We start from the raw sequence: 72,089 nt of genomic DNA on the forward strand, positions 1-72,089 counted from the left end.
CATAGGTGGGTGAAGGCTACCTTCTCCCGGATTCCCCTTCCCAAGAACTTGTTACTTCGTCCGGTCTTCCCTCGGCACACTGCCGCGCAGTGTTGCCACTCTACTGCTCTTTCAACCAACTGTCTGGTAGAATGTCCATGTAACGGAACAGTCAGTGAGAGGAATTGTAATGACCTTAAAGAACAGATTGGTCTAGCCAGAATTACTTCTGTGCTACTGGCAACCCTGCAGCCAGGCTACTGTGTTCGAGAGCGTGTTCTCCCGTTTCGCCTTATTGCGTTTTCATCTCTCCATATAGAATTTCAAATGATTTATGTGACACGAACTTTCTAAGGCGAAACGGGACATCCCATTTCGCCTTACACACAGATAATTTCCCAGCTGGGAATATTATTGACTTGAAGGGTAATTCATTATGGGAGCGCAGAGCTTGTGATGTTTCTTACCTTGGTTGCCATTGTCCTGTCGGTTAGGTTAGGTTAGGTTAATAATACATTAATAATAATGACCCTTCATGTCGATAATATTCCCTGGCGGGAAATTGTTTGTGTGTAAGGCGAAATAGGATGTCCCGTTTCACCTTAGAAAGTTAGTGTCACACAAATCACGCGAAACTGTATTGAGGAGATGAAAACGCAATAAGGGGAAACGGGGCGTAACATTCGAGAGAAGCAGGAAGATGTGCGAGGACTGGTTCAGGGTGGGAGTTGGAAGCTTGACATTGAAGTGACTGCACAAGAAGGAGACAATTACTCAAGAAGAATTCGATTTCAACAATTACCAAAGCGTACAGCAAGTGTTTCATGCCTCGTCTTTCCTTAGATCATGCTCCTCTGGACACACACATCTATTCTCCACATCCTTGCGCAAATATCGATCAAGTCTCCGGTTTCGCTTCGGAATTCATCGGGCTGGAAGACTAAAAATGAAAGATAATATACAAAAAGAGGCAATGTGTTTCGCATCTCCCACCCTGCCATCTTCAGCTGTAGTTAAAGATCCTCTCTTGTCTCGACCGTGTGTCTTGTACGCTTCAGATGACACCCCCAGCAGCTGCTTCTTGCAGGCACAGCAGTGTTCCCTTCTCTCAGCAATGAATAACGGCCTTACAAGAACTTCCAAGTTTGTCCTCTGCTCCCAAATCGTCTCGCAGCTCCTGGGTTGAACTTTTATAAGTTTCGTCAAGGCGAACAAAAAGCAATATGCACGTTATCAAAGTCGATGTATGGTTCGTTTGAAACATTTTGCTTATATAAAACGTAAATTAGGGGTATAGACTTGTTTCAGAGTGTCGTGCTCAAGTACAGGGGTTGGTCAACCTTTTAACTCCGCTCTGAACCAATACTAGCCCTTCATTCTTCTACTCCTCCGAGCACAGTGGACTGGCGGCAGTGTTTCACTTAATTTCATTTCTAGATTTGTCCATCACAGGATCGATGTCCCATTTTTGCTGAACATAATGTACCGGGTGGCCAGAATTAACGTTACCCAACTCAGAGCCCTCTGTAGCCTGTTTGAGGCATCGTAGAACTCTGAAATTTGGTGAATCCACTATGAAGACCATGGGGAAGAGGATGGCGATAAAAATAGTTCAATTTTCCACCACCAGGTTGAAATGTGACGCTGTACTTAAATGATGGGTTGTAATGACGACGTAAACTGTTCCAATTGGTTATGGATTTGCCTTTACCTTGCAATCTTGCAATAAAATATAATAATAATCCAATAGCCCAATATCGGGCCAAGGCTGACCTACCGACTGCTGGCCTCCCTCCAAGGGGGCGTGGAGAACTGCAGCCAGACTAAGGGGACGCGTGGTCAGCCCGACCGACCCCCAGCCGTTGTAGGACTTCGCGACCGGATTACGCTCACTCACTTGGAGCTCCTCAATTTCCTCACGATGGTGGGTTGCCACCGGCCCTATACGTAGGCCGAATAAATTCCGACCAGAGCCGGATTCGCACCTACGCCGTCCCGCAGCGAACGATCTCAAAACGAGTGAACGCCTTAACCCGCTCGGCTACGGAGGAGGACCAATCTTGCAATAAACGAGAGGTTATTTTCTCGCAACTTCCAGCCACTAACAAATGACTTTCTATAATAACTCAGCTAAATCAATTAACGTGATTATTTTTACAACCCATCATGCAAGTACAGCCTGGTTACGAGCCACCATCCGTTTTTTTCTGAAATGCGCTGTTGTCACTTTAACCTGCAGTGTTGAGACATCCATTCATTCACTGCGACGTTATACTCCAAAGGACTCTCCACATCGTATAAAAAAATAGCACAACACAATAACATAACCTACAAAAGATGACGCAACCGCAACTTCACGTTAAGAAATCTCTAAAGAAACTGAATTGGCAACATCTCATTAGTGGACCCTCGGTTATCTGTGATCTGATTGGTTATGAAACTGGCGTTCTTTTCTGGAGTGAGATAGTATTGTAAATAGTGTTGCCCACGGGACGGGACGGGACAGGCTTTTAAAAATTCGAGACGAGACGAGATTGACCATATGTCATAAGACAAACGAATATTTTCGAGACGAGACAATATTTCCACGAGACTCCACGAGACGAGACAGGCCACTAATTGTAAAGCTCTTCTCCCAGTCTTGATCACAAAACAACTGTGTAAAACTCTCTTGTGCTGAATTGGTCGCAATCAAAAGTCAAAATCAAAGTTTGATTTATGTCCACTTTATGCTCAGATAAGCTAACGGGGACTGGACCTACAGTTCATAGTGAGATCCGAACCACTATGCAATGTGTATCCACCAGTGCCGGATCTACAAGCCGCAAAGCCCGCAGTGCGGGGGGAGGGGGGGCGGTGAGACAAGTAAGCTTTTAGAGTGCCCTCGTATATGCGCATGTCAAAAATAAACGTACTTACTCAGGGGTATAGAAACTAATACAATATATACAGGTAAAGGTGAATTTCAAGTTCCCTGCGCATATAGCACCGTGCCTTGAAGGCACATTTAGGGTATGTGAGGGTAGGGACCCACATATTTTCGATATCTGACATCTTCGAGGTGATATGGTCAGCACTACGCTCCCGCCGCCTTTTTGAGGCTGTTTGGGACATGGAGCCGATTTATGCGGGGACAAAGGCGGAAAAATTCCGACCTTAAATCACCCACTCCGGGTCTCCCGCGTGGTAGTCAGACTAGAATCCAATCAAGCTAGAATGTCACGAGAAATGCAGTGATGAAGGTTTCTTACAACTATCTTTAATCAGGAAACAGTTATGACTCCATGATTGTGACAAATGTATCATTTTCCAGGTGTTAGAAAACATTGTCATATAATCACATCGCCACGGGCGCCGAAACATAGGGGGGGCAGGGTGCCAGGGCCCCTCCAGTTCTCGTTTGGACCCCACCTATAAGGGGCCCAATGCATAACTTTCAATATGTTACATAACTTTTGCACACAGAAACTTCGCACACAACAGGTCGGAAATTACACCGGATTCTGCTCTGAAATGGGCAAAATCAAAAATATGGAGGCCTCTCAGAGGTAACATCGTCGCCTTGTAATCAAGGGATCGCGGGTTCGATACACGGTGGAGGCACATGGCACAGTGGTTCGGATCATACTTTAAACGGTAAGTTCAGTCCCGACTAGCCTTTCTGTACATAAAGTGGACTTCAATCAACAGTTCAATTGATCAATCAATTCAATAATGTGGGACTATCACTCAGTTTCGGTGTCTTTCTTGTGCTTGTGCGTTTACTATTTCAGTATTTCCTTCTTAAATCCGACAATGAATAAAGGAAATGCATGGCGTATTTTGAATGAATATGTGCGAGAATAGAGGAAGAAACGTGGGAATACTGTATTCTTCATGCTCTTCAATGAGCCAGTTGCATTGCAAAATAGTCTAACCTGTTTCTATCATGACCAATGGTACCCCAGCCTAAATCCATTACTTTTCATAGGGGGTGTTAAGGGACTTTTGAATCACCCTGTAGGCCCTTGTATGTGACTTTGTTAACATGAGACAAGAATTACACACACACACACAGTGGCGGCGATTGAGTTCCAAAACTAGGGGGGCAAGGTGCCAAAACTGGGGTGGGGGTGGGCAATGACTGTTTTCTTTAACTCATAGTTAAGGTTTAGCATAGTACGGGAGGAAAAGTGGGGGCAACTGCCCCAATAATCTCCGCCACTGCTGACACACACATAATATATATATATATATATATATATATATATATATATATATATATACATACTATATGGTACATAGAGGGGGCCTTTGCTAATATTTTGCGGGGGGGCAAGATTTGTAGATTCGGCACTGGTATCCACCAATGATTGTCAACTATTTCTGAAATGCAACACTCAAAGAGTCTATTAATGCAAATTGTCATTAATTTTGCTATTTATGTCACAGACATGCACGCTCTCACACACGGACAGATCAACACAATTTACATAGAACATGTGAGATGAGGAATTTCCAATTAATACCTTCCTAACTTTCAATTAATATGTCAGATGCAATATTCATTAAATTATAAATTAATTAAATCCTGGTAAAACATGGATTCGTGTTTCTGGAAGTATTATTTTTCCACAGTGCATGTCACAATGATTAAAATAGAGAGAAAAAATTAAGTTTGCAACTCTGTAAATTTGTGAATGTCACAGGAAATAATTATTCAACGTAATTGAACTTCGCAGGAAATCTCATTAAATTTTCAAATTTCCCTTTCATATTTGTCGAAGCATATTAATAAACGTAACGGACGGAACGAGTCTCATATGTAGACATGGAGAAAAATATTTTATTTTTAGCTTCACTCGATTCTCTTATAGGTTAAACGGAGATGCAGCTAATGTAAAAAACGGAATCAGAACAACTCCACCGAGAATCGAACCCTGAACTACCTTACTCTGGATACAAAACGGTAGTTCTCCGGTATGCTGGTTTCGTTTTCTAAGTTCGATAAACATATTCGTTAATTTTGAATAAGTAAAAAAGGGACAAGAAGTGTTATGTGTCGTCACTCACGTTTTGAAGGAGCCTGTCAGATGGCGTAGTGGTAGCGTCGTTGCCTTGTAATCAAAGGCTCCCGGGTTCGATACCCGGTGGAGGCACATAGCGGGTTCGGATCCCACTTTAAACTTTAGGTCCAGTCCCATAAAGTGGACTTAAAACACCAACTCAATCCATCAATCACGTTTTTAACAACGGAGAAAGAGAAATAGAGAAAATAGAGAAAGAGATAGAGAGAGAAGACGAGAAAGAGAAAATAGTAAGAAAGAAAGAAGAAAAGTGAAATAAAAGAAATGGCAAGAGGAAGAAATTAAAATAGAGAGAGAGAGAGAGAGAGAGATTGAGAAAAAAGTGGAGTTAATATGGAGAAAAAAGAAAGAGAGAGAGAGAGTGAAAAGAAAGAGAAACAGAGAAAGACAAAATAGAAAATAAAGAAATTAAGAGAGAGGGAAGGGGAACTGAAAGAGAAATGAGAAAAAGGGAAAGCGACAGAGAAAAGACAAAAGAGAGACTGAAAGAAGGAAGTAACGAAAATGGAAAGAGAAAGACATCAAAAGAGACACAGAGAGAGAAGTGAAATAAATACAGACAGACAGAGATACAAAAGGAAAAAGAAACAATGGAGACAGAAGAGTAAAAGAGATCAATACTTGAAAGAGTGTGCAGCTCTCACATTCCATCACGACGGGTCTGCAGCAATGACATTTTTTTTCCGGCAAATACAGTAAAGGACTTGCATGCAAGACACCAAGCCCGCTACAGGTCCCATGAGAATACATGAAGAAAAAAGCTGCCTTCCAATATAGCTATATTTCCTTGTAACTTTTCTTTACACTTCAGTCTCTCGGTTTTATTCCTTTAGAGGAAATCTGCTGTTTGTATAAAAAACAGTCCTACCAACTACATCCTGCAGGGAGGGAATTTGCTTTCAAACTTAATCTCTTGAGAGAGCACATGGTTTCCGTAAAGGATTAAAATCTAAGGTGGAGGATATTGAATAGGTGTCATTCACAGAGAGTCCTTACAGCGAGAAAGAGAGAGAGAATATGAGCGAAATTTTTGAGAGAGAATGGTAAAATGGAAAAGTGAAAATACGCTGACAAAGAGAAATATAGAAAAGATTCTGACAAAGAGAAATAGAGAAAAAAGACTGGGAGGATGATAAATAGAGAAAAATTGATTGATTTGTTGTTTTAAGTCCACTTTATGCACAGTAATGCTAATCAGTACTGGACCTACAGTTTAAAGTGGAATCCGAACCACTATGTGCCCCCACCGGGTATCGAACCCGGGACCCCTTGATTACAAGGCGACGACAAAGTAGAGAAAAGAGACAGAGAATGAGATATAGAGAAAAAGACAGAGAAAGACTAATAGAGAAAAGAGAAATAGGCAAAAGAGACTGAGGGAAAGAGAAATGGAGAATAGAGATTGAGAGAAGAAGAAAAAGAAATAGAGAAAAGAAACTGAGAGGAGAAAAAGAACAGAGAAAAACAGACTGGGAGAAGGAAAATAGATAAAAAGAGACAGAGAGAGAGAGAGAGAGACAAATAGATGCTGAGAGAAAGAGAAATAGGCAAAAGAGACCGATATAAAAATAAATGGAGAAAAGAGACAGAGAAGGAAAAAAATAAAGAGAGAAAAGAGATTGGGATAGAGGTAAATAGAGAGCAGAAACTGAGATAAGAAAAAGAAACAAAGAAAAGAGACAAAAATAGACTGGAAGAAAGAAAAATAGATAAAAGAGACTGAGAGAAAGAGAAATGGAGAAAGGAGACAGAGAAAGAGAAAGGAGAAAAGAGAAATAGGAATGGAGAAAAGAGATACAGGAATGTAAAAAAAGAGACTGAGAGAAAGAAAAATAGAGGCTGAGGGGAAAAAAGGCAAGATGGACCGAGAGAAAGAGAAATGGAGAAAAAGAAAGAAAATAGAGTGAGAGACAGACAAATAGAGAAAATCGATTGAGAGGAGAAAGAGAAGCAGAGAAAAGGGACGGAGAAAGAAACAGACTGGGAGAAGGAGAAATAGGCAAAAGAGACAGATATAAAGAGAAATGAAGAAAAAAGACACAGAGAAGGAGAAAAAGAAATAGAGAAAAGATTGATTGATTGATTGAGTAAACTAACTAACTAACTCTCTAGCCTTCTTAAACCCGAAGGTTCATGGCTGCAGCAACACAGGCCTTCCATCTGTCCCTATCTTGAGCAAGATCTATATACTGTTTTCCATCCCTACCGATTTCCCTTAGGTCCATCTCGACGTTGTCCCTCCATCTTCGTCTTGGCCTTCCTACTGGTCTCTTACCATCAGGTTTCCCAACAAGAATCCTGTAAACTCCTCTTTCCTCTCCCATTCGTGCTACATGGCCTGCCCACCTAAGTCTTCTTGATTTAATTATTCTAATAATATCTGGACATGAATACAAATTATGTAGTTCTAAATTATGTAACCTTCTCCACTCGCCTGTTTCCTCATCCCTTTTAGGTCCAAATATTTTCCTAAGGATCTTATTTTCAAATACTCTCAATTTATGTTCCTCTTTCAATGTAAGGGACCAAGTTTCACACCCATATAATACTACAGGCAAAATTACTGTTTTGTATATTTTAACTTTTAGTTTCTTAGATATTAAACGAGAAGACAAAAGTTTATGAAGAGAGAAGTAACATGCATTTCCTGAATTAAGCCTACTTTTACTTCCTCTTTAATATAATTTTCATTTGTTAATATTACTCCTAAGTATTTGAATTTGGAAACTGGTTAAAACGAGTTGTTATCAATAATTAGATTTTGATTATTACCTAACACTTGGTTTCGGCCTGTAAGCATATATTTAGTTTTCTCTTTGTTAACTTCTAAACCTATCTCTTTAGCAGTTTTGAAAAATATTTTAGCATTATTCTCAATTGTATCCACATCATCCCCCAGTAAGTTTACATCATCTGCATATGCTAACAACTGAGTCACACCATTTAATTTTAGTCCTTCTTTAGTTTCTTTTACCTTCCTTACAGCATATTCTAAGGCAAAATTAAAGAGCAATGGAGATAATGCATCTCCTTGTTTTAACCCATCATGAATTGTAAATTTGTCAGACATATTAATACCCACACGAATTTTACTTTCTGTTTCACTGGTGCATATTTTTATCATACTAACAAGCTTCTTAGGTATTCCAAACTCTACTAATATATTATATAATTTATCTCTTTTGACCGAATCATATGCTTTTTTGAAATCAATGAATAGCTGATGGACATTTTGATTATATTCCCACTTTTTTTCAAGTGTCTGTCTGATGTGAAAAATTTGATCTGTAGTTGATCTGTTACGTTTAAATCCACATTGATAATCACCTATAATTTCATTAGCATATGGGGTTAGTCTTGTTAAAAGAATGTTAGATAATATTTTATATGTTGTTGAGAGTAGAGAAATTCCACGGTAATTATTGTAGTTCATTTTATCACCTTTTTTAAACACAGGAACAATTATGGATTCTTTCCACTGTTGAGGGATTTCTTCTTTATTCCATATTAAACAAATTAATTTATGAATTTGACATATTAATGAATTTCCACCATGTTTAATTAACTCAGCTGGTATTAAATCAATGCCAGGTGCTTTGTTATTCTTTAGCTTTTTAATAGCATCTTTAACTTCAGTCAAGTTAGGTTCTGGAACTAAAGGTTCTGCTGTGTGTACTTCATTCACTTCTGATTTATCTCCTACATGGACATTTAAAAGGTCATTAAAGTAGTTCTTCCATCTATTTAGAATATCGCTTGGGTCAGCAAGAAAATCACCGTCCTTATCTTTTATCAAGTTTACTTTAGGTTGCCACCCCTTTCTAAACTCATTTACACCTTTATATAAATCTCTGATATTTTTATTTTTGCTGTTTGTTTCAATTTCGTTAATTTTGCTTTTCAAGTAATCTCTTTTTTTACTTCTAAACGTGCGGTTAACTTCTCGCTTTATTCTATTATAATTGTTTAGATTTGTATCATCAGAGTTATTTAACCACCTAAGTCTAGCATGATTTCTTATTTCTATTAGATTATGACATTCATTATCAAACCATGGCTTACTTTTTCTCGGTTTATGGTATCCTATACTTTCTTTAGCTGCTGATTCTATTGCATTACGTATGTGCTCCCAATTCTTATTTACGTCTGTTTCATTTATATTTTCATCATCATTTAAATCCTGCAAAACATCAAATCTATTTGACAGTTTAATTTGGTAATCTTTCTTAATTCTTTCATCAGTAAACTTTCCTGTATCAAATTTTAGAACTTTTAGATTTTGTTGCTTATGATTTATCACTGAGAGTCTTTCTCTTAATTTAGCAATTACTAAATAATGGTCACTGGCACAGTCAGCACCTCTATGTGTACGAACGTCAATTATACTAGTATGCCTTCTCTTATCAATGAGAATATGATCTATCTGATTATGAGTTTTACCATCTGGAGAAGACCAGGTATATTTATGGATATCTTTATGTTTAAAAGTGGTACTTTTCACAATTAAATTCTTTGAGGTTGCAAAAGTAATCAATCTTATACCATTATCATTACTTAATTCATGAAGACTTTCTTTACCAATCGTGGGTTTAAATGTCTCTTCTTTGCCAATCTGTGCATTACAGTCACCTAACAGAATTTTCATATCATACTGAGAAAATTTATCAAAGACCTGTTCTAACTCTGTATAAAAATCATCTTTAGTATTATCATCTTTATCTTCCGTTGGTGCATGTATGTTTATTAAAATAATTTTACACCACCTACCCTGTAAAACTGCATATGATATCCTATCATTAATAAATTCTACTGTTTTAAGAGCTGAGATAATTCTATTATTTATGAAAAAGCCTGTTCCAAAATTATGATTTTCAGTACCACCATAGAAAAAACTATAATTTTTAGTTTTACAATTCCCTTCTCCCGGCCACCTAACTTCCTGGACAGCTACTACATCTAATTTATACTTAACTATCTCATTAACTGTACACTGAAATGCCCCAGGCCGGTAAAGGCTCAGAACATTCCAGGTGCCTAATTTAATATCCTTATTCCTAACGTAGGTCTTATCCTTAGTCCAGGGACCTGCCAAAGTAGTCCCCACCCGGAGATACGAACGGGGGACTATTTTACCTCCGGAATATTTTACCTTGGGAACATCCATGGCCTTATATTGCTGATTCTTGACATGGCTTTTTACAGTGCAGAGTTGTCAGCTCTACGCCTAACCCACAATATGAATGGAGGAACTACTACACAAGACACACACAAACACATCACAACTATAACATAATATAAACACAAACACACCACAACTACTACACAAGACAAACACAAACAAATTAGACAGCACAACTACTACGCAAGACAAAACAAACATACTTGACAGCACAGCTACTACACAAGACAAACCCACATAGAAGCACATCACAACTACTACACAAGATAAACACAAACACACTAGACACCACAACTACTACACAAGACAAACCCAAACACACTACACAGCACAACTACTGCACAATACACCCAAACACATAACAACCTCTACACAAGAAAAAAACAAAGAACTTAAACGCACAACTACTACTACATTTTAGTGCTGGGCAATTTTGCAACAGATGCATCTAGTGGCCAAGTGGCAAACCCCTTGCTCTGGAAGAACAATGGATTTTCTACCTATTTTCAGAAATGCAAACTATTAACTTTAAGCAAGTCTTGAAGATTTCCTGGCGACGAATGATGAAAAAATTCTCTCGGGCTATCGACCAGGTAAGTTGTGGAAAAGATTCCAAGCTTTCGAGAGTTAATGTCATTCTCTTCAGGGTAGAAATGCAGTCCTGAGAATGTCATTTTTTTTAAAAATTTCCCTGAGATTTCCAGGTTTTTCCAGGGGTGTGGGAACCCTGTTCAAGAGTCTTGTTTGGTAAAATTACTGACAATTTTACTGATAGATAGATTTAAATTTTAAGTTAAACATATTTGCAATTCCATATGAATTCGAACGGACTTCCACACTATAGTAATTTATTTTTTCAACGTGCTCCTTATGTGTAACCTTACTGCAAATAATAACGCATCTCAAATCAAAATTTTCATATATTCAACACTACCTGTTGAATTTCTGGGGTTATGCATTTCAATTTTACGGACACCCCCTCCCTTTCGCACCAGCTACGCCTCTGATCATTCACAGGCGATAAGACTGAACAAAATAATCAATAGCGTCATCATAAACAGTGTCTTTCCTCCAATCGCAGTTGTTCTCGTAAAGAATTGTATTGAGTCATCGACAGCCCGCCTGTTCTTGAACCAGGGTGGATAATGAAGGGCACGTAAACTCTCTCCTCTATGCAGGGTAGTCGGGCTGGTTCAAGACAAAAGCTGAGTTGGTGTTTTAAGTCCACTTTATGCACAGTAAGGCTAATCGGGACTGGACCTACAGTTTAAAGTGGGATCCGAACCACTATGTGCCTCCACCGGGTATCGAACCTGGGACCCCTTGATTACAAGGCGACGACGCTACCACTACGCCATCGGGGAAGCACTAAATAGAGAAAAGAGATTGAGAGAGAGACAAATAGAGAACAGAGACTGAGAGGAGAAAAAGAAACAGAGAAAAAGACAGAAAAATAGACTGGGAGATAGAAAGATAGATAAAAGATACCGAGAGAAAGAGAAACAGACAAGAGTTGAAGACAAAGTAAGAGAGAGAGGATAGGAAGACAAGAGAAAATAAAGATAAAGAAGAGAAAAGGAGGTAGAAAAGAATGATAACAAAAAAGAGAGAGGTATAGAAAAAGGGAAAGAGGAAAAGAGAGCACTCACAAAAATCACTCAGAATAAGCACACCACTGGGAGCAATAGTATATTATCACACCAAACTGTCCTTCCAGTGAAGAAATATTGCCACGGAAGAATCTGAACACTTAGAGAAAGCATTTACTTTAACGCTTTTCCCAAGCCGTCCCTCGAAACTGCTTGAAATATATTGATTCCCCATTTCCCATATTCAAAGACAATCTCTACTACTTCTTCCGAGAAATGTCTTCCCATCAAAAAAAATTACAGCTTCCTCTAATCCATCCATGCAAGGTCCATCTTTTTCAGCACTTCAGCTTTAAATGCGTTTTAGTAGCTCATAATTTCTGTCCTTTTCTTGATTGATTGGGTTTATTTCTTCGCTTTTCTGCCAAGTGCGAAACCCTTCTTTTCTACTTGCATACATCCACAATTTTCTTCTCTGAAATTCTCCCCCTATTCTCTTTCTGTTTATCTCGCCAGAAAATAGTTTTCTTTCATTATTTTCAAGGTAACATTGTTATTTATCGGGCTCAAGACAATATTCATCATTTAGACTATTCAGTAAACAATGGATATAAGAGGTAAGGTTATATCCCTGCAAGTTTGCACAGGTGACAGTTTCCTATCACCGGCTTTGAATTCTCCTCTGTTATCGCACTGGCAACTAGTCTGGGGCGATATATCGTCAAGACGATATACAGGGTGTATCATAAGTAATAGCGCAAACTGACACAGTTGAAAGTACACGATAATAGAAGCAAAAAAAGTATAAGTAAAAATGGGTCTGAAAAGGAAAATTTAGTAATAAAATGGGAATTTGGGGGGGGTTCAGTTAAGTAGCTGCACATCCATTACGTAATCGCGATACGTAATTGTACGAAGCGTGTCTACACCTACGTAAAGTGTCAGTCCCCGTTATGGAATATGTAGCGCAAAGCCAGGGCTTTAAGATCATATTTGTTTTGTTATTGTTTTTATTAGTAATTACCTTTATTAGTAATTACCTAAGTTTTCTTCCTCTGAAGTTAAATTATTCATGACGACGATTTATGATTACATTAAAGACATGAATGAACATACACAATGAACCCATTTTGGTCGAAACTCGAACACGGAACCTTGTTCGGCAAGAAATACAAATATCCATAAATCATGAGTGTTTCATTGTAGATGTTCCTCTACTTCTGTCATTTTATCACTAATATATTTCTTTAATATACAATAATAAATCACAACTACCTAAAAATAAATATTATTTTGCATTTTCACATGCATATGCTTTTTTACTGTGAGTGTTATCTGGCACCTGTTTATTTAGATTGTTCTTTATGTTTCGTGTGTAGTTAAGATAGGGAAAATGCTTGTGGAATGATTAGGGCTATAACAATTCCGTCCTTGACGGAGTGGTTAGCACAGTGCTCTATGATGTCTGATGTCCTGAGTTCGAATCCCGTCGTGCGTATGATTGTTATTTGTGAATGCCCCTTCATCAATTTCATCATATCACTCATCCTCGTCGCCGCCATTAGCAAAAGGGGAAAGAAAAACGACGCTAAATAAGAAAATAAGAAGAGGATATAAGAAGTTTTCTTATTTCCGGAAGTGTCCTAGATTTTATAGTTGTGTCTGACCTCCGGAAGGAATTTGAAAGAAATCAGAAATGTCTTATACGTATTTTGGGCATCACGTAACTTCAAATAAGATGGAGAAACAGAAAATCTGAGGGGAGTCTGTTATAACATGGTTCCTTGGAGAAGTATGCTTAAATCAAAGAGTGTGCATGGTTGCTACTGGATGTTCGAAAAAACAATTACGATCCCAGCTCAGAAATTACTTCCCGATTTTCTAGATCCGGAAAAGTCCGGATATATGTATAAAAATGCTTACTTAGTGAAGTTTTATCGATACTATACATTCTCGTTATATGCTAAGATGTCCTTGCAAATGCGTTCGTGTCCAACATTTTGAGACAATGTGTCCTACTTTCCGCTGAAGAGTGATCTGATAGCCCTATGTGTGATGAGAACTGCTTATACTCAATTTCTGATATAATTTATTCCAACAATTCCTTCAACTTCTATTACCTTGTTATTACCTCCAATGATTACACAACTTTTCCTTCGTGCTCGACCTTTGGGTTCAGAAATGTTTACAACACCCCCATCTCCCGCGTGTAAATAGCAGGAAACAACACTCTGGAAGACCATAATGTATACAACTTGTTTACTACATATTTTACGAAAATATTAGAATGTTAGCTTGATATAACTGTTGATTGGAACGTACGAAATAAAATACCTGTTTTACATGCACACTGGAACGAGCGCAGGCCTGCTGTGAGTCACTCCGGCAGTGAAGGTCACTGATCGAAGCAGTTGGTGCTTGCTTGCTACAAGAAGACGCCTTATCTTTGCTCAAGGAAACACGGAAATATTCGTTACTTTTTCTTCGTCAGACTAATGGTGAACATTTACAGGAACGTAAGGAGTAGTATCGCATTCTATTGGAATTAGATTTCGTGACGTTTGAAAGATATCATAACAATATGTAAATCTCTTTTGTGGCCTACACTAAACTTATGTTAAAGTTTCATTGACATGTGAAAGTGGAAATTTAGAGATCCTTCTTCCTTACGATTTCTAAACAACCGAAGAGTGTGGTGAACGTGAAACTACGTATTGCTCCCAACACCGATATGTATTATACAAATGGTCTATAATAAAAAAACCTATTAGATCACAGGAAGTGATTTTTAAGACAATTCTACCTCGTATCCAACGTAACCAATATTCAAATTGATTCCTGTTTGGGCTATTTTGTGTCGCATTTTTACCTCTTGCGATAATCGCGACGATGAAGATGATGGGTAATGAGGCTACATCTAAGCCTCAACAGGTTACGAACCTGTATCCTCTGGCTTTGTAGAGAGTTACGGTGATTTTTATTTTTATTTTCCTTTGGTATTTCAAGTCCACTTTATGTACAGTAAGGCTAATCGAGACTGCATCTATAGTTTAAAGTTGGATCCGAACCACTATGTGTCTCCACCGGGTATCGAACCGGGGACTCCTTTGTTACAAGACGACTACGCTACTACTCCGCCATCGGGAAGGCTGAGAGAGAGAGAGAGAGAGAGAGAGAGAGGTACGGTGACCACGGTAATGAAGAATTGAAAGTAGCAGAACGACTAAGCTATTCTTTAGTCAATATTGGGATTGTTAATGAATAGGCCTATTATGAATGTCAGTTCAAATTTAAAAACATAAACTACGAAATTTCCGCAGTGCCATTTCCAATCGTTAATTTTTCTCTTTCCACACATTACTTTGCTACTAGATATTTGCATGCTAAGATGTAGAAAGTGCTACATTTTCAGTGTGTGGAATCGATATTTATTTCTGAGAGTGGAGTAGTGGGAAAAGGATCAACCCACATGTTTGGATTATACACCCACACACACACACGCACACAAAAGATATATGCTGTTGTTGTTATAAGGAAATATAACATGTATGAATTGTGTTAAGAAAAATTAGAGCCTATTCACATCCCTACACAACTTGGAAGAAAGCCCACGTAGAGATTGGGAAGTTCTGTTCCGACAAAATCGGGATGTATAGTAAATTAAAAATCAAAGTGCTACCTTGTGCTTTGCACCAAGCCGTGAAGGCGTATAGGGGGGTGTGGAGTTAGGGCCCCAAGCTTTCTCCATCAGGCCGAAGGTGGGGATGATGTGACCAGCACCACGCCCCTGGCCGCCGTACCCCCCTTCCCCAGAGTTTCCTCCAGGTACCCACTTGATACGACGCTGGGTGGGCACCGGAGCAGCTTGAACAGGTGAACAAAATCCCGATTCTCCCCCGTCGGGGATCGAACCCAAATCTCTCGCATGGTAATAAAACGCCCTAACGATTGAGCTACTGCGGCACATATAGTAGACTATATAATTAAGGCAAGAATTGTTTTAGCGTTTCGTTCAACGTTTTTAGGCGAATCATTTTCGGAGATATAACGTGTAGCTCTTGTCGGTTCTGCGACCTGGCTTGAGAAAAGCCGATTTTCTGACGAACAACATTTCACCTGAAAGTCACGTGACTTTCCTACATTTCCTGTGCCTGTTGGCTTTTGCATGAAAGAAGAGTTGCTCTTGAGACAGACAGAATCACCCGATCACCTACTGGTGCAATGCGTGTTGCATACCCTTCCGGCATTATTTACTGCCATTGTAGTCTTATGGGGAAGAACTTTTTTCCACCACTGTACGCCGGAACACACAATAGTTCATTTTCCACTTTTACACACACACACGCTAATGACACCTACCGTGTAATACATTTTAATCATACGATCACGTTTATGACTCGGTTTCAAATCAAGTTCCAAGCGTGTGAGAGAACAAGATAGAAAGGATGTAAAAATTGCGCAAGTCCCGAGCAGTAACAAAATTACGCATTACGCTAATTCTAATCAAACTGTAACTACTGCTTTCGTTACACGAAGAACCACAAATTCATAACAAATCATCAAATTACTCCAAAGTTCGCACATATTTTTTCTTTATGTGGGAACTGTCTAGTAATGTCATATGATGAAATACCCCTCCAGAATTGGTGCGTTATCTGCGAAGTGCTGCGAAGTGGTACTCATATAAAAAAGTTGCATTTTTTTCCCACGGCGGACCAAAACTTCCAATTTCTCACAAATGTTAATACAAATTACTTTGCAACGTCCCTCCGGTTGTACACCAGTCGTCACAAAGTTAGTCCGCTACTCCTTTAGTCGGGAACATGAGAATATTTGTAAATCATCAGGGCTTGCTGGGTAGAAAAGAAACACAACACTGTTTTCAAAGTTAAAACGCAGTTTTATAATCGCGTATATTTCATATTCACTTACCAATAAAACACTAGAACATTCAATACTAACGTTGGGCAATTCACTTACATATAGCGAAAGTCAAAGTACACAATTAATTGCTTACTTTCAACTTATCGGCAAGAAGAAAACTCCAAAACCCAAATACTTGAATTCTCTCCGTTTCCAAGTTCATATTGATTCTTCACCTTCACCTGTTTTTTAAACTCAGTCTGTCGTCAGGTGAGAAACATTCAGGTGGATTCACTTCCTCTGCTGCCAGGAGAAAGTGACGTTAACACGAACAGATTTGACGTAATTATAAACATATACACAAGTTCCAACCACAACTGTATCAATCTAACTATAGTTGTCTGTGACAACTTGCACATTATTTGAAGTAATAAATATTTTAAAAATCTTAACTTCTTACAAATATAAAACCTTAAATTCTCAGGTTCGTTACAACTTCCAAACTATTGTTTGAGTCTCAGAAATTTGCCGTGAATTAGCTGTAACAAACATCCACTGGTATAAAACTTTTTTTTTCGGGAAGGAATATTTCTAGAGGCGCGGCATACACAATAAGATATTTCGTATATTAAAAGCTTTCCACTACCTAGAATGGCAATCGGGAGTCACTCTAAGACAATTTTGCTTTCACCACTCTGGTTTTTCCAGGATTCCTCAATGCTTTTATTTGAAAATGTTGATTTTATCGAAATTTCGGAGAAGCTGTAGCCCCTTCAGCCCCCCTCTGCGTACGCCACTGCCCTACACAGTACACATGCTCGGACACCGTCCATTTCTTCAATTTTATTGAGTTGATGGATTCTTCTTCTTCTTCTTCGTGACCCTTACCGCCTGGTATATGGCAGTTTTGGTCAAAGATCTGAGATGTAGAACACTGGCGAGTATTCTACATCTCAGATCTTTGACCAAAACTGCCATATACACGGCGGTAAGGGTCACGAAGAAGAAGAAGAAGTTCGTAATGTTTGGGTTTGGTATGGCAACACTGCGGTGTTAGGAGTTTGTTTATCGTTTAACGTTCGTGAATTTGAGCAGCATTGTTGTGCTTGTGAATACGTTTTGGATTATGCAGATTTGAAGAAAGACTTTGTTATTTATGAGTTAAAGAACAATAACAGGGTGTCTACCAAAATTACAAATCGAAAGGTTTTCATGACATTTTCTTGGCGTTTCTTTCCTTTTGTTAACATTTATCATCCCTTACTTAGGTACAGTTTCTAAATTAACAAAATAGTTATTTTTATTCAATGAAAACCTTCTACCCCAAGGCCAGTTAAGATGAAATCTAAGGCTGCACTTTAACAAGAGTTTAATTATTTTTATTATTATTAATGCATGTAAAGATTAATGCTTCAGACTTTATTATGGATGAGGAATTGCCACAATACTTCAATATGTTTACACAACTTCACACATACAAGAATATAATTCTCAAGAAACAATGAACAAATCTTAACCACACCTCAATACAATTCCAAATATTCTCTTTTATTTTATCAAATCCCAGTACAGGTATGTAAATATGTAAGTTTACTATACGTAAAAAAAAAATAGCAAAATGTCTTGACCACAAGCCTCATTTCTTGACTTTCTTTACCTACCTGTTGATTTCTTGACTTTTTCTTGACTATCTTCACTTCTTGACTGGTATGGTAGGCACTCTGAATAAGTATGAAGTGCGAAATAAAGAAGCTAAAAAGAAGAAACCCTTCTGACATATTCTTCTCTCTGAGTTTAACGTAGGCAGCGTACGTGGCGCGAGTGTGCCGTTTACGGAGAAAGCAAGGCAAGAATATGGTTATGTCATTTCAAAGAAGGGCAATTTGGACTGAGCGATTCTACACGTTTAGGAAGACTATGAAGATCGTTTAAACGCTTTAATCCACATCAATCGACCAGAGAATTAACAAATGTGACCATTCAACCATCGTGCGATCATGGGTAAGGAAACTGCAACACAGTAACGCACGCCCACCCTCCGGAAGCATGACAAAAGCTGCTATCGAAAAGCCTGGTTGGGAGGTTATGCAACATCCTCCTTACTCGCCCGATCTTGCACCCTCGGATTTCCACCTTTTCAGCTCTCAATCCACCGATCTTTAAGGGAACTCCTTTGGTAACGAAAATGCTCTTCAAACTCGGTGTGACGACGTCTTTTAACCTCAAATGAGCTGATTTCTTCCTGGGTGGCAACGATATACTGTCCCAGCATTGGTAGACAGTCATAGACAATGAAGGGAAATACATTACTGTCATTCGTTCATCTGAAATGAGTATCAAATAAAAAAACTTTCCCCAAAGTGAAGAAAAAAATACGCTACTAACTTTTAAGTCGACCAAATTGCACGATTTCAAACAAGTAAATTAAATTTGCAGAGCTTTCCTTGGCTAAATGTTACTTATGAAGATAACAAAATTAGAGACAAGACGACACCACTGAAATCTAGACCTCATCTTCATTTGGAGTCACTTTGTTCTTTCATCGCAGGAGGGTTGTAAAGGAATAGAAAGCCTAAAGAAGCAAAATGTGCAGTAATTAGCGAAAATATTAAACAGAGAAAAATGCATATAAAGGAAAGGTATGAGGAATATACCAAGATGAACATGGAACAACTAGGTGTTCATATTTTAAGTTGCCTTACTCAGAGCCCCCTGTAGCTCATTCGAAGCAACGGATTGCTATGGAGACCATGAGGAATATAAATATTAGTTTCAATTTTGACCACCGGGTGGAAAATTGGCGCTGGAATATGGTGGACAGTGTCCTAGGCTTCCAAAGAGTCATTCACGCTGACGACGGGCATAGTGAACACTGCTATGCTGGCCAAAACCAAAAGTCTTGCATGCCCGACATCTGGTTGTTATTTGAGCGTCACGTTTACACCTGGTGATGAAACTTTGTATTTGTTTTTTCATCAGCATTCGCTCTTCCATTTTCTCCATATCCTTTTTACCAAGTTTCACCGCAATCCCTTGCTTCGAACGGGCTCCAGAGGACTCTTGAGTAGGGAGCATTTATTTCTATGCACCACATTTCCACCTGGTGGTGAAAATTTGAACTGTTTTTCTTATCAGCATTCGCCTCTCCATTATCTCCATAGTTGATGCACCAAGTTTAAACGCAATCCAATGCTTCGAACGGACTAGAGATGGCTCTGACAACACTAGACATATAGAAAGAAACAACATGATTGTCGTTTACAGGGGATAAGATATTCCGTTAATGCTATTCAAGAGCAGAAATCGAACATGCGATACTTTCATGTTTGAAATTTCAGACATCAGATGTTGTCATGGAAAAGCAAAGATGAATGAGCTTCCCTTAAGAGCTTTCTTTCACCATTCAGTCTATTATAACCCAGAGATGATCCACGATACATCACCTTTTTTTGCCACCCCCAAGAAATTCTCCTGACGTAAATCCTTGAAGGAAGAAAAATGAACCTGTCAATATTTTTCTCACCCCCGACGTGTGCCTGGTGGTAATTTGGCAGCGTAAACCGTGACGTATATACCTTATTTTGTTCTACAGCTTCAAAGAACCAATCTTGAGAGAGTGGATAAAAAAAAGTGTAGCAATATATCATAAACTCTTGTTCTGGATGACGCTCTTTCCAAATACCTTTTAAGCGGGGTTTTCACGATATATCTGGGGTAATATTTTATCTTAAAGGATAGGCGCAAAAGCAGATGTGGTGTAGTGGTTAGTGTGTTGAATGGGTGCGGCATGCCTGTTTTTTCTCTTGTCGAGTTCATCCTTTTTTAATGAATTTGTTTCAAGTTAACTTTATGCACAGAAAGGCTAATCGGGACAGGACATACAGTTTAAACTGAGATCCGAGTGGTTCCACCGAGTGTCGAACCCGGGACTGCTTGATTACAAGGCGACGACGTTACCACTATGCCATCGAGAGGCCCCATCCTTTTTATTCTCCTTGCACATAATAGTTTATTGATTTGGTTATTTTTGTCGCTTTTCTAACACTTTTGACTATCGCGACGATAAGGATGATGTATGATATGATGAAATTGATGAATACGCACTCACTAAGTCTCACAAAGGCCAGGTCTTAAACCCGGAACCCCTGGAGTCTTAGCGAGATGTGCAAACCATTCCGTCATAGCGGTATGTGTGCGCATGTGTGGTTACAAGCCGTCACTGATTGCATTTTGTAAACACCGAGTGCTTTTCTCCTTGCGCGTTCCGAGGTTTGCGCTCTGTTTACAAAACAGAACATTTCCGAGAGGTGGCGTTGTAAACAAACAGGATGGATACAATCAGTACAGGGACATGCTTGTGACCAATTCCGAAATGATCCGGGGGTGTTCGAAAGAATTCGAAACTCAATGCGGAATCGCGTACATTATTGTATCCAGATGGAAGGACGTCACTTTGAATACCTCCTTTAACAGGTGCGAGTGTACAGTAATTGTAACATGTAACATACTAACGTTTGTTAAAGTACGTAGAATGTTCAATTGTAATTTCCAATGACTTTTCTTACTGTATTATTAGCATTTTACCAACTAGGACGACGTTTACAAACAATGAAGTCAGTGGCGGCTTGTAACCACACATTCGCGATTATCTCGAAAACGGCTCGTTTGCAGACCCATGTTTACTGAGACTTTTTTGCTTCTGTTATCGTGTACTTTCAACTGTGTCAGTTTGCGCAATTACTTATGATACACCCTGTATATTAGTGGCGGCGATTGGGTTCCAAAACAGGGGGGGGGCAAAGTGCAAAACTAGGGGGGCAAATACAGTATATTTCCCTTTGTATATAAGGTTTAGCATAGTGTGGGGGCAACTTCCCCCCGCCGCCACTGTATATATATATATATTTCGTGAAAGAAAATAAGAAAGCAGTATTACTGTAAAATGACGTCACACGTACTCTATTTATGTCCATATCATCCACGTTTCAAAATATCAGAGTAAGCCTTGCCTGAATCCTCTCTAGTATAGCGAGAGGTAGAATGGCACCAGAATGGGAAAAAAAGTACGAAAATAATTCGAAAAATAGGAGACCCAAGACAAGAATACCGGAAGACACGGAGAACAATAAAAAATAAAGGAACTGCAAGAATTCACGTGGGCAATTTCGTCTTTCTTTTTTGCATACGATCAGATTCCAACTCCTTGCAGTAGAATGCAATAAAATGGAAAATCACTGAAAGATCGTGGAGAGCAGAATTCTCAAGCTGAGAAGAAAAACATCTGGAGTACGTTGAAGAGGTTTTATTGGTATTCTCTTGCAGGTTGAAGATCCGGAATATGGCGTTTTGCGCGACAAGCGGAAATGAAATATCACACCGGGTTTACGAAGCCGTGAAAGTCATCACCGTGTTCTATTTCACTGTTTCATGGCATGTTGGTTGATAAAGTGAATCTGTACCGGCTTGAAGGTTATGCAGAGACTGAAACGTGAAGTAAAAACTCTACTTTTATCAAAGAGAAAATTGAGAGTTGGAGAACAGGCTAAAACGCAATCAAAATTTAATTGATTAATTTATTTTATTTTACTTTCCATTTCTACCACTTTTCGTTAATTGTAAAGATGAGGATGAGTGATGAGTGTGTTTTAAGTCCAGTTTATGCACAGGAAGGCTAATAGGGACTGGACGTACAGTTTAAAGTGGGATCCAAACCACGTTGTGCCTCCACCGGGTATCAAAACCCGGGATCCCTTGATTACAAGGCGACGTCGCTACCACTGCGCCATCGAGAAGGCCAGGCATCAGGAAGAACTAAGGATCAATTAATGTAACAAAAGAGCACGTATCTCCCTGTTGAGAGACCGTTAAATTTCCATCATTTGAAATATTTTCCCTTCAACCGGTTTAGGCGAAATGGGATTTAGCGAAAGGAAGTATCCCGTTTCGCCTAAAATGGCGGCTTAGGCGAAAGGGGATTAGGCGAAACGGATTTACACGACAAATTTAGTACAATAGCTTTCCCTCTTCCTCTTCATCTAATGTTTACAAGAATGTATATAACAAAGGATGGAATTTTGCATGGAGTATTATGTAAATAAAATATGTGTCCAGTGTCACAGGAGGAAGCGAGTTCCGGTACCAAACCGATTTGTCGGAACCGAATGAAGGTTTGTTCTGCTCATTTTACGCCCTGCAGAATTTTTTTCAAGGGGGTCAAGCAAGGTATTGTTTTCCAGGGGGAAAACGGATAGTTGTCCACTCAAAAAACATTGCTTGAATTTGAATTTATCATGTTCAAGCAATAATTAACACATATTTTTGTGGCTGAAATGAATATATGTGTGTGAAATATACAGGGTGTACATTGCTCGCAAACTACATGCAATAGAACAATGCTGTTGATTGCAAAATGAGCTACAGCTCTCCACGTTTATATACCAACCATAATTTTTCAACAAGATGGGGAACCCTCTCATTGGTCCAAGGATGTTCGAGGTCTTCTGGATAGGCATTTCCCTGCCAGGTAGATAGGCAGTGATGGACCTAATCCCTGGCCTCTGCGTTCTCCTGATATCACACCCTTTGATTTCTCCTTCTGAGGGTATGTCAAAGATTGTGTTTACCGCACTCCTGTTCCAGATGTTGCTACTCTTCGAAGAAGAATAACGTAGAGTATCCTGTTACTGGGTGATATGCTGGGACGTGTATGGGCTCAAGTGGATTACCGCTTTGATGTTCTGAGAGCAACTAGAGGGGCGCACATTGAGGTGTACGGCATATAAACGTGGAGAGTTGTAGCTCATTTTGCAATCAGCAGCATTGTTCTATTGCACGTAGTTTCCGAGCTATGTCTATTTTGTAATGGTACCGGGACTTTATGAACACCCTGTATAATTTTTGGTTGACTTTCATTTTCCAGGGGACGGCCGTGGCCTCCTCCTGCACCCGCCCCCCTTTTTGGACGACCATGCCTGCACCTGTGAGGTGTTGTGATGAAAAGTTACAATCAAACATAGAACAAGTGAGAGAATCACACGAATGTACAATTCTTATTGAAAAAAAAGAACGATCCACGTTTCAGATACACCGAGGTCTGGTTAAGCAAGACCGAAACTAGTCCCAGATGAATCGATTCCGCTATATTTATGACCCTTGGTAGGGAATTAAAATGCATAACTGAGAATTAAAGGAGGATGAAAATTTCTCCAGTTCCGAAACACACCCAAAGTTCACCGAATCTCTGGAGGGATTCCGTGGATTTGTCTGGAGACTGGAAGGGAGTTGATGCAATAAAGTTTCTTCATGGAAATTGCCTCATTTGACTAAACAACTGGAGGATGGGCGTCAATTGATCGCGAGAGAAACCAGGTTATGGATATAGTCTTTGCGTACGGCAAAACTTGAACAATTCTCTCCAATGGTATACGCAGGATTTTTAACAGAGAAGGAAAGCTCATTTTGGGACCAGCAGATAAAATTGTAATGTGTAATAACAAAAACACGAGACGAATATTTCAGTTTGTACGTGAAATAACATGATCAAGTTTTTCATACTCTCTCTCTCTCTAGCCTTCTTAAACCCGAAGGTTCATGGCTGCAGCAACACAGGCCTTCCATCTGTCCCTATCTTGAGCAAGATCTATATACTCTTTTCCATCCCTACCGATTTCCTTTAGGTCCATCTCAACGTTGTCCCTCCATCTTCGTCTTGGCCTTCCTACAGGTCTCTTACCATCTGGTTTCCCAACAAGAATCCTGTAAACTCCTCTTTCCTCTCCCATTCGTGCCACATGGCCTGCCCACCTAAGTCTTCTTGATTTAATTATTCTAATAATATCTGGACATGAATACAAATTATGTAGTTCTAAATTATGTAACCTTCTCCACTCACCTGTCTCCTCATCCCTTTTAGGTCCAAATATTTTCCTAAGAATCTTATTTTCAAATACTCTCAATTTATGTTCCTCTTTTAATGTAAGGGACCAAGTTTCACACCCGTATAATACTACAGGCAAAATTACTGTTTTGTATATTTTAACTTTTAGTTTCTTAGATATTAAACGAGAAGACAAAAGTTTATGAAGAGAGAAGTAACATGCATTTCCTGAATTAAGCCTACTTTTTATTTCCTCTTTAATATAATTTTCATTTGTTAATATTACTCCTAAGTATTTGAATTTGGAAACTGGTTCAAACGAGTTGTTATCAATAATTAGATTTTGATTATTACCTAACACTTGGTTTCGGCCTGTAAGCATATATTTAGTTTTCTCTTTGTTAACTTCCAAACCTATCTCTTTAGCAGTTTTGAAAAATATTTTAGCATTATTCTTAATCGTATTTATATCATCCCCCAGTAAGTCTACATCATCTGCATATGCTAACAACTGAGTCACACCATTTAATTTTAGTCCTTCTTTAGTTTCTTTTACCTTCCGAACAGCATATTCTAAGGCAAAATTAAAGAGCAATGGAGATAATGCATCTCCTTGTTTTAACCCATCATGAATTATAAATTTGTCAGACATATTATTACCCACACGAATTTTACTTTCTGTTTCACTGGTGCATATTTTTATCATACTAACAAGCTTCTTAGGTATTCCAAACTCTACTAATATATTATATAATTTATCTCTTTTGACAGAATCATATGCTTTTTTGAAATCAATGAATAGCTGATGGACATTTTGATTATATTCCCACTTTTTTTCAAGTGTCTGTCTGATGTGAAAAATTTGATCTGTAGTTGATCTGTTACGTTTAAATCCACATTGATAATCACCTATAATTTCATTAGCATATGGGGTTAGTCTTGTTAAAATAATGTTAGACAATATTTTGTATGTTGTTGAGAGTAGAGAAATTCCACGGTAATTATTGCAGTTCATTTTATCACCTTTTTTAAACACAGGAACAATTATGGATTCTTTCCACTGTTGAGGGATTTCTTCTTTATTCCATATTAAACAAATTAATTTATGAATTTGATATATTAATGAATTTCCACCATATTTAATTAACTCAGCTGGTATTAAATCAATGCCAGGTGCTTTGTTATTCTTAAGCCTTTTAATAGCATCTTTAACTTCAGTCAAGTTAGGTTCTGGAACTAAAGGTTCTGCTGTGTGTACTTCATTCACTTCTGATTTATCTCCTACATGGACATTTAAAAGGTCATTAAAGTAGTTCTTCCATCTATTTAGAATATCGCTTGGGTCAGCTAGAAAATCACCGTCTTTATCTTTTATCAAGTTTACTTTAGGTTGCCACCCCTTTCTAAATTCATTTACACCTTTATATAAATCTCTGATATTTTTATTTTTGCTGTTTGTTTCAATTTCGTTAATTTTGCTTTTCAAGTAATCTCTTTTTTTACTTCTAAACGTGCGGTTAACTTCTCGCTTTATTGTATTATAATTGCTTAGATTTGTATCATCCGAGTTATTTAACCACCTAAGTCTAGCCTGATTTCTTATTTCTATTAGATTATGACATTCATTATCAAACCATGGCTTACTTTTTCTTGGTTTATGGTATCCTATAGTTTCTTTAGCTGCTGATTCTATTGCATTACGTATGTGCTCCCAATTCTTATTTACGTCTGTTTCATTTATATTTTCATCATCATTTAAATCCTGCAAAACATCAAATCTATTTGACAGTTTAATTTGGTAATCTTTCTTAATTCTTTCATCAGCAAACTTTCCTGTATCAAATTTTAGAACTTTTAGATTTTGCTGCTTATGATTTATCACTGAGAGTCTTTCTCTTAATTTAGCAATTACTAAATAATGGTCACTGGCACAGTCAGCACCTCTATGTGTACGAACGTCAATTATACTAGTATGCCTTCTCTTATCAATGAGAATATGGTCTATCTGATTATGAGTTTTACCATCTGGAGAAGACCAGGTATATTTATGGATATCTTTATGTTTAAAAGTGGTACTTTTCACAATTAAATTCTTTGAGGTTGCAAAACTAATCAATCTTATACCATTATCATTACTTAATTCATGAAGACTTTCTTTACCAATCGTGGGTTTAAATGTCTCTTCTTTGCCAATCTGTGCATTACAGTCACCTAACAGAATTTTCATATCATACTGAGAAAATTTATCAAAGACCTGTTCTAACTCTGTATAAAAATCATCTTTAGTATTATCATCTTTATCTTCCGTTGGTGCATGTATGTTTATTAAAATAATTTTACACCACCTACCCTGTAAAACTGCATATGATATCCTATCATTAATAAATTCTATTGTTTTAAGAGCCGAGATAATTCTATTATTTATGAAAAAGCCTGTTCCAAAATTATGATTTTCAGTACCACCATAGAAAAAAGTATAATTTTTAGTTTTACAATTCCCTTCTCCTGGCCACCTAACTTCCTGGACAGCTACTACATCTAATTTATACTTCACTATCTCATTAACTGTACACTGAAATGCCCCAGGCCGGTAAAGGCTCAGAACATTCCAGGTGCCTAATTTAATATCCTTATTCCTAACGTAGATCTTATCCTTAGTCCAGGGACCTCCCAAAGTAGTCCCCACCCGGAGATCCGAACGGGGGACTATTTTACCTCCGGAATATTTTACCTTGGGAACATAAGTTTTTCATACTCACGCTTAAAATTTCTTTCTCTCTTAGGAAAGTCGTTTTTAAAAGTAACAATTACTTGGCTGAGAAAGTAACAGAGTTATTTTTCAAGTACCAGTAAACATAACTTACCTTTACAGTTACTTTCGGCTGGAAAATTTATTGTAAACAAATTACACACAATCAATGATTGATTTATTAGCTTTATTTTACTTCGCTTTTGTGCCACTTTTGGCTAATTGCGAAGATTGGGATGAGTGATGATATGATGAAATTGATGAATGGACAATCATAAACATCCATGCCAAGGCCTGGATTCGAACCCGAGACCCCTAGCGTCGTAGCACGATGTGCTAACCGCTCCGCCATGACGGCCGGCTACACAATCAATGATTATTGATTGTAATAAAATAAACATATGAAGACTTACATATGTTTTATTTATGATTCTGGTACATAATACAAAGGAGAGTCTAATGAAAATCTTGTTTTTGTTTATCTAGTAAATTTCTGTTGCTCAGCTACATGTATATTCAGCTTTGAGTTAGTGCCTGTTTACCTTAAGAAGAATAAGTCGTTTGGGTCCACGAGAAGTCGCTTATGAGTAGGGATGTGAAGTTTTTGTTTTATTTTTTTCCCCATATTTGATGTTATTTTATAATACAATTCGATGTTCTTTTTCACGGTTTCGTGCAAATTTCGGTGTTATTAATTTAAAATCGTGAAATGTAAAGAAAGTCATAGTATGTACATAGGAAAAACGAAAAAGAGGCTGAAAGACAGGTTGAAACAACATAGGGGAGATGTACAACTGAAGACAGAGAGAAATGCGATATTTAAACACACAAGAGAAACAGGACATGACATAGAGTGGGATGAGGCTAAGCACATAGGAAGGGAGAAGAGAATGCTAGTGAGAAAATGGAAGGAGACCAAGGAAATAGAGAAGAAAGGTGAAGAAGACACAATGAACTGGAAGAATGTGTTAGAAAGAGTGGAAATATCGTCCTGTTTTGTACATTGTTACATTTGTACTTGGTACAGAGTCTGAAGAAGACCTTGCTAGAAGCTTGAAACGTTACGTTTTGTTTATGCGTTATAATTAAATAAATTTCTGCCCTGCTCAGCATATTGAGTTTTTCATATCATGGAAACAAGGCTTAATGGTGTTATAATTAAAATCGTGTTATTCTTAATTGCGTTTTTACTGTTCAATCTTTGCTTAAGATTTTCTCATTACTTTAGTTCTGGAAAATTGAGACAAATTGTAGTTTTATTGACAAAAAATAATTTAAGGCTTACGTTTGTGAGAAATTACCAAATTTCTTGCATTTGGAAAACTATTTCACATTATCGGCTACTAAATATGAAATGCTTGTTGAAAGATATAACCTTTTACTATGACAGAATAAAATTTTCATTTTTTTTGAAAAAATCATTTTTCAGCTTACAAAAATATCGTAGCATATCCGCTCGGTTTAAGAAATATTGACCCTGACAGACCTTGCCAGATCCTGCTTAGAATTGTGTAGCATAAGACGTTTAGAAGTAATGGTAACAGGTGACGGGAGGCCAAGCGAGGGATTAAATAGGTGAGCATGAGAGCGACACGGGGCCTTTTTGCCTGGAATCGTCGGAGAAGCAGGAACTATTGGTATATTTTCTAAACCGATCAGGGTAAGCTATCCTTCGCCCTTATCTGATATTCGCATTGCTCAGTTCAGGATAAAAACTTATCATGAGTTTATCTTAATGTTAACTTAGATATTTGTACCTGCCTTTTCAGGGCTGTCTCTACCACAAATAGTATACATTTCTATTTAAGATCCCCGCGTTCATGTTAGAACGCTACGATAGTGATGGTTTTCCACATATCATAGTAATTGTTCACAGTATTCGCTCACAACACTTGCTATACAATTATACAGGGTGTCATTTTAATGGCGCCCACGGACCACAGATTCATATAGAGGACATCAAAACAAACAACTTTTCTCAGTAACATTTCTCTCGTTCGTGCGTCGATTCGACGCTACAGCCGTTCAAAAAATACCCTTTTGCCGCCTGGATGCTGGCAACCCAACACAACATTTGATCGCATCGGTGACGTCATTCCCTGCGGCAAAACAGCACACGGTAGAGTTGCAAGTAACACACAAAATTTTGTGAAAAATGACAAACTACCAACCATATTATTAGCTGTAAAACGAAGCGAGAAACGCGTCCAGAAGACCGAACATCATAGCCTACCAGCCAGAAGATCAGCAGTCATCTCCAGGGAAGGGAGAAGTGAACCAACGATATGAGAATGGTAAAAAAACGTATTCAAAATGAAGTGTCAATATCGAATTTTGTCTCAACCTACATATCAAATATCAACAACAATAAATTGTATTGGACTTACAGCTTACATGTGGCTGTTTACGCCCAGCTACATGTCAAATATTTGCGAATCTCGTTGCAAGGTTGATATCTGCAGATTTGTGTGCAGATGCCTTGTGGTACTTTTGTGCTGATAACGGAAGTATCCGAGGTTCACGTTGTTACATTACGACTAAAAGACGTACAACCACATTAACAATGTAATGATGAATCAGTATCGAATATACTGCCCTGTTCACAGTTGCAAACTATTACATGTGTATCCGGTGCATAGATAAACACTTGCGTTGGAGAGCTTGTATTACTACTACTTATATCCCTGTATTTTCAACCTTTTTTGCCACTTGCCTCATAATGCCCTGATTATACATTATATTATGTGTTAGGCTACTTACCTTTGGAATTTTGAGTGCTTTCATTTCTATTTTGTTATCTGTTCATTTGTGTCACAGACAACTAGTATCAGAAGGACGAAGTGGATAGACTAAATTGTAGGTGCCAACTTAGTAACTAGATTTGCAAATATTTGACATCTAAGTCGAGACAAAATTCGATATGGCCATTTCCATTTGAATTCAATTTCCATTTTACCATTTTTAGCATCGTTTGTTTACTTCCTGTTAGGTTGCAGAACGTGTTTTCTCGTTTTGTTTTACGGTACATAATGTGGCTGATTTAAGCTATGTCATTTTTCACAGAATATGTGTGTTCCTGGCAACCCTGAAACGCATCGCTTCACGACGGGATATGACGTCACAAATGCAATCAAATGTTGTGTGTGGTTGCCAGCATTCAGGCGGCAAAACTGGATTTTTTGGACGACTGTAGCGCCGAAAAGATGCGCCAACGAGAAAAATGTTACTGAGAAAAGTTGTTTGTTTTGATGTCCTCTATACGTTTCCGTGGTCCGTGGGCGCCATTAAAATGACACCCTGTATATTTAAAACTAACTCTCTTCTAAAAAGATTGAAGTTTTTTCCATTGACTCCAATGTAATTTTTACTTTAGCAAAGGCTTCCACAGTTCAAAGTATTAAAACGTACGCCTTGTCTTCTACTAAAATTTCCCTAACAATGCCAAAAAATCCCTCTGCGACCCCAAAATACCATTTTGTGTACATGCACACATACACCTCCCCCCTCCCACAACACAGCAGGTGTCTCTCCCTGAAAATTTTCCCGTTCCTATGAAAATTACCTTCTGTGAAGATCACTGCAGCGAATTTTATATCAGGACGAGGTCAAGCAAAACTTCAATAAATGAAGCGCGACAATCTCTTCTGATTTCAACTCCCACCAGTTAGATTAGAAATAATAATAAAAAAGAAAACTCATAACACTTCAAGTAAACTCTCTTTTAACAGAAGAACGTCCCCAGTATATGCATATTGCATATTTCGCTCCGTTTTTCGCGTTAAAGTGCAAAATTCGGTGTTATTCTGAAAAAAATTAAAAAATGGCATAATTCGCGTTATTTCGAGAGTCAGAAACACCGAAAACTTGCCTCCTCAACCTACGGAAATACATTTTAAACATTTTATTTTGCTGTCCTCAACTTTTCGGCGCTATCGTTAAAACAAAAACTTCACCTTCCTACTTATGAGCCACTGCGAATTCCTTTCCACCCATCGAACTGAGGCCATTGTCGAACTTTCTCCTCCATTAGCACAATTTCTGGTGTGGTAAGCATGCATAGGGATATCAAATTTTCATTTGCCGAGAAATTTCTGTAAGTTTTAGGTTGGCAGAGGGGCAAGAAACTACTCCTCTTCACTGGTGAAGGTGTGTATAGGAGCCGCCATCTCTAAAATGAAAAAAATGGCGATTTTTGTTGATCAGTGTTTCAGCCTTGAGGTCGTTTTGAATATAACAGTTGATACCTCATGTACATTTGAGCAATATACAGTCTGCCGTGCAATTTGTATTGTATTTTTAATGTTTTCCATTACTCTTATAAGTCTTCAGCCGTCCCCCGTGGTGGAGCGGTTAGCACATCGCCATATCACGGATCCTCATCTTTGTAATTAGCTAAATGTGACAGAAAAGCGAAGTAAAATAAACCAAATCAATCAACCATGCTCATTTAATAATGGATTCATAAAATGTTCATCATTCCAATGTCCACATCTTTTAAGAACGACCATTCTTGGATTCATCTAAAATTACAACTCTTTTGCTTCCTCTCCAGCTGAGTTCAAAGAAATTAGGTTTCCTTCGTTGTGCAAAAAGAACATTTCAAGTTCATCCCCCAAAGACTTTTTCTCATTATATTCGGTATCCCAAACTCCAAATTGCAATATCACTAACTCAGTGGGATACCTAATCTGAATTCGGTTCTTGGAATGAATTCTTGGATCCCAACTGTGAAGAAAATCTTCACTAGATGGCGTCGACATTGAATTAGTTTTGTTTGTCTTCTAGTACAAAAATTATATTTGTGGTGAAGCTTGATTTAGCATATTTGTTTGGTAAAAATGTTGCGGTGTACCTCCTATGTAACTGAGAACTTACTAATTGCTTCTTGTTCATTGAGCAAGATTACTCCAATGAGCTTTCTCAGGTAGTAGCAATAATAAGAGACATACATTTTGTTTGATTCGGGACACGTTCGTCGTATAAGTAATCAACAGATGTTTACCATTCTTTAGTTAATCCGCTGAACGGCAATAAAAAGCTCTTAGTTAGCATGTGCATAGATAAATATACTTTTTCACCGATGGTAGATCACACCGTGACGTTGCCATCTTGATTATTTGATAGTGAATGTCGTCAGGTAGGTACGAGGGCAGATCGAAAAGTAACCCACAATATTTTTTTGCGCAAAAAGTTTAATATGTAACAAAAACCAAACAAATCACAAATGAACTGACATATTTGACCTACTTTTCTGCATAGTCACCAAGTTTCTCAACACATTTCTCCCATCGTGGTACCAGTTTCAATATGCCCTGTTCGTAGAAGTCCGTTTGGTTGGAGTTTAGCCATCTGCGGACTGCTGATTTCACTTCCGCATCTGTCGCAAAGTGTTGGCCGGCCAGGAATTCCATCTTAGGACCAAACAGAGGAAAGTCCGATGGTGCCAGGTCCGGACTGAATGGTGGATGCTGGAGCACCTCCCACCCAAATTCGGTGAGTTTCTCACGAACAGGAGCAGCAACATGGTGACGGGCATTGTCATGAAGAAGTTTGACACCATCAGCATGAATGTTGCGTTGTTTGTCACGAAGGGCACGACGCAACTTAAACAAAGTTCTAATGTAGGCTGCAGCATTCACAGTGGTCCCGTGTTCAGCAAAGTCCACCAATAACACACCAAAAATGTCCCAGAACACTGTCACAAGCACTTTCCTAGCAGATTGAGTCACTTTGAATTTTTTTCGTACTGGGGAACCAGCATGTTTCCACTCCATAGAGGTCTGCTTGGTTTCGGGCGTGTAGTGGTACGCCCACGACTCATCACCAGTGACGATTCCTTTCAGAAAGCCATGCCCTTCTGCGGCGTAACGCGTTAAGTGATCCATGCTTGTCGTCATTCGCTGGCCCTTGTGGTGGTCTGTCAGGTTCTTAGGCACCCAGCGAGCACTAACTTTACGGAATTTCAACGTGTCACGATCAATGTCGTACAGCACACCATTGGAAATGTTGAACGTATGCGATAAGGTTTGCAGGTGCACACGCCGGTCGTTCACAATTGCTGCCCGGAGCGTGGCGAATCACTAAGGTTCACACGGCCCTCTTGAAAGAATGCACACCACCTGGAGACATTGCTACGGTCCAGACAGTCGTCCCCATACACGCCACGCATGTCCCTGTGAATTTCACTCGGTGTATGCCCTTTGGCCCACAAAACTCGAACCACACTTCGCTGCTCTTCACACGTGGACGACAGTAACATACGCGCCATGATAGTTTCGTAGTTCAAGCTCCTCTCGCTACAGCTGCACAGGAAAAAATAATACCCTTTGTGGTGCAAACTCTTCGTGCAATTTCAGCATTCCAGCTGTAATACCTGGGGAGAAAAAAAATATTGCGCGTTACTTTCCGATCTGCCCTCGTATATACAGGTTGATCCATCCACTTACCCTAGCTATAGCTCTTGTCTCGTCTAGAAGCTGGAAGCGACCAATCCAGCGCGTTGAGAAACACAGCAGCATGAAGAACGTGGTGCGCGCAGCACTTCTTTTCGCGACGTCGTAACTCTCGGCGCTACCGCTTTCTGTCTGGCATATTCCTCGCCCCCCACTTCCCTTGCCAGCATGTAGGCTGCCCGCCGTAAGACGAGACAAGAGATACAGATAGAAGTGACGTCATCGGATCGAGGTTAAAAGAAGGAAGTCGGACTTATTTACTTAACGTGTATATATTGCCAATGCGGCCGGCGGCCATCAACCATAGTGAGGAAATTGGGGAGCTACGAATGAGTGGCATAAACCGGTCATGGAAACCTACAACGACTAGGGGTTCGTCGTGCTGACCACACGTCACTCCATAACTGGTTGGATGATAGCCTATCTCTGCAGGTTGGAGTGAGGCAGGCGAGAGAGAGAGAGAGAGAGAGAGAGAGAGAGAGAGAGAGAGAGAGAGAGAGAGAGAGAGAGAGTTTTTATTATTATATGTTGCTAACATTTATTTGTATCTTTTTCTTATTATGTATATCTTCTCTACCACATTTGTTGGCTAATCGGAAATATGAAGATGAATGGAGATTAGAAGGAATTAATGGAGAAACATCCAGGACAACACTAAAAGAAATAGATGATCGTGCATTGGCCAACAGGGCAACTATTTAACAGAAAAAAATATATCGTTAAAATATATTTACAAGTTTTCATTAGTTTCTGCCGGCATCTGTGGCGGATTGGTTAGCACAGCGCTACGACGTCAGAAGTCCCGGGCTACAATCAATTTCATCACATCATCACTCATTCTCATCTTCGCGATTAGTCAATAGTGGCAGGAAAGCAAAGTAAATTAAAGCATATTAATCATTAGTTTCAACAATATATTAATTAACAAAAACCCACACAGCGTAACACGCAGGTAGCGAGTTATGATTGATGAATCACTGAAAAGGCAATTCACTCTCTTCGTTTGACCAGTGCAGAAGCCTATGTTATAAGGCGAATGGTTTTCGGGAAGTTCTGGCGAAAGTGGTCAATTGAGTTTACATCGTATGACAACAGGTGTCAGGATCTGCTTCATCCTCCTCCCTTCGCTCTTTGTCTAACCAAGACTCCTCTTAACTTCAGTGATTAATGGTGTTTTTCTGGATTCATTTCGTTGTCAGCTTTACGTACCACCAGAAACTTGATAAATGGTTATACTTAAAGTTGTCATAGAGGCACTTAGAGAATATTGAGTCTGCACAGTTGAGAACATTGCACATCATGGAACCTCAGAAGGCAACAGTTCAACTCGACACGCCTCACCAGCGAGGATCATTGAAAGAGCTGTCAGATCTTGTTAGTCCAGAATCCAGAGAGTTTTTCTCTGTGGATTTGGGTCTGCTGCTGAAATTGCATGCATAGTGACGTCGCGTACAAAATACGTTAACAGGGGAAGTCAAAAAATAATGTTCCCTAATGTGTATTTCTCGTTATACTCCAGGTAGAGAGCTGCTTCTTGGCTCAGACGAAGTTTATGCCTTGACGTCTACGTGGCAGGAGTTTCCAGCTTCAATTCCACACACATCCTGAATAATTCATATTCAAAATGGCTACAGTACGGTCTCTGGACACAAGAGGAGTTGCGTTCAGTTATTCTGTTTAATAGGCAAAGGGACATCACTAATATAAACTGCAAGATGTTTCGGGTCTGGTGACTGTTCTACATGTGAGTAGGCGGTATCGGCAATTCAATGGTGGTCACGTGAGTGTCTAACGTCAGGAAAGTAGTCAGAATATGGTCCCTGCAATTGAGGCTTTTCGGGCTAATCGACAAGTGTCTCAACAGAGAAGGTGACTACGTCGATAAATAGCATAACGCTATGCCTTCATTACACATGTAAAAATGTTCGTTAAAATATAGTATACAAAAGTACATGAGTTGGGAACCTTATTTTTTGACTTCCCCTCGTAGAAGCCATCACCGAAACAACAAAGCGAATGATGATAAACAAAACAACCTAACGCAAACAACGAAAATCATGATTTGAAACGTACATGTTGTTTCGTACCTGCTCCTACATAACTCCCTTATCTCATATAGACTCGTTCTCTTTAGCTAGTTTCGCCTTCCCATGTCGAACAGTACTCAGAATGCTCACCTTGGAATGCAAGCTTTCATTACATAGCTTGGAATTTGAGTCTGTATGGAAGTCAAGAACAATGGAAAACACCACAACGAAGGGCGTCAACATAAAAACAAACAAACATTTTTTAACCAAGTAAACAACAATGGGAAACATCAGAAGAGGAGGATATGCAAGAACATGTTCAATGCAACAAACAATTTTTGTCGAAATGTCTACGAATTCCTAAGAATCTTTCTATCAATAATTGATTGATTGTTCCATTTGGCTTATTTTACTTCGCATTTCTATCACTTTTGCCAAATCGCGAAGATGTGGATGTGCGATGATATGATGAAATTGATTAAGGGACACACGAAGATCATCCATGCCAGGCTGGTATTCGAACCAAGACCCCTTGCGTCGTAACGTGGTGTGATAACCACCCCGCGCAGGAGGCTGACCCAATCACACACACTAGGCTATTGCGTATAAACCCAATTACTCTATCAACACGTTAGTCGAAGTTATTATGCGTAGTAAAAATGCAAGTTAGTATTTTTCCCCTAACAATTTTCAGACAGTTTTTGCTTAACGAAGGTTAGGTCAGCCCAAAAGGGACCCAGCCTACGTCCCTGGTGGCTGAGAAAGTTAAGTCCATCCCAGATTGAAAGTGTCGTGTAATGTCATACAGCACTGTGTCTAAGTAAGCCTAGACTTCGAGAACCTTGAGTAAATGAAAGCATGTTGTGGTGGCGGTTACCATGCAAAGGGGATTTGTGAAGTTCACATTTGAGCAGGAAAGTGTGCAGGGAAAATGCGCTTTCAACCTGTTTGGGAAATGATAATGTTGCACAAGAGCCTGCAACAAAGGGTAATCCCCTCTTCATAATGATTCAAAAAGCATAGGAAATGAGATTTGTCAAAGTCTCATTAATGGATAAGTATGTAGGATCCAGGACATGCAAACTTATATCAAGTTTCAACAGAGAGCACTGAATGTCCAGAGACGTCCTAATCAAAAACACTAAAAGTTGATGTTCTTAGAAATAAATGTTTGCTTTTTTAAAACTTCCAAGAGTTGATCCTCCGTGGCAGAGTGGTTAGCACAGCGCGCAACGATGCCATAGGTTTGAATGACGGTCAGGCCATGGGTGGTTTTCTGGACACATGGATATCAATGGGACATCAATTGATGACTACTGGGTATTCCTTGATACTCTCTGAATATCCAGAACTAAGGCACGAATATCCAAAAGACATCCATGGGACATCCAATTGATGACTACTGGGTATTCCTGGATACCCTCTGAATATCCATAACTAAGGTACGAATATCCAAAAGACATCCACGGGACATCCAATTGATGACTACTGGGTATTCCTTGATACTCTGAATATCCAAAAGACATCCACGGGACATCCAATTGATGACTACTGGGTATTCCAGGATACCCTCTGAATATTCAAAACTAAGGCACGAATATTCAAAAGACATCCATGAGATATCTCCTGGATATTCATGTGTTGTATGAGTAACTTATACAGGAACAACAATTACTCTATGGAACATACATTTGCAATTTAGGAGAAGCTATCTCTAAGCTATCACATCTTAGAGACTGTTTTATTTTAATCTGTCATTTCTGAGAAAGTTTGAGGCTCCAAAGCGCCCTCTCTTGCCACGTTCTTGCTTTAGAGTTCGTGCTTCATTATCATTGTCCTTTTACTGAACAACTAATAGTTACACGTTAACAATAGGCACAGAGAGACGATTCCGTTGTTATACATTCCGAAGTAACTTTTAAGATCACTCCATTTAACAAGTCTTTCCCCAGAACTAGAGAATGTTCACATCACCAGTTTCTTTGTATCTTCTGCTCTGCAAGAGTTGCAGCACACGAAGTTGTTCGAGAACTCCACGTCGCCGACAATGGAAGCTGAGAGCCCATTGTTGTACTATCACGGCATTGTTCTATTGCTTCGAAGCTTCCTGAAAAGGCATTTCGGTTTCCTTTCACGTTCAAGAGGTGGAGGATTAAAACGCGCTGTTGAGCAGCCAATGAGGAGTTGGGGCGTTAATTGTCTCCGACCCTTTTCTAATGGATGCGCAGGCGCACACGTTCGGAGATACGAGCAAGCAATTTGATCTTATCCAATGCATTGTTTGGATAGTGTTTCTTCATCAAGATATAAGAGGAAGCTTACGTGGAAGTGTGGTCTATTCTCCATCCACTGTGAGGACTAAGTCAATCTAAAAAAAAGCACGTGACTTCTGAGAATATTTCCTCTCCTGTGTGTTACGTCTAGTGTTATTTTGTCCATAGCAGATGTACAGCGCATAAAGTCCCATACCGATTGATTGATTTTGATATTATGAGCACATAGGTTACTTTTGCCCGTTTTGCTCCTTAGCTAAAACAAAATTGTGGACAGGCCAAGAAGAAGAAGAGAAAAAGATGTATATTAAAAATGTCTCACTCAATTTTCGAAACTAAGTCATTCATTCATTACTTAACAAGTTTCCCACTGTTTCCGGGGATAGAATATCATGATGTATTAAAAGCTGAGGCTGTAAATGGGCACTCAGCACACACAAGGACAAACCCAGATTATACGACCCTGCAGAGGACTATACTGGTCGTGGCTCCAGAGCCCTAGTTAGCGCTCAAGAAGCAGTTACCGCCACTGTGCGAATTAAACTTTTTGCTTTGGGGAGATGCGTATTCATGATTTTATTTATTGAGATGTAGCAACAAAATCAAGGCGTATCTGAAGGTTGCACAATGGGTATAGTACATTTCTTGAGGAGGTTGGGATGTGTCACTGAGAAGAACGTCAACATGAGGAAAATTGCATCATGCTGGGTTCCCGATATTGCCACCATTGTGCAACTCGCCTCATGCAAGTCTCGATGACATTCTCTGCATTTTTGCCACGGACCACCTGGTTTTTGATCCACAATCGCTGTTCTCCCTTTGTAAACATGTTTTAGTGCAGCATACAAAATGGTGCTTACTTCAACATCACACATACACAATTGCACACGCTGCACCGACCAATTTTGGCACCCCATGCATCGACATGGCCTCTAACTGAGAATACTCAATGTCAGACGTTGCATAAGTGCATATAAAACAAGAAAGATAAAAGCTTAAAGCTTAACGCCCACTGAGATGCCGGAAACTCACAACCCCGAACCTCCGAGTGGAAAGTTACATGTGTCTTTCCGAAGGTAGTCTGCCCATGTACAGCCCACCGCTCAGGAGAAGATCCCTGACGGAAGTCAAGTGACGTATCGCAGGCGACTCCACTATTAGGGTTGGGGGAGTGCACCCAGGGTCAGAAACAAGCGCTGTGGTCTCGCTGTAGGCTTCAAGGCCTGATTCACATCTACACTCAAATCACTGTCAGTGGGGTATCCACATTAGCGGTAAAGGTATGATCATCGTCAATCTGGTGTTGATTTCTTGACAGAGTACACCGATTCTTTTACGTTTTTAAATGAAGAACCTGCCGATTGTACTAACTACAATGTTTAGGATATTTTCAACGACGGAATTGGCTGTTACAGTACTGGCGTTCGAAGCAAATGGCAAAGAAAAAAAGATAAAAAGAATTGCGAAAGCGGAGAACGTTTATTTGCACTTACAATGTGCAAAGCTACAAATGTCAACAATGTCGGTCTAGGTTTGGCATGAAATTTCTCGGGACGATTGTTTCATATCGACACTGTTGATCATTTCTTTTATTCGAACGTTTCCGACACAACACGGTTAAATAATGTATAACTACCATAACTCTTTCAACCACGAAAACCACGAAAAATCCCAAAGAAATCCCAATTGAACACCCACGCACAAGCACAACGACAATGACCGCAGCGGAAGACTTCCTTCTACCCCTAAAATCTGCAAATAGACCGGTCTTCCCCTGTCCCTCTGCACACCCTCGCCCCTCATTTGGGGATCTTCTCGTGAGCTGTACCTCGCCACCACGTCACCGCGCAAAACATTTTCCATGCTAGGCTACAGCGGGGCCAAGCATGACGCTTGCCGGAGCTAAACGAAGAGACGCGAAAATACGCGAGGGGTCATTTGGTGACGCGGCCAACGGAAAATTTCCACCGCAGAAACCTGCATTTCGCTGTAGTGGGCGTCGTTACACCATTTGATTTCAATAGAAACAGACAACAGAAGTTATGTTGCCGCGTTTCTCTGCATCTAAGTGGTAGAGGCGCAACCACAAATTTTTGTCTGGGGGTGGGGGGCAAGTACCAGGGTAAACGTACCACTAATAATAGTAATAATAATGATAAAAAATTATAATAATAACAATAATGCTATTATTATAACATTATTATTATTGATTTGCTTTATTTTACTTCGCTTCATGTGTCACTTTTGGCTAATTTGCGAAGATGGGGATGAGTGATGATATGATGTAATTGATGAATGGACACTCATTAACATCCATGCCCAAGCCGGATTCGAACCCGGAACCAACATTATTATTATTATTAGTAGTAGTAGCAACAGTAGTATCAAAGACGTTATTGCCCTCGTAAATTATGCAAAAAGGGGGCACAAGTTGGCGCTAAAGCATTTGCGTTCGAACAAACGATTTGAATTATTTTTTCAACACATTCAATTTCACAATAATAATGAAAAACAAGCACGCAAACTATTTTTGAAAGACAGAAAATGCCTTATAAATGAATTCCAAATATACTTATTTTTTACATTAATATGTATAAGTTTCATTCACGATATGTGTTCCACATATATGCAACATGGAAATTTAGAATGCATTACAGAGAAGAATGACATATCGCGAGTGAAGAGAGCAAGAAAATCTTTGGATCCAATTTTTTTGCAGGCTGTAATCAATATTGATTTAATAGGGCGCAAATAATTTCACGAGACGTCAATGGATTCACCCTTATACAACTTTTGTGCCTCGCTGATGGTGTAGTGGTAAGATCGTCGTCTTGTAATGAAAGGGTCCCGGGTTCAATACCCGGTGGAGGCACACGGCACAGTGGTTCGGATCCCACTTTAAACTGTAGGTCCAGTCCCGATTAGCCTTTCAGTGTGTAAAGTGGACTTAAAACCAATTTTACTAGTTATTTTCATTTAGATCGTTCGGCGCCCAAGGCCGACTCCCGCCGCCCCCTAGCTACGGTCCTGAACTTGATATAACCAGAGCGTACAGAAGATAAAGTTTGTGCATTTCGTTTTCTTCCCGTAAGCCAAGTGAATAGAGCGGTGCCCCACCGAAACACTGGCAGCACCTTCGCTTGCGAGCGTCTTCTGCTTGCAGTGCGGCCGCGCTTTAAAGCGTTGTGTTTTGTTGTGCTAGAATAATATTGTGTACTTTTATTAATGGTAACGTTGTTACGTTATTTAGTTTGGTGTCGTTAGATTTGTGATTGATCCGTTGTGACTAGTTTGTGTTGTGTTCAACGCATTATTATTGTGTTTGAGACAGCAGCGAGCGAAAACTACAAGATGCCTACGTGTTTCGTACCCGGCTGTAGATCTGTATATGACCGCTGTTCTTCAGGTAGTAGACATTTTTTTAGGCCACCTAAAGACAGTAATGGTCTCTCAAAATGGGAGAGTGCCATCCCTAGAAAAGATAAAAAACTAAGTCATAATTGCTATGTGTGTGATATTCATTTTTCCACTGACCTTTTAGTGAAAGTGGATTCGTTCATAGTGGATGGCGATACAGTAGAAATTCCACGACAAAGGTGGAAATTAAAACCAGAAGCAGTTCCTCATATATTTCCTAATCTGCCCAAATACCTCTCTAAGACAGTTAAGAAGCGAAAATCTCTCATTAAAAGGCAATCCTTGCGGACAGATGATAATAAAGTAAGTACTCGTCGCAATGTATCATTAAGCGTATCAGTAGAGGATGATTTTCTTCACACTGCGGATGCACTACAATAGCATTGCTAAAGAAAAAACTTCAGAATCAGAAAGGCAATTTAATTAGAACGCAGAATAAACTAAAGGTCGCACAGGTTAAAATAAATTTGCTTGAAAAAGGCGTTAAAGATGCTAAATTAAAGACAACGGTCACACAGTCAAAACAGTTCGCGTCTCTTAGTAAAAATCAAAAAAATTGTAATTGATACAATCTTAAAGAAATGTCAACTGAAAAGTAAGACAGGAATGAGATACAGTTCTGAGTTTATACTGGATTCTCTTCTTTTAAAAATTAAGTCCCCCAAGGGGTATAGACACTGTTTGCATCACGATTTGCTACCTTTGCCTTCTGAAGCTCACTTGAGAAAATTGGTGAAGGGTCTTAAATGTCCTTACGGCGTAAATTCCCATGCCATCGACGCTATAAGACATTTTTTTAGTGAAAAGAATGAGAATGAGCGTAGCGGAATGCTGATTTTTGATGAAGTTAAACTTAGGGAAGCAATTCAGTTTAACTCGAATTCCTTAAAAATAGACGGCTTTGTTGATTTCGGAAATCTTACTCCAGACGAAAGCAAGAATCAATTAGCAAATCATGCTCTAGTTTTTATGTTTGTTCCTTTTCTGTATAATTGGATTCAACCCATAGCAGTATATGCTAGCAGGAAAGCCACCCCTGGTGACATTCTCACAAAAATACTTATCCAGGTTATCATACATTTGGAAAAAGCAGGGGTCAGAATTATTGGTTTTACATCTGACGGTAGCCAATCTAACAAAAAGTTACGGAAATGCTTAGGAATTTCCGGAAACAGAAACAATCTTAAGTGCTCTATACCCAATCCAGCTGACTCTAGTAGAAAGCTTCGGGCATTTTCAGACGCACCACATATATTTAAACGCATAAGGAATAACTTCCATGATAAAGTGCAGGTGGACTATAATGGTGATATTCTTGTGGAAATTGTTAAATCACGAAATAGATGCTGAACATCTACTCTGCCTGATTAATTTTCGAATCCCGTCGTCGAAAACTAGACTAAAGAATGAAGTTTTTCTTATAAAGAAGGCTAGATCCGAAATTAAAAAGAAATCTCCATTGTGGAGAATGTGCACCAGTTACAATAACTTGCTAATCAAGAATAACACCATTGACATCTTTTCTATGAACCTAAGGGACTTCAGTAAAGCCAGTATTAACACAATGGCCTAAGCTTAAACACATACGTTCGTATTTAAATTGTGTGATAAAGTGTATATATATAAAAATATTTTTAATATTTATATATATATATATATATATATATATATAATTTCTATCTCTATATTACAGAAATATATGTAATTGTAATGACTATGTATCCTTCATATGGGCTCTGTAATTAGGTATGTACCTGTTGAGTTCAATAAATAAATAAATAAATAAATAAATATTGTTGATTATTCATTTTACAGAAAAGTGTATGAACATGATTTATCTACTGAACTTTCCGGTATGAAAGCTTGCTACAAAGTGACCTCTGCTCATTTGGATCCTAATTCATTCCAACGAATGAATGTAAGACTCGCAATGCAGCTGTTCAGCAGATCTGTGGCTAATGGAATAAAATGTTATCCGAGTACGAGAATGCAGAGGGGTTAGAAGGCAGTGAAACAACGGAAAATTTCACAAGGGACCTAAACTGCCTGGTTGACGCATTAAATTAATTCACTCCTGCACAGGCACTATATAAAGGATCAGAAGCACATACAACTTTAATAAAATGGAATGCTGTCCTTAGAGAAATTCGAAATTCCTTCGCTTCAGAAAAGACGCTAGAGTCCTTAAGGGTGACTTTAGAAAGTACTTTAGAAGTGTCCGAATATTTGTGGAAGAACAATTACAAGTACGTTTTGACAGAAAATTTAATCAAGATCCCCTAGAACGCCATTTTGGTATATTGCGGTCGTTCACTTGTGATGATCATCCCTCCACTGGATTTTCTGCACTTACGTATGCTGCAAACAATTTACGTACCAGCAAAACTTGCTTTATTTTCGGGCGGAAACTGTGAATACAGGACTGGATCTCCTCTGACGTATTTTGTTAATCAAAGGCGAACTCTGGCAAGAGCAACCGAAAGAAAAATCTTTCGGTGAAGAAGCAAGCTGAAAATAAAATAAGGGAAAAAATTTCCATTGTTGAAGATGGAATTCAAATGCCGGACTGGGAAAACAACATACCGAACTTAAATGAACAAAGTGTTGGTAAAGAATACTTTTTGTATCATTTGGCAGGATACATAGTGCGGAATATTTCCAAAGCGATGGATTGTAAACTGTGTACAGTGTCTCTCAAAAGTTTTAGGACAACGACATTTTAAACTAGGCAACCCAATTTACACAAGCCGTTGGTGGGTTGCGTGCAGAGTTAGGCTCAATTTCAGGGTTGCCACATGCACAATAGATATTTATAAAATACGTGAAAGAAATATAAACAATTATTATTGTATAAAATTATTAAAAATATCACTATTATATCGCAAATGACAAAATTCTTTCTGAAAGAAAAAAATAGGTTTTCTAGTATTTCATCGCTGATGAGTCTACAGTAAGGAAAAGAGGTGAGAGGAAACGAAGGAGAGGAGAAAGAGAAAGCGAAAGGAGAAGAGGAAAAGTAGAGGAGAGAAGAAAGAGAGGATAGACGAGGAGAGGAGATGTAGTGAGGAGAATGGAAAAAGATTCGAGGAGAGATGAGGAAACAAGAACAAAGAAGAGAAAAGAGGAGGAAAACGAGAGGAGAGGAGAGGAGAGGAGGAGACGAGAAGAGGGAAGTGGAGAGTAGAGTAAAGGAGAGAAAAAGAGAAGAACGAAAAAAGAGAGTGCAGTGGAGTCGGAAATCTAAGACAGGAAAGGAGATAAGAGGAGTGGAGAAGAGTGGGATGGAGATAAGATGCGAGAAAAGTAGGGAAGGCGATATGAGATAAAAGCAGAACAGAAAGAGGGGAGAGAAGAAGGAGAAGGAACTGGAGAAGAGGTAGTTGCAGAAAATATCGTCTGAGCGTCAAGAATGGATGCATTGGTCAAATTATCGACATGAAACATTCAATAACATTTTGAAATGTATTGGAGAATATATTAGATCGGTGCGAAATGCCTTTCGGCTGAGTTCAGAGCAAATTAAAATCTTCCATGTAAGATCTTTGATTTTACCTGCGATTACACCGCTAAAAAAATGAACGTAATTTTTAATATTTATAAGAATTATTCAATTTTTCTCTACTTCTCGGTTCGTTGAAATTGAGATTTTGTAATTCAATATTTCCCCTCCCACATCGTTAATTCCAAACTGATTCCTTCCGTGGACAATGAACACAATGGGATATGTCTAAAACTTACGAAAATTTTCTGCCACCGGAAGGGTTTGAACCTACGACCATCAGATTGACAATCCTGAACGGTAGCCACTACCCTACAAGCTTTCGCTCCTTAAGCAAGGTAAAAGGAGCTGACCAATGTGAAATGTAGATGTAACTCTCCTGCATGTAACGTGCAAACAAGTATTGTTTGTAACAAAGAAAACGAAAGTAGTAAGACTCGGCGAAAACATTTAATGGAGAATTGCACATGGTGAGAACTTTTCATTCGATATTTGCGGAGGTATCCTTGCATTGAACTCAAGTGGGAAAAGGGGTAAAATTAGCATGTCCTGAATTGCCACACACATAAATAGTTATTTCATTAATATTTGTCAATGTCTTTGAAGCAGTACACAATTATCGTTAGAGTATCATAATTCACGATCTTATATATAAAAATATCCCGTTGAACGTGTGTCAATTCATTTATTTGTTTATTTTTTTATATAAATTCCATATGCAGAACAATGTAGCCACTATATACTGCTATTATAAATAATGTTACCATGCTCTTGTTTAATGGAAGGGATTCTTTTTTAAGGAACATCTAGTATGGAGGATCGAACGTGGGACCGCAATGCTTTCAAGAACTCTAACCAATACACTACGCCCTTTGTTTTCTTGGAGCTACAGTTCCTAATTATTCTGTCGCCTCAATATTGTAACGTTATCTGCAAAAAAGAAGTTAAATACTCAGATATAGTTCTGTACTTCTAGAATTACTTTATACACATGCATTTGAAATTTAACTCTGAATTTCTTTCTTCGTATTAGTATATCTAAGCTTGTGAATATATTTTATTTGTAATTTTATAACGGTTTCATGAACATCTACGAAATAGTTCCTTATAACATGGAATATGGTGAATAGATATGAAATGTCTTGAAATTAATTTTCGACCACTAGATTTTGGCAAGGGAATTATGTGTGATCCGTTTCCAGTCATTCATTGCTTAAACAAATGTTTTAAAACTACGTGGAATTTTCATTCTGGGATAAGTTTCTTTACTTGCTACATGTATGCGAACTACACTCTGTCCCACTTATCTCTGGAGCAGGTGAACGAAAAAAAGTATCTGAGCAGCGATGAACACGTGAGAGGAACGGGATTGCGTGGAGGGAGGAAAACCACTGCAGTTACCAGCCTTCCCAGCAGCGTGCACTGATTCGCTCTGTCCACTCGATCTCCTCTCCCCACTTCTCTTCCGCTATGCGTGGCTTTGCTCCAGAGATGCTGGGACAGGGTACAGTTAATTGTTTCTCAAAAGGTATCATCTATGTCTGTATGCCACACATTGAATTCTTACTCACATGGAAAAAAAAATGTCAATTTGAATTCAGGGGTAGTTTCACAGTTACAAACTATTTTGGCCTTGATGAGAAGTTTAGTGTAAGTAGGCATTTTGTTTATAATTTTGAAATTGAGGTCGTCTAAGGTTGAAATCCTCATATTTAGGGCTTGAACTCGACATCCCGAGAGGTTGAAGATCGTCCTCTACTTTGTGCGTGACCTTCTTTATTTTTCTATTCATAATTCATCCTCATCGTCGCGATTAGCCAAAGGTAAGATAAGAAAAGGCCTCCTCCGTGACTGTGCGGTCAAAGGAGCTGTGCTTTGGACTCCGACTGCAGGACGGCATGGATTCGAGTCCGCCTATGCTCACTCTCTAGGTTCTCGGCCTGTGTATGGGACCGGTAGAAACCCACCATCGTGAAGAAATTGGGGAGCTACGAGTGAGTAGCGTAACCCGGTCTCGGAAATCTCCTATGGGGCATGTTCCTGGGTAAACAAAAAATAATCGATCAGACAATTCGATCATCGAAGGCGATAAAATAACCTCCGGTGGACCAAGTTGCCAATATAAATAAATGGAATACAGATTGTCTTCGAGCTTACATTGTTAAAAAGGAGCGGATACACGTATTACTATCCCAATAATTATTCAATACGGTTTTTTGTTTGTCAGGAATTATCACTTAAACTATTCCATGTTGAGTTGGTGCCTACCTAGCCGCCTCTGATGAAATCTAGCATTCTTCAGATTCTCTTTAAAATTCGACTCTGGTCACTTGTAACGTGCTGGGTGCAGACACTGTGCATCGAACCACAGTGTTTTGCGATAAGAAACGGCCTTGAATAGCGTGAGTGAGTCACTTTGATCGCGAGCAAGCTAGACTACCAAGCTTGTCTGCCTTTGAAAACCAAGTCATTTTTTTCACGGTTTCCGAACGCGATTGCTATTGTAGAAGTATATATTCTCTCAAAAGAGCAAGAAACGAAATTCGACCAATGTTCTCCCGTCGTCTAAAACCAAATAGTATCTATTAAACGAAAAGTTCACGATTGTCAATAAACGGTTTAATCTATCTGAGCATAAGGTGAATGTAAATACTAAATTTAATAGAAAGGTTCTCCAAAATTTCTCTTCCACTGTCTACGTAATGTCAGTACCCAGGGGAGGGGCCATGTGGGCCATGCTTCCCCCTCGAACCCTAAAATATTTAAATGTGAACCTATAAATAAATAAATAAATAAATAAATACGAAAATAACATCGTCGATTTTTGAAATGTGTAAAAATTTCAATTTTGCTCTTGCATAAATTAATCTGTTTCTTGCGCAAAAGTCTTCAAGCTGCAATATTGGGTGGTTTTAGTTTTATAATCATTAATGCAAGGCTAGCAGACGTCCGATTCACCGATTTAGTCAGGACAGTGCGTTACTTTCAATCCCTGTCCCGACTTTTTCGAACTGCAATCATGATGCGAAAATGTCTCTTTATTATTGTTTTTTTTTTGTTAACTCATAATTAGACATGTTCTTTATTGTATGAATAATTCTAAGTATGCAACATAGAATTATCATGACTTTTTAATGGCGCTCGCACTATTTGAACTATTTTGTAATATCTGTCTGTCTGTCTCTCTCTCTGGTTTACGTCAATGACAGAAATACAAGCAATATTCTTATTTATTTTTAACCCAATTAAAGGAAAGTGTAAGCATTTAAAAGAAATAAGAAAGATCATCACTGTTGCTCTTCCTTAGAAATTGTTGTTCTTCGAGGAAGAAAAATTAGAAGGATTTAGTCCAGCACCTTAACACAGTGTCCCACGAGTCTCTCTTGACTAATACTGTCAAATGTGACATGATTTTATGAATAAAATTTTCCGCCTGTTTACGTATAACGTTGCATGGATTTGGTAGTTGGCACACGGTGTAATTATTTCGTGTTACCTTACGCAACAGCAAATACATTTCATAAGACTGTTCTGGACACAAGACTTGCATCAGTAAACAAGCATCTTGGGTTGAGTTGGTGTTTTAAGTCCACTTTATGCACAGTAAGGCTAATCGGGACTGGACCTACAGTTTAAAGTGGAATCCAAACCACTTGTGCCTCCACCGGGTATCGAACCCGGGACCCCTTGATTACAAGGCGCCGACGCTACCACTGCGCCTAAACAAGCATCTTGTCTGTTACAGTATCACAGGAAAAGAACATCGTCCTGTAATGTTCAAGCCTCTAGATATTTTCCATTAGTAATGTCTAATCACAATAATAAGTTAGAAGAAATAACTCGCATTTTCACAACTACCAATATTCTCGCTTTAATCACTTCGAAAATTATTTCTTGAAGATATCGGTTATACTACAAGAAAGGAAATCAAAATTAAAGTCAAAGTTCAACTACACGTATACCAAACGACATTTACATATTAAAGGGACAGAATACTTAAAAAAAATTGTTGTTTCATTCGAAGGTAAAGGCGTGGTGTAGCGGTTCTTCTACCTGGTTTAAGGAACGAAAGCTTGTAGGGTAGTGGCTACCGTTCAGGTTTGTCAGTTTGATGGTCTTAGGTTCGAACCCTTCCGGTGGCAGAAAATTTTCGTAAGTTTTAGACATATCCCATTGTGTTCATTGTCCACGCCGTGTGAAACGGAATGAATCAGTTTGGAATTAACGATGGTGGGAGGGGAAATATTGAATTACAAAATCTCAATTTCAACGAACCGAGAAGTAGAGAAAAATTGAATAATTCTTATAAATATTAAAAATTACGTTCATTTTTTTAGCGGTGTAATCGCAGGTAAAATCAAAGATCTTACATGGAAGATTTTAATTTGCTCTGAACTCAGCCGAAAGGCATTTCGCACCGATCTAATATATTCTCCAATACATTTCAAAATGTTATTGAATGTTTCATGTCGATAATTTGACCAATGCATCCATTCTTGACGCTCAGACGATATTTTCTGCAACTACCTCTTCTCTCCAGTTCCTTCTCCTTCTTCTCTCCCCTCTTTCTGTTCTGCTTTTATCTCATATCGCCTTCCCTACTTTTCTCGCATCTTATCTCCATCCCACTCTTCTCCACTCCTCTTATCTCCTTTCCTGTCTTAGATTTCCGACTCCACTGCACTCTCTTTTTTCGTTCTTCTCTTTTTCTCTCCTTTACTCTACTCTCCACTTCCCTCTTCTCGTCTCCTCCTCTCCTCTCCTCTCCTCTCGTTTTCCTCCTCTTTTCTCTTCTTTGTTCTTTTTTCCTCATCTCTCCTCGAATCTTTTTCCATTCTCCTCACTACATCTCCTCTCCTCGTCTATCCTCTCTTTCTTCTCTCCTCTACTTTTCCTCTTCTCCTTTCGCTTTCTCTTTCTCCTCTCCTTCGTTTCCTCTCACCTCTTTTCCTTACTGTAGACTCATCAGCGATGAAATACTAGAAAACCTATTTTTTTCATTCAGAAAGAATTTTGTCATTTGCGATATAATAGTGATATTTTTAATAATTTTATACAATAATAATTGTTTATATTTCTTTCACGTATTTTATAAATATCTATTGTGCATGTGGCAACCCTGAAATTGAGCCTAACTCTGCACGCAACCCACCAACGGCTTGTGTAAATTGGGTTGCCTAGTTTAAAATGTCGTTGTCCTAAAACTTTTGAGAGACACTGTACAACTTTTCTGCACGGGGAACCCACTAATGTACCTGGCTCACTTACGTTAATCCAAGACTATGGTTCGGGCGACGGCTGTAAATACCTTGCCTATGCATCGAAAAGTGTTCATGATATGCTGTTACGAGTGGAAGAAGTTATTGCAGAAAAAATATCATGTGCTAATAGTTTATGGGGTGATATATTTTTTGAGCGTTTGGAGAATTTAAATATAATTGCTGTAAAAACTTCGTAATTAGGATGCTGTGAAGATCATGTGCTGCGTACGCTACCGAAACTCGTATTTCACTATCTGAAATGTCGATTTTTCTTCCGCACCAAGGAGATAAGAAAGGAATTAAGTGCCTCGAAGACAGCAAAATCATCTCCGAAATTCTTCAAACTATCCAGCTGCTGAGCTTTTCTCCAAACGTAAGTAACATGCATTTTTGTTTCTTATGTAGTTAGTTATGTAAGCTAGGGATGGCCAAACGGATCCGGATCCGAAAGTTCCGGATCTGAAAGTTTCGGATCCGGAACCGGGTCCGAAAATTCCGGATTTTTTGGATCCGGATCCGAGAGTTTCGTATCTCAATCCCATTATAATATTACCACACCTTAAACGGTATTATCATCTTCGATTACAAAAAAATTTTTCATTAGTTAGTCCTACAAGAATTTTTTTAAGTGTTGTTCCTAAAACACTTTGCTACGCATCGGCTGACACACACGTGCACAAAAATAATCTTACTTGTTTAACATAAAATGTCAGAGGTGATTTTGTAAATGCCATTGAAACGAATATGTATTCATTCGAATGTATTGGAAATGGAAACACGCATAAATGTGAGACATTCCATTCCAGAATGAAACCTTTAACACATATAACAAAATAGAAATGTTATACAAAAATTATGCAATTGTTCTACACTTACAGTTTTACAAATTAAAATAAAACATTATAATATATGCAGTGTTATATAATTACAAAGTGTAAGACTAACAAGGGAGGTTATCTAAGTGTCCCCCTCCGATTTCCATGAAACTTGGCAGGCGTATAGTTGGGCCCAAAGGAAGAAATACGTTTTTTTTTGTTTCAGCTAAAAAACGGTTTTAGGGGGCAAAACCCCCTCAAATGTCAAGATGAGGACAAATTGAAGTGAGGATCTGACCCCTGTGTCCCCCTCCGATTTCCATGATACTTGGCAGGTGTGTGTATAAATGGGCCCAAATGAAGAAATACGTGTTTTTTTGTTTCGGCTAAAAAACTGTTTTAGGGGACAACCCCCCCCCTCAAATGTCAATATGAGGACAAATTTAAGTGTGCATTTGACCTATGTGTCCCCCTCCGATTTCCATGAAACTTGGCAGGTGTATAGTGGGGCCCATGGAAGAAATACGTGTTTTTTTTTGTTTCAGCTAAAAAACGGTTTTACAGGGCAAAACTCACTCAATTGTCAAGATGAGTACAAATTGACGTGTGGATCATCTGACCCCTGTGTCCCCCTCCGATTTCCATGGAATTTGACAGGTGTATAGAGAGGTCCTATGCCCCCTGTTTCTTCCTATGCCATATTTTCGTGGTTTCGGGGTCAGATCCCCACTTTAATTTCTCCTCATCTTGACATTTGAAATAGGGGGCTCTATACACCTGCCAAGTTTCATGGAAATCGGAGGGGGAGACTTAAACCTCCCTTGTAAGTGTATTAATTAATTACAAATCGCGCACGCGCGTACACACACTATATATATATATATATATATATATATATATATATGTATGTATGTATATTATATATATATATACACAGTGCGTCCATTTCGATCTTCAGCCGAGAGATCGGGAGAAGCGTGGCGGGCGGCGCTGGCGGAGATGCCGACATTTGCGGCCTGTAATGCCCGCTTATGTTTATGGACATATGCAGACATTTCTATAAATATTGCAAAACGAGCACTAACCTGTGTTATAATTTATCATCTGTAATTCATCCAAGTTCTGCCCTAATTTACACAAAAAATACGCTTTAGAAACGATGTTAAGAGCCACAGATAATAAAACATTTTAATCATAGTTTTGACCAGTAACGTCCTGCTTAAGTTCATATCCTTGAAAGAGTTTTGTGCCGATGGGGATCGTTTGGAGGTTTCGAATGTGCAACACTGTATCAAGATTACGCTGTAGACGAAACCTTTAAAGTCAATGGTGTTCTTAAGCTTCCTTGCAATCCGTGCTCGAGTTTTTTGTTCCTTCGCGACAGAGCGGTGAATATAGTGGCGAGCAGATGTAAACCAAGAGCGTGTTAATTTCGTACTGTGCGCAAGAGTGTCATTATTGGTTACTTGCCGTTACTTGTTTGTGTTATTGCAGTGTGTATGTGTGTTGTGTCAGTGAGAGGATTGGAATGCCACCCGCAAGGTTCACGTTACGAGGGGGCTGATAAGTTCTCGGCCCGACCCAGAAGGACTTTAGCTACAGGCACGAAAGTTTCAGGCTATTCAACGTATTCTCCCCGAAAGTCTACACTCTTGGCACTTGGTGGATATCAGTTTGTACAACTCTTATAACACAGGTTAGTGCTCGTTTTGCAATATTTATATAAATGTCTGCATATGTCCATAAAAATAAGCGGGCATTACAGGCCGCAAATATCGGCATCACCGTCAGTGTCGCCCGCCACGCTTCTCCCGATCTCTCGGCTGAAGATCGAAATGGACGCACGGATATTAGCAGGTAACAATATGTTATAAGCACATTCTTACTTTCCAAAGAAGCGCATGTGGGATGACAAAACGGATCCGGATCCGAAAATTCCGGAACCGGATCCAAAACTTTCGTATCCGGATCCGAAAGTTCTGGATCCGGATCCGAAAAATTTTAGGATCCGGAACCAACCGGATCCGGGTTTCGGATCCGCCAGGATCCGGATCTGGCCATCCCTAATGTAAGCAACGCGAGCATTTTGCGCGTCCTCTCAAACGTCACCACTGCCATCTAGGCGGTGGACCACGGTAACTCAGGGAGTGCGCACACTATTTCTTCTATACGCTCTGATATAATAATAATAATAATAATAATAATAATAATAGGAATTGCGAGCGAAGTGAGCAAGAAAATTTTACGAAAATTATTTTTATTTGCATAAAATTTGAAGTTGCGGGCGGTAATTGCCCCCTGCAGGTACACTTGGCCGTCAATGTTTGTCACCTCCCTTGCCCCCCTAGAACTCATTTAAGTCCAAGGTTTGGGGATGGGGTCAATGCCCTCTCCTGCCCCCATGTGGTTGCGCCACGGCTCAGTGGGTGATATGCTTAACAGTAGCGGCGGTTGGGTGCGCTGCCTTTGTCAGATGGATAAAAAGATGTAAAAATAACACATTCTCCCGTGATGTTAAAACTTATATTGGTGGTTGCTTGCTGACAAATAGCTAACAGTTCATTTAGTTTCAACCATGTCACTGGCGAATCCAGTACCCCTGAACAGAACTGGATGATTCAAGCTCTCATGTAAATGATCAGCCTACGAAACCCTGTCAGCATGAATAATTGAGCAGTTGAGGCGTAACGTGGGGTATCAGTGTTTGAGACGCTACAATGATCTGAAAATCAAAGCCCAGTCGCTGAATTCGAAACTAACAAGAATGCTACATGCTTCCTGTTGAACCTTATCGGGCCTTACTAACTTTACATCTGCCTCGTGAGCAAATATCTCGCAGGCATCACACCCTATTACCTCAACCTTGGCCGTAATTTCCTGCTTTTAAATCTGACCGCTAGATGACACTCTCGAAACTTCTGCCGATTTCCTCGATGGAGTATTTCATTAAGTCTACACTTGAATGCACTGTTCCCCCGCAAAATTTAGTTTTCTGTTTCTGCGTTGTCTACCGTGATTAATGAAGACGTAGGTAGCATTTGACCTTTATCTTTTCTCGCATTTCCTCTTTCTCACAGTCTTACGATGTAATATTAACTTTTCATTTTCTCACCTCGTTAAAAAGAAGAAATAGGTCTCATCTTCAATATTTGGTAACCTTTTGTCAGTTGAAAGTGTAATGTCCAGCATTCCTATCACACATTAAGAGTATTTGGACCTAAAAGGGATGACTGGACATGTGAGTGGAGAAGGTTACATAACTTAAAACCGCATAATTTGTATTCATGTGCAGATATCATAAGAATAATTAAATGAAGAAGACTTTGGTGGGCACGCCGTGTGGCACGAATGGGAGAAGAAAGAAGAGTTTACAGGATTCTTGTTGGGAAACCTGATGGTAAGAGACCAGTAGGAAGGCCAAGACGAAGATGGAGAGATAACGTTGAGATGGACCTAAAGAAAATCGGTAAGGATGTAGAAGAATTGGATTGATCATGCCCAGAAGAGGGACAGGTGAAAGACTTGTGGTTCTGCAGCCGTAAACCTTCGGGTTTAAGAAGGCTACAGAGTTAGTTCACATATTTTGAGTTCACTGGTTCGCATTTTTCATGTATTCTTTTGTTTCATTACGTGCTTTACAAATTACATCCAGGTTCCGCGGGCCACGGGTTGAAGACCACTGGAATACAAGAAGGACGAGGAAGGAAAAGGCGCAAAGAAAGAAGGGAGAAGGAAAGACGAGGAGAGAGAAGGGAAGATAAGCAGCGAATAGAGAAAATAGGAGAAAGACAAGGAGGGAGAATTGATCAAAGAAAATGAGACAAGGAGATTTAAAGACAAAGAGAAGTAAGATAAGAGAAAAGAGAATAGAGAGGGGGAAATTGAAGAAAATAGGGAGAGGGAAGAAGGGATGAAAATATAGAAAATGGAAGAAAGATTAAGAGGGAGAATTGATCAAAGAAAATTAGATAGAGTTAAAGACAAAGGGAAGTAAGATAAGAAAGACAAGGAGATAAGAGAGTGGGAGAAATAGACGGAGGACAAGAAGAGGGAAAAAGAAAGGAGAATAGAAGAAAAATCACGAGGAGTGAGAATTAATTGATCAAAGAAAATGAGATAAGGAGAGTTAAAGACAAAGAGAAGTAAGATAAGAAAGACAAGGAGATAAGAGAGAGGGGGGAAATAGACGAAAGACGGTGAGAGAGAAGAAGAGAATAAAATATAGAAGACAGAGGTAGACAATAGAAGAGGAAGTAGACTAGAGTGAACGAGACATACACACACGCAGGTTCATGTGCAACATCAGGATTGATGACCGTAATCATTGTGTAACACTTACTCATACCTACGCAACACCTCTGCCCTTCAGCTCATTGGGAACTCGTAGGAGGGATATGCTGGAAACAGGAAACAATTGCATGTCATATGGGAGAGCAGCAAGATTCCGAATAAGTCGACGACACAAGGATCGGCTTGCGGACATATTCGAAAGGTCACGCAACTGTGGCACATTCCAGGAACTTTTTGGAGCGATTTGGGAGGAGATGCGTGTTTTGGAGATTACGCAGTAACATGTGGGCTCCAAAGCCTACGGGTTCCATTGATGAGGTAACATTTTATGACAGAAAACAATGCACCTTTTGAGTGATACACGCTAGTTTTGTCTCGTCCATTTACCTTTCAGAGTCCTACAGGTGTTAGTGGACTGAGAAAGAGTTTTAAGCATACGTGAAAGTTTATACCTAATGCATTTTTTTAAATGGAAATACAACAATTGCGATGATTTGCCGCATTTTGAGCACAAACCTTTTTTTCTCGTAGTTTAGAAGATATACAGAGAGAGAGAGAGAGAGAGAGAGAGAGAAGGAGATGGAGAGAAAAATTAAAAGAGCGGGAAGAATAGAGGAGAGGAGTAGAGGGAGAGAGAGAGAAGGAAGGAGGAAGAAGAGAGAGATAAGAAAGAGAGGACAGGAATGGGCGTGGAAAGAGAAAAGGGAGATAGAGTTAAAAAGGGCGAGAAGAATAGAGGAGAGGAGTAGAGGGAGAGAGAAAGAAGAGATGAAAAGAGGAGAAGAGAGAAAGAAGAGAGGAGAAGAGAGAAGGACAGTAATGGGGGCGCAGAGTGAGAAAGGAAGATAGAGAGAAGGAGATAGAGAGAGAGTTAAAAAGGGAGAGAAGAATAGAGGAAAGGAGTAGAGGAGAGAGAAAGAAGAGACCGGGAAAGAAAATAAGAGAGAAGGACAGTAATGGAGGCGGAGAGAGAGAAAGGAAGATAGAGAGAAGGAGATAGAGAGAGAGTTAAAAATGGCGAGAAGAATAGAGGAGAGGAGTAGAGGAGGGAGAAAGAAGAGACAGGAAAAGAAAAGTAGAGAGAAGGACAGTAATGGGGGCGGAGAGAGAGAGAGAGAAAGGGAGATAGAGAGAAGGAGATGGAAAGAGTTAAACGGCGAGAAGAATAGAGGAGAGTAGTAGAGGGAGAGAGAGAAAAACGAGAAAGAGAGAGAAGAGAGTAGAGGACAGGAAGATAGGGTAAAGAAAGAGAGAGAGAGAATTCAATACTGATAAACATACACAGAGACATTACTCTTGGCTCTTTTGTGTGTTTTCGGTATTATTCTTAGTAAAGAATGTTTTAAGTCAAAACTAATTGTTTATGTTTGTTTGTTAAAACAAAAACTGTATCTTAAAAATACTGGGCGGGGGAAAACACCCTGTCCCCCAGGACGTGACACCCTAGGGTGGAAACATAAACTGAAACCGCTATATGACCACTTTATGCACATTTAGGCTAATCGGGACGGGACCTACAGTTTATAGTGTAATCCGAACCACTATGTGCCTCCCCCGGGTATCGAACCGGGACCTCTTGATTGCAAGGCGAACGACGCTACCACTGCGCCATCGTGGAGGCATCGGGTAGAACATGTGCATTTTCTGGGATATAATTACTGATCAGGGATCATAGGAGGATTGAGGTCCAATCAGTGATGTGCCGTACACTATACGTTTACGTCTACATGCGTTGTCTACACGCAATCTACGCGTAGATTACATTGGGTTGTAGTTTACTTAGACTACGTAGACAATCTAAATTGCATTAAAATTAATTTTCAAGGCTTTCATGAAAGGAAAGTGACACTTTCAACTATATTGGTTCCTAACGAAATGAAAAGAATCCTATTTACAACATCAACTATGGAAGAAGATAAATAGTATGCAAGAAAGACAACAGATGGCAGTCGTGAGGCAAAAGTAGTCTTGTTCCCATAAAACACTAGAATATTTCCTATATTAGGTTTCTTCCTAAGTGAGAAATTGTTCGAATTTGGAAGAAAGAGTATGAAAAGTTCTCTTCACACATCAGCAACTGATACGCAGTATAATTTTGTTTACTTCCATGGCGCCCTTTGCTAAGTTATCACCTTTCGCCATGTTGTTTACATAGATTACGTCATCTACGTGTATAAAATAGTCTACTTGTAGAATGCAGACTATTGGTGTTTACGTGTAAACGCACAACACTGGGTCCAATGAAACTCAAGAACAACGAAGAACTCAACTGAACTATGACTACTGGGCAACTCTGTCCACAGGCACATCAATCTAGATCAATTTTATGCACAGATAGGCTAATAGGCACTGGACTTGCAGTTTAAACTGGGATCCGAGCCATTGTACAATGTTGCACCACGGGTATCAATTTATGATTGGTAGATTAATGAGATTAAGATGTTTATTAGTAATAATATTATAAAACTGGAAATTAATAATAATGATCATCATTATTATTAAAATTAAAAGAAAAGGTTGGGCCACAAAATGGCTTGATGGTAATCATGGTGTACACAACATTCTCCCTTCTCGTCTTTCTTCCAATTCCTCTATTCGCTGCTTTTCTACCCTCATCCTGTCTTTCTTCTATTTCTCCGTCTCTCTTCTATCCTTTTTCTTTGTGTTCCTCTTCTTGTCTCATTTCTTGAGCAATTCTTCATCTTTTTCATTTTCATCTCTTCTTCCCTCTCCATTTATTTCTTCAAATTCCTCCTCTCTCTACTATTTCTTTTCTTTCTTTTCTTATCTTAATTCTCTTTGTCTTTAACTCTCCTTATCTCATTTTCTTTGATCAATTCTCCCTCCTTGTTTTCTCCTATTTTCTCTTTTCGCTGCTTTTGTTCCCTTCTTTCTCCTCGTCTTTCCTTTTCCCTTCTTTCTTTTCACCTTTTCCTACCTCGTCCTTCTTGTATTCCAGTGGTCTTCAACCCGTGGCCCGCGGAACCTGGCTGTAATTTGTAAACCTTCATACCTGACTTTATTCACATAAAAACTATTTTGTTCAACTAAATATGTCAAATACTTAATACGCATGTAACAATAAGGATTTTCATTATCGGTGAATCGCATTTGTCGTGTACAAATGTCATCGCTTTGGGTAAATACCCAAATAGTAATGAACTGAACACGAATGCACATAATCTCTGTTACTTGCTCTTTATCGAGAAGCGAACAAAGCAACCAACACTCGGAAACCACATACAAAAAACTTTCGTTTTCCAAACTCACAGATTATTATCTTCACATGACCAAACTTTAGCTCTGATTGTCTGCTTCACAGAATCTAGCAGAGAAGCCAGTTGCAATCAGAACACGGTCTAGTCTTCAAAACCAGTAGAGCAGTCAGCCTGACGGCCATCATTCCCAGTCAGCCCAGCGTCAACTAATGTTATATTTGGTCGTTCGCCGGCCCAACAGCTTGGCTACGAGAGGGGTATATACGTGAGAAGGGGGAATAATTAATGCTCCTTTGTCCTTCACCTATTTATTATGCACAGGCCGAACAGGTAGTGGGGTGAACACGTCTGAGCCGAGTTTGAACTACTAAACACTGATACTTAAATTACTAGTGTCATCACTGTACCTGATCTGGTCCGTCGGCCTGGTCGCGTTGGCGCCGTGTGGTCCTTTGACGGTGTGTACTTTGGGCACTGCCCAACCTTTGCACGGACACACTCCACGAGTCGCACCACTTAGGCTACTATATTACTTTTCCGGAATGTCTGAAGTAAGTGAACGCGAACGTGTTCTTGGCGCACGTTGAAGGGTGTGTGCCTCGCCCAATGAACGCGCGGAGGGGAGGGGCATGCGCGGGAGGGGGCGACTCGACTGCTCATTCGCGGTCCAGTAGTTCTGTAGTAAACATGTCAGCTCGAAACAGGAGAGGGCCGCATAGTGTTGACTGTGTTTTGGAGACAGCTGCCCTAACTGGAATTGGGAAATCCACAGTTTATAATATCCGGAAGGAAGCGAAACAATCGCGAGAAAAGGATGGAACATCCCTGTTGGAAACGCCGGGCAAGAAGCATCCGAGACGAGCTCAACAACTTGCAGACTTCGATGAATTTGATCTGGAGGCATTACGAAGGCTCATTCACAGGGAATATTGTGTTTTTAGGGTGGCAATTGTGCAAAAAAAAAAAAAAAAAAAAAAAAATACATGTGTAAACAAATAAGTTATGTACCATTTACAGGCCAACTACTGGCATTCTTGCATTGCATTTCATTGTTTTTTTAAAAAATACATTAAACGCCGCGGTGGCTCAGTCGGTAACGCGTCTGACTACCATGCTAAAGGTCCCGGGTTCGATCCCCGGCCGGTTCAAATCCCAGCGTCGAATAACATGGGTACCTGGGGTAAACCCTGGGGGGTAAAGGCGGCCAGGGGCGTGATGCTGATCACATCACCTCCACTCACGACCGGATCAAGAAAGTGAGGGGCGTTACCCCCACACCCCCTATACGCCTTCAAGGCGTAGTGCTAAGCACAGGGGAGCACTTTACCTATTTTTACCTTTACAATAAACGCGCGATATTATTTGTTTTTAGTGTAAAAAAATACACTGGCCATTGTTGAGAATAAGAGAAGAAATTGGCAGCAGAAAGAGTTTTGCTTTACGGCCGTTATACCGCGCAGCACTTCGCTGCTTTCATACCGCACCCTCCTCTCCTAGTCTGGCCCCGCTCACAAGCTTTCCCCTCTGCGCGTCGCTACTCCAGACATTCCGAAAAAATTGTATAGCTTCAGACTCTCTCGGCCACTAACTTCTGACTCTCCCGGAGACTTGACTGGTGTTTGCTGATTTAGCATTCAATGCCGGCTCGTGACACTAGGGCATTCCTACAGAAATACAGTTCCGTGTGATTCGGGCTTTAGTGACACATCGTCTCATCAAGTAACGCAAACGTGGATTGGGTGGGGGTATATAATAGGGCAATCTGGACGCCTTTACAAGATTACATAACTCAAGGAATATCTGTGAACGCTCTACTTTAAAATGCATGACAAAGAAAGAAAAATCCAGAATTTCCCAAGGCGACCCTTTTAGAACCTCGCCTGTGCCACACATCCATCCCAATTTTCTTGCAAACTGTCAGTAACATAAAAAAAAATATATCCATACTCAGGCCAATATTCTCTAGAGACCCTAGTCCGGCAATTTTTCCTACCCTAGCTCAGGGACAGAAATTTCACCGTTGTTGCAACTTGTCGGCGTCGGATAAAATTCCATTGTGCCGAGTAAACCTAGGTGATGGCATAAACAAAGAGGTAATGCACGGTTATTTCCCAAGGTAAGGTAAAACGTGTTGGAATTTCAGTCTGACCTTCTCTCCTGACTGTGTACAGTCAGCGGCAATAAAAATGGTACACCTAGATCCTGAAATTCTCGCTTCCATGCAAGACGTTGTGTGTTTTGCCTAAGAAGTTGCTATTCAAAATTTGATATTAAATTCCATTATCGCCGTAGAGTTAGGAAAAACGCATAACGTCTTGCATGGAAGCGAGTATTTCAGGATAAGGTGTCCCATTTTTATTGCCGCTGACTGTACATAATATGCTCTAGTGAAACGTGTTAGTTATCCTTATGTTCGTTGCACCATCTACGGTTGGACGATTTATGTGAACAATTACTTTAACATATGCCAGTTTCCATTGTACTTGAGTCGCGACACCGCCTCAACCCTAACACCCTTTAATAATGATATCATCAAAGACAACATACGAGACAAGAACATAAAACAATAACGCACGCGCATCTTCTCGCTGTAAATTCACACAAGAACACTCGCATTTAATTATTCCGATGCTACACTGTCCACCGACAGACGTGCAAGGACTCCCCTCAGTTCCAACTGTATTAAATGCATGTAATACATAAAAAAAACCTTCACTTCTGCATTATTTACAATTACTAATAACCTTCTGGTGACACCAAGCAAGGTGACAATTACTTAGTTTCCCATAATTAGCGGAAATTCCGGTGGCGGTCTGAACAAAAACATGAAGATGTAAAGATTGAGTTTCTGTATGTCAAGGACACAATCAACCCTGCGCTTGTCTTTCCTCATTTCCGCTGTTTCTTCGCATGTGAAGCATCGTGTTTTATGTTTCAGATAATTCATTAACGAAATGCAACGTGCCCATGTCATATATAGATCTTTTGCAAAGGGCTATGGAATCTGTTGGTTCATGTAAAATTGATAATGCGCCTACGGGTTTGTTGTAAATGGGTTCTATGGAATCTGTTGGTTCATGTAAAATTGCTGATACCCCTACGCGACTGTTGCAAAGGGCTATGGAATCTGTTGATTGGTGTAAAATAGCTAATGCCCCTACGGGTTTGTTGCAAAGGGCTTCTATGGAATCTGTTGGTTCATGTAATATTGCTAACGCCCATACGGGTCTGTTGCAAAGGGCAATGGAATCTGTTGATTAGTGTAAAATAGCTAATGCCCCTACGTGTTTGTTGCAAGGGGGATCTATGGAATCTGTTGGTTCATGTAAAATTGATAATGCCCCTACGGGTCTGTTGCAAAGTTCTATGGAATCTGTTGATTGGTGTAAAATTGCTAATGCCCCTACGTGTTTGTTGCAAGAGGGATCTATGGAATCTGTTGGTTCATGTAAAATTGCTAATGTTCCGACGGGTCTGTTGCAATGGTCTACAGAGTCTGTTGGTTCATGTAAAATTGTTAATGTCCATACGGGTCTGTTGCAAAGTTCTATGGAATCTGTTGATTGGTGTAAAATTGCTAATGCCCCTACGGGTTTGTTGCAAGGGGGTTCTATGGAATCTGCTTGTTCATGTAAAATTACTAATGGTAACACTATTTAGCCTTGTTTCCATGTTTAATAAAACACAAAATTATGATCAAGGCAGAATTTATTGTAAAATAACACACTATAAACGAGACGTTTCAATTTCATAGCAAGGTCTTCCTCAGTCAGTCAGCATTTTCAGCGTCTTAGTAAAATTGCTCACTGATCATTCATCCTTGATGGTAGAGCACTCGTTGCTCGTGGTGAGCTTGATGGTAAGGTGCAAGAGGTACTACTGAAACAAAATGCACTACAAAACAACTGGAAATAGCAAATAATCAGCACTTGTATTTCAAAACCTTCGATCCTGAATCATACAAGGATAATTACCTGTCTAATACTTGAATGCTGAAGCCCAAATCAAAGATCGAAGCGTAAGCCTGTACTGACTTTCTCCAGGTTTCTGATCGCTTGTCAGCCTAAGTCAGGCGAACTCAGCCTGTTCGAAGAGCAACCAAAAGAGTCCTCTTGACTATTTCAAGTCAATTCAAAGAGTGTCCCTACTTCTCTATCCCTGTCGCATTGGAGACTTCCTCCGTGCCGATTCGGCAAGTTTCTTGCTTCCTATTTTGATGGCAAATTATTCAATGTTTACCTGCTTGTTACACCAACACTTCAGGAAGCCTGATAACCACTTGACTTAGCATATTTGAAATACCTATAATGAGCAACAGCTGATAAAAACAAACGAATGACCCTTGGTCAGATTGAAGCTTTTAGAAACTGTACAGGCTTACAGCTTCGTTACTGTTGCTGCGTTTAATTGTACTAAATATAAGGGGGTAACCTTTAGGAACGTTTCTTTCAAATCTTCAAAATTGCATCTCTTCGAAAAAACAGGATTTTCACAATAAATCCATTTTTTTCTCGCTACGGGAGGTAACAAACTGAATCAGTACAAAACGTACTATTTCGGGCTTTAGTACCGTTAATTTGGCTTCATGGTTTCCTTGATGTGCGCCAGAAACAACATGTGGGCCCACATTTGGTACACTTCCTCTATTGAAAGGGATACATTACATTTCTTGCATTTTTTACTTTACCTCATACGAAATTTAATGTATCCTTTTTTTACATGTGAATGATATATATTGTGTTTTCATTCAAAATAATTTTTATTGGAGTGCAAAAATAAACTGTAGTACTTTTTAATTTCCTTTCCTTGGCAATAATTTTTCTTTTGTTCTTTTTAATTTAATTTTTTTACCTTTAAAATCCTATCTCTAACGTTCTGTTGCAAAGGGCTTCTGTCGTGTAAGCGGTGACCTTTTGTGAAGTCCCTCTTTCACGTACTATACCTGGACTGTATTTTGCAGACATCCATCTCATCATAGCATCATTCATCACCATCGTCGCGATTAGCAAAAAGTGACAGAAAAGCGAAATAAAACAACCTAATCCAATCACGCGAGCAAGCAAATGGCTTCTATAGATCTGTTGGTTTGCATAAAATTAGTAATGCACATTGTACGGATTTTTATTTGCATTTGTATTTGTAAATGGACTGTCTAATTCCCAGGATCTAGGAATTAAAGAGTCCCTAATCCAGAAATATATTCGGGATTTCATTCCCTATTCACAACGAACCCAATGACGTATGCTCGCTTCGGGATTGTCTCCCAAAATAAGGTCATGTTTTGCACGAACGTGGTATAGACTCAGGCCGAACCCGTCCTATATTCCTGACTTGGCATCAACACTTTTACTCTAGATTCCAACGTCAGGATAAAGACTAAAAACCAATTTCTGCATCTAGAGGCTGGTCTAAATTCGCCAAGGGGATTTTGCGTTACTTTAAGACCTAACCGGATCTCTCCTTGTATCGCAGCCTGGAAAGTAATTGCTTAAATAAAATTTGTGTTCCACCTCGAACCTATACCCTAGAGACAACGCTGCTTGTAGGGCCTCCAGAATATATACCTCGAGGTCACAGAGATGCTATTCTTTCTCCTTTGAGCAGAATGCCTCTAGATCGTAAATTATAATTAACTGAGTCTGTGGGAAGACCCTTCTTATTAACTTTGCCCTTGGCGATTGGACATGGTCTCCAATTCCGTTTCTGTCTGGGGAGGCAAAGATATACGCTATGTGGATCTCATGTCCGTGATAACCTATTGGGACCTGAACGCGGTGGGTGTTAGGTAGGATGCAAAGATAAGATTGCACACCGCAGGAGTTATTTGAACAATAGAAAGTTACTTACGAGGAACGGTCAAATCAAAGCCTTAACTTTTTGTTAATCTAGTAGATTTCTGCATCTAAATTTACACGAGTTTGCTGCAGTTTAGCATAGACCTATTGCTCATAAGCGAAACTTTGCGGGCTCAAGGGGGCACTTGCCGCCCCCAAAACTTTTGGATTTATTAAAATTTACAAGTTAGGCGACCTGAGGAACAAAGTAATAAAGAGTAATATTTGTGATTTCGCAAACGTCACAGTTATTTAGCAAAGTATCCTGGTCGCTGTTTTTATTGGATGGAATACTTTTCGAGTCTCTTCACCCAAAATTAGGCCCAAGTTTGATTCTACCTCCTTAAAATTAGGCCCAATTTAATTCTGCCCCCTCAAAATTAGACCTAATTTAAATCTGCTCCCTCAAAATTAGGCCCAAATTAATTCTGACCCCTCAAAATTACGCCTAATTTAATTCTGACCGTTCAAAATTAGGCCTAATTTAATTCTGACCGTTCAAAATTAGGCCTAATTCAATTCTGACCCTCAAAATTAGGCCCAATTTAATTCTGCTCCCTCAACATTAGCCCTAATTTAATTCTGACCCCTCAACATTAGCCCTAATTTAATTCTGACCCCTCAAAATTGGGCCCAATTTAATTCTGACTCCTCAACATTAGGAATAATTTAATTCTGACCCCTCAACAATAGGCCTAATTTAATTCTGACCCCTTAACATTAGGCCTAATTTAATTCTGACCCCTCAACATTAGGCCTCATTTAATTCTGACCCCTCAACATTCGGCCTAATTTAATTCTGCTCCCTCAAATTTTGGCCTAATTTAATTATGCTCCCTCAAAATTAGGCCTAATTTAATTCTGCCCCCTCAAAATTAGGCCCAATTTAATTCTACCCCTTCAAAAGTAGGCCTAATTTATTTCTGCTCCCTCAAAATTAGGCCTAATTTAATTCTACCCCCCTCAAAATTAAGCCGAATTTAATTCTACCCCCTCAAAATTAGGCCGAATTCTGTTCCCTCAAAATCAGGCCTAATTTAATTCTGCGTCCTCAAAATCAGGCTAAATTTAATTCTGGCCCTTTAAAATTAGGCCTAATTTAATTCTGCTCCCTCAAAATTAGGTCTAATTTAATTCTACCCCCCTCAAAATTAAGCCGAATTTAATTCTGCTCCCTCAAAATTAGGCCTATTTTAATTCTGCCCCCTCAAAGTTAGTTCCCAAGGTACGGCCATACCATTGCTGATCCACATATATTTTCAAGTCTGAGTTAGTGCCTGTATACCTCAAGAAGAAGAATCTGTGGAATCTATGTGCAATCACTTATGAGTCACCGCGAAGGTATTTCCACCAATCTGCATGCGGACTGAGACCATTGTCGAACTTCCTCCTTTATTTGAAAATTTGCTAGCGTGGTTAGCAAGCATAGAGACATTGAATTTTCATTTGCCATAGAATGTGTTTATGTTGCTTCCAGAAGGCAAGAATCCACTGCTATTTGCTGGTGCGTGAAGCTCACTTGATCAGTGTGGCAGCCTTGAGGTCGTTTTGTAAATAACAGTCGATGTCTCATGTAAATTTGAGCTGTTTACAGTCTGTCCTGTAATTTTTGTCAGACTTTTTAAGGTTTTAATTTGATTCTCCTTCGTATATTGATTTCGTTACTCTGTTTATGGATGATTGCCATAGTGATTGGAGTTGCCACAACACCATGCTCCATGGAATAAATCTTCAAATGATTGGAAACTAGTCAAATACGATAATGTGTGGTCACACTCATCAACATGCAGGCACTTTTTTAATTTATGAAGTATTATACTCTGTCCCGGAATTCTCCGGAGCAAGCGAACGAAGATAATTCATTCCTCCGCGCAAGTAGTGACTCGCGAGATGAACTCGTGAGAGAGGAAATGAGTGCATCCAGTAGAAAACGCGGCTGCAGCTACCAGCAATTTGCAGCAGCGCGCACTGCTTTGCTCGCTTTCTTCCCTTCTCTACCGTTATGAAAAGACTTGCTCCACAGACTCCAGAAACAGGGCCCAGGGACGAACGAATTAGGGGAGGCAAAATTATCCCGTTCGTAATGCGATCCAAATTCAACTTTCGCTAATTTTGTTTACGTTTCAAGAAAAAAATACACACAATATGCATATGTATAATATGTATATATGTATATAGGGTGTCCGGCTTAGACCTTTAACATTACAAAGGAGCATAATTTTGCAGAAAAACACAATTTTATTACCAAAATTTACATTTTGGTAGAAAAACTCATGCATTTTTTTGTCCCAGCACCAGCAGTTCACACAACCTCGATATGAGCCCCCCCCCCCCCCCCCGTGGCACGGCAGATGTGGAACCGACATTCCAATTCCGTCCAGGTATTCACTAGCATTTGAGGGGTCACATTGTTAATCGCCTGACGAATTATGTTACGCAGATCTTCCAAGTTATCGACAGGCATACTGTAGACTTGGTCCTTGATGAACCTCCAAAAGAAAAAGTCTAGGGGGGAAAGATCCGGCGAGCGCGGAGGCCAAGCAAGTGGTTTAGATCCTTTTCCTATCCATCCTCTAGAAAAACGCTCATCGAGAAATTCTCGTACAATGATAGCAAAATGTGCCGGGGCTCTGTCTTGCTGGAAAATGGTTTCTGGAGGCATTTGAGGCAGAGCGGAATGCTGAAGCATGTCTAAATAATTCGTTCCTCTCACTGTTTCTTCAGCAAAGAAGAACGGACCTATTATCTTCTCTTTCATTAACCCCACCATACATTAACTTTTGGCGAGTCTCTCATAATTTCACGAAACTCGTCACTTCCCCAAATACGGCAATTATGCTTGTTCACTTTGCCACACGTGTGGAATGCAGCTTCTTCAGAAAAGCACTGTTGGTGTCAAATAACATTTTGCCCAAACACGTCCGTCTTTTAGGTTTATCATTAGGATAAATTTGTTGATGTAACTGGATCTTGTACGCCCGTAGACGTAACCTTTTGTACACAACATCATGGATAGTAGACCGAGGAATGCTGAGCTCTAAACTTCCACGTCTCATTGATTTTCTTGGACTTCTTGTGAATGCAGTGCGAATCACTTCAATGTTTTCCTCTGATACCTTCCGCATCGCTTACGTCCTGCGCACCGACACAACACTTGTAGTTTCTCTTAGTTGTTCATCACACTTAACAATACTCACATAGGAAGGAACATTGTTGTGACGTTGAAGATTGAATTCACGCCGAAAAGCACGTTGAACAAGCTTCACAGATTTGTTTCCTGTCAGTGAAAGAATGCAGAACACTTTCTGCTGAACCGTCCACTCCACCATCTTGGAATTTATGCGTTGCACGCGCATGCGCGTCACGTCAACTCGAAGTACTGGTGATTCTTGCAAATTGCCACAGTTGCCAGTCCCATAAAAACAATAAGTTTCATTTGAAATTGAATGTAACTAAAGTTATACTGTTTTGTAATGTTAAAGGTCTAAGACACACACACTCACATAGATTTTCATACATATATGAATACACCATGCCCTCCCGATGGTGTAGTGGTAACATTGTCACTTTCTAATCAAGAGGTCCCGGGTTCGATTCCCGATGGAGGCACATAGTGGTTCCGATCTCACTTTTAAAGGTTAGATCCACTCCAGATTAGCCTTAGATAGAAAACCCCTCTGACGCTGTAGTCGAAGTTTGAACTCTATGTGAAGGCAGGGTGCGTGGGCGTGCAACCCTGTCCTACCGTTGCCAAATATCTGACGCTCTTCAATACATAGTCGTCACGTTACCATGCGTTTGCATCATCATGAAGGGGTACACCGCAGGACACACTGACGCATGCGAAGGGGAAGCGAGAGTATAAAACAAATGAATATCCACTTTAGTTGCCGAGTTTGGCGGGGTTTTCCTCATCTTGGTCAAGCTGAAATGATTATAAGTTTCAGTTCTATGCTCAATAAACACTATTATATTAAAACAATGAATTATTTGGACTGTAGAAAGAATTCCACGGTCGTTGTTACATCTGCAGTAAACTTCTTACGATGTACTGCGGCAATAACTTGATTTTTTTAAAACAACTTATTTAGAGTAGTTTTTCTGACACTTTTGGCTAATCGCGGCGATGAATGAAATATCCGTGGCCAGGCCAGGACTCGAACCCGGGATCCCTGACGTCGTAGCGCGCTGTACTAACCACTCCGCAACGGAAGTAAGTCTTCAGTTTAGGAATTCCAGAGATTTAGTATTATTACATATTTCTCATTATCACTAAGTCCGTAAGTGGCCACACTTACGGGCATCTGTTGCTGGTTTTCGTTTTCCTTCACCCCCATTGCTATTCGTTCAGCGTTAACTTCTTCAACAGATTCCGTAAACGGCCAGACGGGCCGATGCAATCAATCCCAAGATTGTAACATCAGGGGGCTGATTTCCCCTGAGCTTAAACCAATCGATATGATTCTTCCCTACTTCTCATAACAACAAGATCTTCCTACACCGTCAGCCAATATAACAAGGATCACTCTTGTATGTGCAATTTGTCCACTACTAAAGCTATCCGTACACGATCAAATGAGACACGAACAACACCTTGAATTCCATGCTCAATGGAAGTGACGTCAGAGTACACGTCATGATTCTTCTCGCAATTGTGGTTACCGTCTGAGAATTTCGAAATAGGACTGGTTCTAATTAAAGCCTTTCGTGACCGACTATAGACCAATCAGAGTACCGATAAGAAGCACACATTTGTGACTTGCGAGAAAGGAGAGATGTGTATTTATTAAATGGCAATTACACAACAAAGAATAGACTTAATGTACTGGAATAATTCAACAGCAGTGAGTGAATGATAATAAAATATATTAAACAAACCATCATAATCGTATCCAAGAGTTAAGATAAAAGAAAACCTATAAACATATCCGTGGAAACGAGATTCTATAAAATATTTTGTCATAGTTTTCACATAATTTTCTGATTCTCAGATTACATTTAGACTATAATATCTAGAAAATACATCGTCGTCAAATTTCTTTTAGTTTCTAATACACCCCATATCTTCCTTTGGAAAGAAAATTATTGTATTTGTTACGGCTAATCTCTAGTCTATTTCTTTCAGTGCCGTACACACTGCCACCTTTTGGTAAAAATGTAAACTTGTCCAATTTTCCTTTTATAGTGTAAGGCTGCAATTTCAGACCATTCAAGATATCCAATTACAACGCTGTTCAACGACTTTCAATTGTCGATTTTGTTGAGCCTTGAATGCTCTCTTTCAATAACAATTGGATCGTGTAATGACGGCTTAAAACATTTACTAACTTGCGGCAATCACGACAATTCTAAACTCAAGTTTGAGAAAGGGATGAGTTTGCAAAACTTCCACAAAACCGATCATGGAATCTCTTCTGAAGTCATCCTCCAACTTTTCTCAGGACGTGAAGTGCATAAACTTACACTCACATCCTCAGTCTAAACTTGTCTTTGTGAAAGTTTGGCCTTCTATCAAGTGGAAATGCGTTGAATTTTCTTCGAGAAAAATAGAAGGAAAATCTTAAACTTGAGTTGAATCCACTTATAGTTTCTGTCTGGAGACTTGAAAGAAAATTAGGTTAGGTATGGGACCCATGTAAAAATCATATCCCTACTGTGCACGAGGCCAACCAATTGAAAAAGTTTTGTCGTTTGAAAGTCCGCCATCTTAAGATTCATTGGACAGTTTCACTGAAATGAAATCCTAGATCAGTTTATTTCCATTTCTTAACTCCGTCCCTGACGTACGTGGAGCAAGGTCGCGCGTAACGGTACAGAAGGGGAGAAAGCGAGTGAGCGGAGCAAAGCAGTGCGCGATGCTGCAAGCGGCGGGTAGCCACAACCGCGTTCTCCCCTCCATGTACTCACTTCCCCCTCACGTAATCATTTGGGGTGTAAGGGGTACCTTCCAGGTAGGGGCCCAAAAGTCAACCTCACTTCCACGTAGTACACCCTGGACTGCAGACTAACGAGGCTCTGGCGACTGGCACTATGGCCAGTATAATTTTGTGTGTGTTGTCCTGTTTTTTGTCCTTTTGTGTGCTGTGTGCCCGTTTAGAGCCTCAGCTTTTAACAGAAGTCAGAAGATTTTTAGTTATGCAACGTTAGAGTTGTCATTTGTAATGATAAGGGGCTGGCCCCTGTAAAATGTGACGGGTGCAAAATAGCCCAAGTGCTGACGCACCCAAACTTTTAAATTCAAATTCAAACTCAAACGTAATCATTGGTCGTGCTCTCCAGTCACTACTTGCGCAAAAGACTTGCTTTCGTGAGCGGAGTTCGAAACTGGGACTCCTCGCTTCCATGCTTACCACTCTTCCACGCAAAATGACGTCAGATCACCCCCTCCCCCCAAATATCTAGTGGCTAGGAACTTCTTGCTCAAAGTTCGTTCGGTGACCGAGTGCCTTGAGTGGTCTACCTTGGATGTCACCACAGAAGTTTCTGGGTTCGAATTCCGGCCTGGGGTTAAGGAGTGATACTTCTAAAAGTCACCCGAAATGCCAACCTCCCTTCCACGTAATACATTTTGAACTGCATCTTCCAGACTAGCGACGCGTTGGCGTCTAGTCTCACAGACAGTATAATCCTCTGTGGGGCCTGCGTTTTGTGTTCCTTGAGTCTTCGTGATTGTCCTCTCATCCATATCGTCTTACTACCATTCATCCTCATCGGCCAGTGGCAGAAAAGCTAATTCAAATAAATTACCTCAATCAATCATTCAAATCCCGACCTGAGCATGGATGATCCTTGCCAGTGTCTCCTTTTCAATTTCATTAAATCAGCACCATCGTCGCGATTAGCCAAAGAGGCAGAAATGCGACGTGTGAATTTACAGTGACGAAAATTAAATTATATGTGTGGAATATATTGTTTCAGCCTATTTTCCTGAGAAGAGGTGTGGGACAACGGCCCCCTTTACCCTCTAGGGGACGTCTTCACTACTCTCCTAAACTGCGTTCTACAACGAAATGCAATGGGCTTGCACCAGTCCACATAAATTCAAGAGCGCTCAACCAGTCCTTTGTATACATTTCTTGTGCCTGTGGCAAAACTGGATATACTTTTGCCACAAATGTAATCAACAGAGATGGCTATGCTCACAGATTTGGAAGAATTGGCCATATGAGCGCCTCTAGGAATATCTTGAAACCTCACAAAAGTGAGGACACAGGAGACTTAAACCAAATTACAGGGACATGATTTCGCAAGTTACTCTAGGTCCGTAGCTATGAGAATGCAGCGTCTGGCGTTTTCGTGGTTGCTGGACCCCGTTCCGCGAAATGTTGTTTCTTCCTAGCTGACGTCAGCCTAGGCCATTACTACTACCGGATCACAGTCTGATGGCTATCTCCGTTGAATTTCGTCCACTCTCGCCAGAGGTAATGACCAAGCCATAATGAACGAGTGGAACTGTGGAGGAGTGACCAGAATTGAATGAGCTGGGGACGTCTTCCCATTGGACCTGTTTCCGGATCTCGGCACGGACATCCGCTCAGTGTCTGAGATCTTTGTATGTCCTCATTCCTATACTTGTATTTAGTTCGGTAATTCATTCAATCAAATTTTATCTTCACATCTTAATAGTCTGAGATAAATTACGGACGTAATTAACAAGTTCTATGCCAGTAACTTCATCTTTGTACATATACGAGGGGAAGTC

The sequence above is a fragment of the Lepisma saccharinum genome, chromosome 19 (assembly GCF_977018435.1).
Source record: "Lepisma saccharinum chromosome 19, izLepSacc3.1, whole genome shotgun sequence".
Classification (NCBI taxonomy): domain Eukaryota; kingdom Metazoa; phylum Arthropoda; class Insecta; order Zygentoma; family Lepismatidae; genus Lepisma; species Lepisma saccharinum.